At 36.9% G+C, this 72089-nt stretch overlaps 2 protein-coding genes and 1 long non-coding RNA gene across 9 annotated transcripts in view; 1 reads left to right on the top strand and 2 right to left on the bottom strand.

The window, feature by feature from the left end:
- Nucleotides 1–13059, bottom strand: part of RPE65 (retinoid isomerohydrolase RPE65) — a 21119-nt gene extending 8060 nt beyond the window's left edge. The window contains exons 1-10 of one of the 4 annotated variants that reach the window (XM_060623518.3): nucleotides 12938–13058; nucleotides 11775–11857; nucleotides 10013–10163; nucleotides 8398–8505; nucleotides 8154–8295; nucleotides 5245–5392; nucleotides 3943–4024; nucleotides 3573–3705; nucleotides 3329–3468; nucleotides 2477–2606 (exon numbers count right to left, since the gene is read on the bottom strand). In XM_060623518.3, the coding sequence (XP_060479501.1) occupies nucleotides 2477–2606; nucleotides 3329–3468; nucleotides 3573–3705; nucleotides 3943–4024; nucleotides 5245–5392; nucleotides 8154–8295; nucleotides 8398–8505; nucleotides 10013–10163; nucleotides 11775–11857; nucleotides 12938–12948 (1128 nt within the window). In that variant the 5' untranslated portion in view covers nucleotides 12949–13058. Of the gene's footprint in view, nucleotides 1–2476; nucleotides 2607–3328; nucleotides 3469–3572; nucleotides 3706–3942; nucleotides 4025–5244; nucleotides 5393–8153; nucleotides 8296–8397; nucleotides 8506–10012; nucleotides 10164–11774; nucleotides 11858–12937 lie in introns of those variants that run through there. The other 3 variants (XM_060623519.3, XM_060623520.3, XM_060623521.2) reach the window with 3 other exon arrangements.
- Nucleotides 13060–18623: 5564 nt separating this feature from the next.
- On the top strand, nucleotides 18624–46338 carry LOC132673120 (uncharacterized). Of its 3 annotated transcripts, none has more exons than XR_009607874.2 (5): nucleotides 18624–18951; nucleotides 40604–40694; nucleotides 42499–42679; nucleotides 45944–45985; nucleotides 46227–46338. It is a non-coding gene; the product is annotated as an uncharacterized LOC132673120 (long non-coding RNA). The 3 variants fall into 3 exon arrangements; XR_013557554.1 differs by lacking the exon at nucleotides 18624–18951 and adding an exon at nucleotides 19729–19790; XR_013557553.1 differs by lacking the exon at nucleotides 40604–40694.
- DEPDC1 (DEP domain containing 1) lies at nucleotides 38979–60455 on the bottom strand. Of its 2 annotated transcripts, XM_060625516.3 has the most exons (12): nucleotides 60284–60455; nucleotides 57941–58206; nucleotides 54328–54484; nucleotides 53758–53876; nucleotides 53203–53333; nucleotides 51784–51831; nucleotides 47651–47788; nucleotides 45512–46363; nucleotides 44884–45056; nucleotides 42992–43168; nucleotides 41391–41576; nucleotides 38979–40682 (listed from the first exon to the last, which is right to left on the bottom strand). In XM_060625516.3, exons 1-12 carry the CDS (start codon nucleotides 60329–60331, stop codon nucleotides 40542–40544), a joined length of 2436 nt encoding a protein of 811 aa, XP_060481499.3. In that variant the 5' UTR covers nucleotides 60332–60455; the 3' UTR covers nucleotides 38979–40541. The 2 variants fall into 2 exon arrangements, with proteins under 2 accessions (XP_060481499.3, XP_060481500.3); XM_060625517.3 differs by lacking the exon at nucleotides 45512–46363 and having other exon boundaries at nucleotides 60284–60451.
- Nucleotides 60456–72089: the final 11634 nt, after the last annotated feature.

Genomic DNA, 72089 nt, shown 5'->3' with positions numbered 1-72089 from the left:
CCCATCTCTGTCCTTTTTACGCTTCCAGTAGCACTTATTCAGAAATTTATTTTAGAAAATCAAGTTATTAAAGCTGCAAATGACCCTCGTTATTATTTAGTCCACTTTAGTTAGGTTTCAGAGCAGGCCACTGAACTTACAGTGATTGAGTGACTTGTTCAGGGAAGGCGGACATTTAGTAGTAGAGAGAACCATGCAAATCAGCACACTTAGTACCCAGTCCCCTAGCTCTGAATATGGTTTCCTTCTGCTCAGAAACCTTCACTGTCTCCCATCACCTGCCGAATAAAGTACCACCTCTTATCCTGGCCTTAAAGCTTTCAAAAGAGGGCACCTGCGTGGCTCAGTCTGTGGATCCTCTGACTCTTGGTTTTAGCTAAGGTCATGATCTCACAGTTCCTGAGATCAAGCTTCACATAGGGTTCTGTGCTATCAGCTTAGGATTCTCTTTCTCCCTCTCTCCCTCTGCCCCTCTCCTGCTTGTGCTCTCTCTCAAATAAGTGAACTTAAAAAAAATGCTTTCAGAGATTACCAGCTTGCTTTTTTTAAAAGTTTATTTATTTTGAGAGAGAGACTGAGTGTGAGTGGGGAAGGGACAGAGAGAGGAAGAAAAGAATCCTAAGCAGGCTCTGCACTCACAGAGAAGAGCCCAAAACGGGGCTGCATCCCGCAAACCATGAGATCATGACCTGAGCCAAAAGCAAGAGTCAGATGCTTAACCAACTGAGCCACCCAGGCACCCCAGCCTGCATTTTAAGCTTTTTTATCGCCGCCCCCCTCCCCACAACAATGTATTCCACTACTTATGCTTATGTTCCAACTAGTTGGATTAAGTCAGTTCCTGCTGCTTTTCTGTCCCTCCCCACTTCTCTCTTTCCTCAAACTATTATTTCTGCCTTAAGTTGATCTGCTTCAATTTCATCTCTTCTGCCAGAATATTGCAAATGACTGTGTTCCATGAATCTCTCCAAACAAGTGTGACTGCTCCATCCTCTGAATAGCCAAAGCAATTTATGCCTCCCTCACACTACTTGTCTCATGCTGACATGTGTTATCGTTACTGAATCACCTTCCTCCTCCCTACCACACTAGGTGATGAGTTCCAGGAGAGCAAGAGCATATCCTATTGATGTACACACTGAAATAATTTAGTACGATGCTGTGTTACAGTGGGTAATTAATAACTATTGGAAGAAAGTGAAGGTAGGGTCTCGGGTGACATTAGCCATTTTTCATCATCACTGAAGTTCCCTATTTTACAATTGGGTGGTCTTTCTTCAGACAGTGATGGCTACACATTTAGGAAAATCTTTCCTTTTTCCTCTTTTTGAATGTGAAGACACTGAGGTAAGGAATATTTAAGTTAAATGATCTTATTTTATTTCCTTAATTTAAAGATGATTGTGATTTTACCATTACTAGTCAAATAAGAGTTCACTAAAATCAATGGACTCATTCATTTGGTATTTTATGAGCACTAAACTACATATACCAGAGATATGCTTCCTAAGGGCCAAGTTAGAAGTGCTTAAAGTCCCATATAAAATCATTCCAATCTGTCTTTCCAGTCTCTCTGCCCCATGCCCATCTCCTCTATGCTCCTAATGTATCAGCTCCACCAACTTCTTTATACTTCTGTATCAAGTTTTGCTTTTTTAATCCCTCCCTGCCTTTGTAGAAGCTCATTTACTCCACCTCAACCTTCTCTTCTTTTCTCATTCTTCATAGAGCTTACAAGCTTGCTTAAGAGCAATAGTGTCTAGTTCTAAACTGGGTTTATTTCCCAGTACATCTGATCTAAGCTTTGAGTACAGTGTTTTACATTCCATATAGCTGTCTTACCCAGTGTGTGTCCATGTATCTATTGTGAAAATTATATTTTTCTTGATTTTGACTGGTATTCTATCACACTAAAATTTCTTGATGTTAATCTAATATTCTAAAAAGAGAGCCACTGAATACAAGGAAGAAAAAGCAGAGATGAAAAGATGACTGCCAAAGGCTATTAATGGTGTTTATCCTGTGGTGGTATCTTCAGATGGTTTGCAGAAAACCAAAATAATGGGCCGATTTCCCTACAGGGGTACTTTTTTAAGCTTCATTGCTTTAGAATTTCAAATTATTTGAATTAAATTATTTATACTATTGACAAAGGATCCTAGGCATCAGTGGTCTGCACTATTCACTGAGAAAAAATATTTTTAAAGGATTTTGCAAATGAAAGAACAGCAGATTTAGAATCAAAACCTGGTTTTCGTTTTGGCTCTGCTGCCATTGGCTTTTGCTAAGTCATGTCACTCTTTGGAGCTTCAGTTTCCTCATTTGTTAAATGAGGGCAGTTGAATTAGTATATTTTTAAAGTTCCTTCCAGCTCTAAAATTTCAAGATTTTATGTATAAACATAAGGCAGGAGAACAAATCCTGAGAGAGATGAAACATTCTGGTTATATCTGAAATCTGTGTAGAGGGTGGTTACCTTGTCAATATTCAGAGGAAGTACATATCTCCTGACTTCAGGCTGGGGAGCCTTTCTGGCATTTTTTTTCACTTCTTCCCAGTTCTCACGTAAATTGGCTAAATATAGGTAATTATAAACAAATTCAAATCTGCAAAAGTAAGAAGTCAGACATGAGCGCAGACAATTGCAAATGATTTCGGAGAGACAATCCATGCCTTTTAAAAGAACAAGTGCCTGCCTGTCCTTCATTCTCCAACTCAGAACCTGCTAATGACCCAGGTATATTAGAGCCATAAGCTGCTGCCCATGCTCATGCTGCATGAAAAGGAAGCAAGCAAACAAACAAAACATATCCTGCCTCATGGATATGTTTAAATAACAGCAGACTTATATGATACTTTCTGTTCTGCTTCTCCATCATCATTCCGTCTGTGTCTTTAGAGGCTACTGTCTTTTTGGTGACTCGGTATTCTGAAGAAAGCATGCCTTTTTCTTTCAAATCCAGAGTGGGTGGAGTTCAAGCCCCCCCCCCCCGCCCCCCTGCGTCCCCCCCCCCCTGCCGCCAAGGGATCTTGTCAAGTTGCGGTGAAGTTAAGTTTAAATTTACTTATCAGGTCATAGCATTTTTAGTTTCAGGTCAGGTTCATAGACCTGATCGGTTTTCAGTCATTAACCGTGGTTTTAATATTCAGTTTGTGAGTGCTTCTGATTACCTAGCCTTCCTACTGCTTTCTCAATTATATTCTGCAACTTAAGCATACTTTATTTTTCTAGATGTAATTCAGAGTAAATATTGAGAGCATTGCTGAAAAAGGTCCCTAATTTCTAGGAGTGACTGGAGACATAATATTATCCAATGTCCTTTCTTACCCTTTCCAGCAACAGAGATCCACAATCAGAAACTCACTGTCTTCATAAGTATTGATGTGATGGAAAAGATTAAAAGAAGAGGTCCTGTATTTATTATTGAGATACTTTCTTCTCTTCTTGTCAGCAATATGAAGCCAAACCTTGAAAAGTGAGGAAAATATTTTGATGGATTTAAAAAGGAAAACAGCATACATTATGAAACACCTTCAGAAGCATGAATCTGGCAAGTAAATGTAAGTCTTACCCCCATGGTTTCATTGGACTCAAAACAATCCATGTAGTTGGCTCCCCAAAGACTCCATGAAGAAAGGAACTTGAACAGGTTAATTTTGACTGGCGTCTCCACAAAAACAATATAGTTGGGAGTCAAACCAAAACTGTTTAGAAACACAAATAAACTTGTGAATGGGAAGGGCTGATTTTCAAACCACAAAGAAATACGTGCACATGAGGTATGCTCAGTTATATGAATCAACAGTGCCTACGTGAAATTAATTACATTTAAATTTAGGTTTCTGCAAGAAAATGTCATGATCAGGATTGGTATCAAAGGTAGGCAAAACAGATCTTTAAACTTGGTTTTCCTGAAGATTCATAGCAGGCCTTCAAGTTACCTATGGACGTAAGATGGCTTGAATCGGTCACTGCAGGGGAATTGTACAACGACCTCTGACTTGCTTATTGGATCTTCCTTGTCTGAAATAAAGCGGTTTTAAAAGGCTTTGGAAAAAGCCTCTCTTTTCTCTTTTAATACAAAGCATTTAGAACAGCTCATGCAAGTAAAGAAATACATTTCCAGATCTTGATTGTTTTGTTTTGTTTTGTTTTAGAGCTTATTTTCATTTTCTCAGTCATTGGTGTTTCTTAGGGAAATTTCATGAGAAGCTGCAGTCACCCAGGAAAATCCAAATAGCAGCAGATTTGGAAAAGTGCACTCAAATAGTTTTGTGCAGGCAGAGTACAGGGGAGTCACATCGTACAACTGGAGGTGGTAGGTGCTAAGTCAGGGAGTAAAGGAAAACTTTTGTATGGTCAAAATGCCTTTTATAATCTCTTAAGTTTCCTACAAAGTACAGTATATGTGGGTTTGTGTCATTAGCTCCGTAAAGTAATTCTTAAGCACATAAAAGTTTGTTTACTGCTAGGTCAGTGGTCTTCAAACCTTAGTGTGCTTCAGGATGACATAAAGAGCTTCTTAAAAATCCTCACTGCGGGCCCACACCCAGAATTCCTCATTTAGTCAACCACGGGTGGGGATCTGGATTTCTAGCAGCTTCCCAAATAATGCTGCTGATTCAGGAACTAAATCTTCAGAACCGTGCTACCCAATACTAAACAAAAATCCATTTTTGTTCAAATAGTTCTGTCACCAAGATGGTTATCAAATTTCTGGCAATGAATGGAGGATGAATGGAGAATTCTAAAGAGTACTCTCTTTCTGTTTTAATATTCTTTCTCTATAATATTAACATGAGTTAATAGATTTGTTTGGAGTTTGGGGAATTAAACACACACAAAATACTTAGTACACTTTCATATATGTGTACATGCAATTATGCATACATATAGGTTGGTTTAAAAATTTAATCTTGCCTGGCACATGAATAAGTGCTCAATAAACATTTCCTGAATTTTAATCTAACTCTTATATGATCAAATACACATATGCACAATATTTTTGAAACATTGTAGAAAACAACTTGGCCACTTGCTTTCTATATTTTCAAGTTGTCATTTTCTGCTATGGTGCCCTTAACCATCGGTCCCTGGTAGGATAGGGGCAAGGGCAATCTGAGAATAATTTCACCATGCATATATAGTGCTATCCTGGTATTCTGATCTGGTATTCTGTATTTCTGGTAGCTTTCTCATAATATAGATACTTGTTTTAGGAAGAGTCAAATTGGTAAACTGACCTGCTTGTAGTGGAGGGATCTTTACAATATTGTAGGCAATTGAAAAATTTTTCCCAAAGCAATTACCAATGTTGTAAACAGTTCCATCACTTTCAATATGGGGGTGAGCAGTGGCTCCATTGACAGAGACATAGTTGCAAAGATCAACCTATGGAAAGAGAGCAGAGGTCATGCATGTAAAGAGAAAGATTGTATTACCCCTTTGGTCTCTAGGTCTGACCTCACTGCTCACTTGCAGCCTCACCCTAAGTGCATTTTCTCTTTCTTTGCATCTTTCTGGGTTCTACCCTCTTTCAGGTCTGCCTGAATGCCCGTTTTCAGTGCAGAGCTCTCCTCTGACCCCCATGCGGACTCCCCAACACCTCTGAAATCTTGGAGATGTCCCTGGTCGTGCTCTTCAGTGTATACCAGATGCTACTCTAGTTAGCTACTTTCCTTTTGCGCATGCAGGTTGTCCTCAAAGTGGTAATTTGAATCTTGGGGTTTCTTTATATCCCCCTTATTTTATTAGGTAAATTGTGTGAAACTGCTTATGTGCAGTAATTTTATTTTACAAAAATGGCAAATTTGTATAGTATAATCTAAATACCAAACCTGTTGTCTTGCGGAGAGTATAAATTTGGAACTGAAAGAAACCCCAAGATTCTATTTAGTATAGAGTCTTAACCTAAATAGACTTCAGGAGAACCATGAATCTCCTGGAATTAAATTAAATGCAAATGTTTTTGGAGAGAAGATTTAGCGCTTTAATTCAATTTGGAGTCTCATAAGAAATTCAGAATCACAAATCTAGCATAAACCTCTCTGTTTATAGAAAGAACAACTGAGGTCCCAGACAGGTCAAGTGACTTTTTCAAGGATACAGAGCCACATGCTGGCAAAATCAGCACTAGAATTTCTACGTGGGACTGGCTCAACACAGATTTATCGAATGAATAATTGATGAGGTATATATTTATTTAACCACAATTCTTTCTATTTGATTAGGAGAATGTGTTTTAAAGGGAGTTTTTAGCATTCTTATTTAAATAATAGGCGAGACATTCATTCATTTATCAAGTACTCATTGAGCTAATATTACTGTGCCAGGGTCTAGGAAAACAGAGATGGTCTTTGCTCTCAACAACTGTAGTCTAGACTTGTGCTGTCCAATATGGTAGCCACATGTAGTAATTAAAATGTGGATTAATTATGATTAGATAAAACTTTAAATTCAGTTCCTCAGTCATAGTAGTCACATTTCAAGTGCTCAATAGCACTTGGACAATGATGTATAGAATACTGCCATCATTACAGGAAGTTCTATTTGATAGCGCTGTGTATAAAATATAGTACATTGCTGGTAAATGCAAAATGGTATCTGTAGAGAAGGGTCATCTAACCCAGATTGGGAGATTAGGCAGGGCTTCTCAAGGGCAATGACTCCAACTAATGCTTGAAAGACAAGTAAAAGTTAATCAGGTGGAGAAGGATGACAGTGTGTTCTAGGGAGTGGGAACACTGATGTACAGGCATTGAGTTGTGAAATAGCACGTGCTGTTTGGGGATTACTAATCATCGAACATGGCTGCTGTCAAAGGCATGCATGCAGGAGGAGAAAGAAAAATCAGGCGGCCGCAAAGCCCTGTTTGGACTTTATTTTAGAAACTGTGGATGCCTCCGATACCGTAACACATTTATGCCTGAATTTTAGAAACATTGCTTCTACTGAATTAAGGAAGTTGTATTTAAGAGAATCAGGCTAGAGGCAAAGGCACTGGTTAGGAAGCTATTTTAGTAATAGTAATAAAAAAGTTTCAGATTTTTAAAACTATATTTTTATATGAAGTCAAGGTACAGTGCTGTTGACAATGGAACCTGACCCCTAATAAAGGCTGTTTTGAAGCCATACATGAACATTATATTTGCAATTATATTCCCATAGCAATTTGAGTACAGGTTTACTTATCAGAGTTAAATGAATGGTTTAGACCTCAGCTACATGGTGCCTGGGTGGTTTAGTCGGTTAAGCGGCTGGCTCTTGATTTTGGCCCAGGTCATGATCTCATGGTTTGTGAGATGGAGCCCTGTCACACATGATGGGCTCTGCGCTGACAGCCGGGAGCTTGCTTGGGATTCTCTTTCTCCCTCTCTCTCTGCCCCTCCCCTGTTCACTTTCACGTGCTTTTTCTCTTAAAATAAATAAATAAAAAAACAAAAGAACTCAGCTTAAGCTCTTCTCTAAATGATCTAACACATACTCTTATATGATTACAAACATACATTAAAAACAAGAATGAGCTATTGAGAGTATATGTTAAGCCTTAGTAAATAGTCTGCTGAGAACAATAAATCAGCTATTGATATAGAGACTTAGTGTTGGGAGTATTATTCCTTTCTATTTACACTACACTGAATTTCTAATTTTGGTCTTAAATTCCTCTAACTGGTCTCCTAACCATCTCTTATCTCTTCTTTCTTCCCACACAGCTTCCAGATTAAATATCCTAAAGCACAGCTCTGCTTATACCATTTCTCTGAGCAAAAACTTTCAATAGCTTCCCATTAACTCAATAACTTATTCCAGATTTTTGTCTTACCCATGTTGTCTTACCTACTGATGTGTCCTTTGCATCTAGTGTAAGTTTTGATACATGGAAGGGACTGAATAAATATTTGTGTCACAAATGAATGAATGAATATGTTAAGCATTTTTAAAGATTTTCCTTCAACCCGTATTATAATTGTTTAAAATTTCATAGATGAAGAAACAAAGTTTGCTCTGTCACATTAGGTAGTAGTTGATGACAAAGCAAGGAGGTGAAACTTAATCTATCTGGCTCTCGTTTTCTTTCCCCCAAACTGCGCAATTAATGGTAGGGTGCAAATTCTAAATTCTTGAGCAATGTTGCCTGAGCACTGTGTCCTACCTGTTTAATTGTCTCCAAGGTCTCAGGATTAATCTTTGTAATGAAGTTGGTCTCTGTGCAGGCATAGTAATCTTCCCCTACTGGGTAGATGTTAACAAGGGCATTGTCAGTGACCTCCACTCCTCGAAAGTAAGAAAAAAACCTGCAGAAACAAATGGAGTTTTCAGTCCAGTAACTTCCAAGCCATGAGAGAGAAGGGCTAATGTAAAATGTCTTTAATAATATGCCGTTGAGTTTCAGTAACCTGGAAAATATATTCTTGCAGGGATCTGGGAAAGCACAAGTGCCAAATTCCGTTATGACGATCCTTTTCTCAGTCATTGCCCGAACGTAAGCATCAGTGCGGATGAACCTGAAGGACACAGAGACATGGCAAAGGGTCATAGGCAGGGCCAGTCAGTATGTCCATATGGAGCTGAGAATGGTCAGAGAGAATGTGGAATCCTAAATCCACTACATCAAGAATAAAGAGTATTGTCAGGTCACTTTCTCAGGGTGACTAAGAAAGAAAGAGACAATGCTGTGAGCTTGAATTTATGCCTTACAAACCTCCCAGTGACAGATGAGGAAATTGAGGCTCGTGGCTTGGACTTGCTGTGTCCAAGCACGGAAATTAAGCGGTTGGCGTCTGTAATGAAGCTAGGTTAGAACTCAAGTCGACCCAAGCCAGGAAACACGCATTTCTCCATATCACACTGTGCAGTGGGTAGTTCACATAGGACCTCCAACTTCCTGTAGCCTATAACCCATCAACTACACTGAGTGGAGAAATACAGAACATGGTGTGTTGAATTATATTCTTTTCAGTCTCTTTGTCACTCTTGTTTTTTCTTCAATTGTAAAATTTGTTTTGCTAGTTTTAAAAGTAGGGTATTCTTGAATCCAGTATCTTGCACAGGCAGAACTCCCGAACCATATCCCATACATTGCCTAGGATTTCTCACATGGAAAATCAATTAAAATCTGATTTTGCACTTCCTGCAATCTGTATAATAAGTGTTTAAAGTGTCATAGATGAAGAAACAAAGTTATGAAGAGGAAAAAGTACCAAGGTCTTTAGTGAGCATATGAAAGCTTTCTCTGACTTCTTAGCTAAATTTTTGCTTGATCTGATCGAATTCTCTTCTATTACTGTCTGAGGTATCCTGACTACTTCAAGTCTCCATTTGCTCTTCAGAATTCCTGATACCTGTGGTGATCAACAAAGTGTCTAACAGGTCTGAATATTAAAGCATAAGACTATTTATTGTGGTGTTAATGGGTACTTCCTGGAGTGATGGCTTAAGCCTTCAAGCCTTTTAGCAACAATCCCCTGTTTTTAGAAAACTTCTCTTTCTTGTATTATTATGACATAATTTGGTCCTTCCCTTTGTGCCACCACTCCCTCCTTCCCAGGGGCCTTTCTGATTATTAAAAAAGAAAAGGAGTCAAGAAAACCAATGGTCTAATAACTATAACAGTAACTATAATAATAACAACTTATTATTACTGAACGCTTCCCAGGTGCTTCATTTAATCCTTGTAATGAACCTTGAAGTAGACACTATTATTTCTCATTTTAGAGATGACAAAACCAAGAATTAGAGAGTAACATCTTGCCAAACGTTGCCCACCTAGACAAATAGTGTCTGGTAGATATAGAATTTGAAGTCAGGCATGTTGGACCCCAAAGCTCTAGTTCTTAGGTTCTTTATCATGGCACACCTCCCAGGTACCTATGCAAATGCACTGGGCCAGTGGATTCTGAGAGTAAGCAAATATATAGGTCTCCCTTTGGGTTCAAGAGGTTCAGAAGCACATAGGAGGAAGAGCTGAGCTAGGTCTCACCCCTAGGAGGAGTAGGACCTAGCATTCTTTACCTTCTATGATATGTGACATGTCCTTCTTTAAAGTCAAACTTGTGCAGGAGGGCTTGCCCATCAAACAGGTGGTAAAATGGTTCAGATCCAACTTCAAAGAGTCCTGGCCCACATCGAAGGAGACTGCCAGTGAGCCAGAGGGGGATCCTGCCTGTGATGAAGGCGAGACATAGAACATTGCTTCTTACTCCTGCCCTTTGCTGTGCTCATCCCTGGTAAGGCGTGGTGATTATATTAGCAGCTCAATTGGGCAGCCTCTTCGTAAAGCTGGCAGTGATTTTCATTCCCAGTTCTCATGCTGGGCAGCCCTGACAAAAATGCCTGCTGACTTGACTCTCCTTTCACTAGGAGACCAAGTGGCGGGAAATGTCACAGTGCCTGAGTTTGGATAAAGGGTTGGAAGGAGACAAGGAAAAGGCCCTTGAGGAAATGGATTCTCTACCTAACAGATTTCCCCAGGTATCAATACATTTGCCTTTTAAGAAAAAATTCAAATTTCTTGATATATTTTGATGGAGTAAGGAGTAGGAGAGGTAGATTAGGAGCAGGGATCAAAACACTATAAAAAGATATTTCAATAGAGAAGAGCATTTAAATGGAACAATAATACTGGCTTTTTGAAATCTAGAGTCCATTGAGGGTATGGACTACTGTCCAGATGAAGGTTAACCTGCTGTAGCAGGAATTGCACAGGGCTGGGTGTCAGAGACCTGGATTCTGGTTCAGGATTTGCCATGTGACATCTCTAGGGCTCAGTGTCCTCATCTGCAAAATGAGGGGTACACAACAAAGGCCTAAGACTTTTAGTTTAAGCGGTAAGGTCTGTGCCCTTTTATCCATTGAAAAGTGCAGTGTTTGCATAATCCTTACCAACTGTTTTTAAACAAATGGATTATTCCCAACAGTTCAGTTTCAGCAGCCTGCTTCCTAAGAATTTATATTTCTGATAAAAACTCTAAGAGAGCATGACTTAACTAAAGGCATAACATTAATTTCATTGCTAGAGCCTAAATTGTTAGCATCAGAATCTAGCTGAGAAAGAGCATTTGGCTCATCTCTTCTATTTTACAGAAGAGGAAATGGGGGGTAGGGGAGAGACTTGCCATATCCAAGCAAGGATGCTGTATGGGTCATATGAGGTCTTTGAATGATGCTAACAATAGTAATAATAACTACTTATTGATTGCTTTGTGTTGAATACTAGGTGAATCTTTCAATTAGTCTTAATCTTCACAACATCCCCATGAGGGAAAGTTTGGTTTTTGATAGGTAAGGGAACTGAGGCTCAGAAAGTTTAAGTAATTTGTGAGATTCACAGCCAGTAAAATAATGGAGCTGCAATTAGCACCTACATCTGTCTGACTCCAGAAGCAATGTAACAGGCACGAAACCTACCACCCTTTATTGTAATGTTTCCAGATGCTTGTCACCCAGTCCTCACTTATCCGGACACTGATGGAACAGACATTTATAGGAAATTTACTATGTGCCAGACACTGAGTTAGGCACTGACTAGTTTAAAGATGACAAAGGTGTAGTCTCAGTCCCCAAGGGATTCCAATTAGGCAGGATTTTTCTACATTAGGGAAACAAAGGGTAAATGAGAGGAAATAGGTTTCTGATACAAAGAGGCCACACCTCCAGATTCCCCTGTCTGTAGCCCGCAGTGGGAAACACTACTGAGAGATGCCAATGAACAAAAGCCAGTGAAGAGGGATCTCGACAAAAAAGAGAAGATGGTTTCAAGACCGGTGAGACCAACCTGTAACATGAGCTGTGAGTGGTGAGGACAGTTCCTCCACAGTTTCAAACAGTTTCTTGTAACCACCAGCAGGATGTTCAACTCTGAAAAGGTGGAATAATGGGGAAGAAGCCCATGTTGATACTCAAAAAAGTCCACTGAGACAGAGGCACAGCTTCAGGAGAGAAGGCAGTCTCTGGATCAATGACAATGCACCACTGCCAGTCTAGCCTTTGCTGGGAGCTCATGGTATTTGGGGGCTGGAAAAGTCCCCAAGTTTGCAAGGCAGGGCCCGTGGGTCAGTCCTTCACCTTTGATGTGAAGGGAAATGACCTCCCGTTTAATGTCATGGTGGACTTAATTCTGCCTTCTGCAGTTTTCCCATATTTCTGAAATCAACTAATCCTGTTGGTATCTCTTGACTTCCCGACAGAGTCCTTCCCTGGAAGGGAATTACCCTGCCCGGTTGCACTGTTTTGTTGATTCTCTTGCTTCATAAAGAATCTCCAAGGGTAGGGAGATGACAGCTTTTTGGGTTAGTAACTCATTCTCTGTTACTCACCTATATTATACCATCATCTCTTCCTATCATCTCATTTCTTCAACAGTCTCCAAGAGTTATGGTGCCCTTTAAAAATAGTCTGACTAGGAGATTCAGGTAATATTCTTGCTTATTTTCTGCCTCCTCACTTTGGCTCCATTTTAGAACTTCTTAGAGTGGGAACTCTGATCAGACTCCCTAATTATGATAGCCATCTTTTATTAAGCACTTACTATGTGCCGCACACCATAAAAAGAACTTTGTATGCTATTAGCTCATTTATGTCACAACACCACAATGGGGAAATACTTGTATACTCATTCTATATATGGGAAAACATAGACTACAAAAAGTTAAGTAATTTGTCCAAAATCACATAGCTAGGAAATGGCTGGAACCTAGACCTGCCTCATTACAACCTTCATGCTCACCACTGCTTTCAAGGCCCAGTCACAAAAATCCCACAGTAATTTAGACCTAAGTGCTAGATATATGCTTCAATATATAAATAGGAAGAAATTTTCCCTGTCAAGACTGGAGGCCTCCCATAAACAGGCCATCAATCCTCTTCAGGACCCCTTGAAATAGCCCATTTACTATCGACCCACTAAGGCATTTAAAAACATCTCTCAGAGATACTTACTGGATGGACATTTTCTCTCAGTGAAGGATTGAGAGTTCTGGCACGAAGTGCAGAATGAGGAAGCAAGTCCTCAACCAAGGGCCTTTATATGCCTTCTAAGTCTCTCTAAAAGGAGTTAGGGCTTTCCAAACCCTTTCCCACCCCCTCAGCTGAGAGAAGGGGAACAGAAGTGGCTTTCAGCACTTAGATCCTCCTGATGCTTGAGCATTATTTGGGCTTGCCGTTCCCATAACAGTTTTTTGGCTGTTTTCCAGAGACCTCAATCCTTCCCAAAGAGAATGACAAGTGGATTGGAAAGAAAGAAGCTGTGTGGGAGTGGCTAGCATCAGGCCTGAGCTGATCCGGGTCACCCCACTGGAAACTGGCACTATTCTCTGGCACTCACCTCCCTCTACCACCTCTGTGCCCTCATCTTTACCCTCATTTATTCATTCACTTACATCTTTTTAAAACATCTATTACATATCGTCTATGGGTCAGACAGGGATGGGCATTGTCCCCATCATCACAGATGGTGTAATTCTTCAAGGAAAACAAGAAACTAACGAACTATTGAATAAAATTTTTTAAGTGCCATGATTGGAATAATCATGATATGGAGTGTTATGGAAGCATATTGTAGCACCTCCAACCCTCTCTGGCTGCTTCATTGGCCCCATTCAGCACCCCAGTTACAATGAGGCTGAGGACTTTATGTCCTTCCAGTTTGCTAAGGATGAGCCCTTTTCATGTCCTTGCCTGTCACTAATGCTCGCTTGCTCTCCACCTCACCTTCCTGTTCATTGGTATGTGGGGAGACCTCAGAGAGTAGATGGCCTTATTTCCTTCACATTTCCATAAGCCTCAGTTTGCCAGAACAGACATGGTACTGCCTACTGGAAATGGACAAAATATATACTATACAAGCTGATGACTTTAACATTTTTTGAGAAACTCATTATCCATTTTGAAATTAAGAAGTGGTTATGGCTATTCACCCCAGAGCTCTTAAACAAAATGATTAACCTGGGCATCCCCAAGACAGAAGGCAAGAGCTTATTTTTCCAGCTTTCCTTGCAGTGAGGGCACAGACTTGTGACCTGGGCTCCACCAATCAGAGGAAGGGGCAGGGGTACTCATGGTAGTACACAGTGCCCAGCACCAGCTGTGTCTCTGCTCATCCAAGGCAGTCATAGTGCCTCCATGGAGCCATTTGACAGTGGGGCCTGGTGTATTACCACTGGCCTGGTATTATCCAAGCCCCATCCTTTAGCCATCTCAGGGATTCTATTAGCTACCTAATATTTAAAATATTTGTGTGCTGTTTGATTAACTGAAGTCGGTTTCATTGTTTAGAACTAAGAGCTCTGTCTCTGTAAAATGTTGATAATATAGGATACTGTGGTATCACAATAGGATGAATATCTATATTGGTATATGGAGGTCCCAGAGGATTTTTGAGGAAGTCTCTAAGCTGAGATAAGAAGAATATGTAAAAGTTAGCCAGTCAAAGGGCAGGGAGAAGAGTGTTCAGGCGTGGCTGGTAGCATTTACAAAAGTCTAGAAGTGAGTGTGATTTGGGGAAATGGTGAAAGATGAAGCTAGATTAGAGAGAACCATAGGCCAGATTATGTAGAGATTTGTAAACTATGTAAAGAAATTGAGACCCATATCTTGAGAACACAAGGAATCACCAAAATGTGTTATTCAGAAGGGTGACACAATCTGATTTGCATTACTAAGACTACTTTACTTACATTCTATATATTGGAAAGGGATATTTGGGCAAGATAAATTACAGACCAAACAAGTAAAGGTAACTGATGTAGGGGGATGTGTTGGGGTTGGAGATGAATGATCAGATTCAAGAGATATTCCAGAGATGGACTGATCAAATTTTATGATTGGTAAATGCATTGGAGAAATAAAAGGTAGAAAAAAGGATAAGGATAGATTTCTGGATTGAAATATGGTACAAATACTTGAAGTACATACTGTGTGTGTGTGTGTGTGTGTGTGTGTGTCGTGTGTGTGTGTGTTAGAGAGAGATGTTTTAGCAATGCAGAGAGAATGAATTCTGATTTTTATATATTTATTAAAGAAAGAGATCACTGGGGGCTGTAATAGTTGGAAGACTTCATAGGGAAGTAGAGTGAGTTGGAATCTAAGTGACACGCAGGGTATGGGCACAGAGAAGATAAAAAAAATATCTGGTAAAGGGAGCAGAGTGAGAGAAGGCAGAGTAGGCAGTGTAGGAAGCAATGTTAAAAGGAATTTCTATCTCTTGCACCACTTCTGTTGGCTCAGAAGTGTCTCTTCTTGAGTAGAATTATGGGCCATGTTGTGATACCTGTCCACTATCCACTGTCATTCCACTAAAGAGAAATTCCAGGAATGCTATAACCCAGCTGCTTTTCTTCATTTTCACCTCGTATTGCAAGGGGCCAAAGTAGAAGGCTTTGTGGCAACCAGGTGCTAGAAAACCTATACTAGCTGAGTGATGAAGCACTGACAAACTGCATTTTCTATTGAAGAGCATTTTCTGGGAGATGAACACCAATCTGATGAGTGCCCATGACTGTACCAAATGCCTTTCATAGGTATTCCTGTGTTGACTTTGGTATTCTGGGACCATAGCCATGTTGTTTAAGAACAGGAATTAATTTTGGTGATTTTTGAATTTAGTTTTGCATCTTTGGTAGCCTTTATTTCTCAACTTGTCTCAATCCTAGAAATCAGTGGCTTGAGGGTCATTTAAAAAAATATAAGTCAAAGTTCATTCCTGGAAGACTTATAGACTCATGGATCATGTGAGTCATCAAGTTAGCATGCTTTATTAAAGTCAAAATGAAAACTAATTACTGTGCACTGAACCTCACGGAACCCGGAGTTCTTCAGATATAAAACAAAGGAAGTATGCAAAAGCATTTTTTAGCTCAAAGTACTCTATACAAATATTAAGTGATATTCAGCAATGCTCATGCTTAGGGAGTGTGAGTTCATGTCTAATCTTCCAGCTAATACGTTTTACCTCAGAGATAACCCATTTCTCCATATTCTCTCTTGGGTGAAGTCAGAAAACAGCTAGGCTCTATCCTTCCCAAAGCATTGTTTTGACCTCTTGGCTTCTAAAGCCCCAAATGTGGATCTCTTTTTCATCCAACCGTACCCTTCTGTTGTTTCGGTGTTATACACTGGATCACCAGTGTGTTGTTCCTTTTTCTTTCTTCCTCTCCTCTTATTCTCCACCTTAATTTTTTGTTGTTTAAAAAAATCGGATCTTCAGTTTCTGTGTCTGCCAAACAAACTATTTCATTTTGATATATTTTGGTACATTTACCAAAAGAATATTCCTTTCTTCATGCAGAGCTTTCTTTACATTTAGTTATTTTTGAGAAACAGAGTGACAGAGCACAAGTGGGGGAGGGGCAGAGAGAGAATGAGACACAGAATCTGAAGCAGGCTCCAGGCTCCGAGGTGTCAGCACAGAGCCGATGAGGGGTTCAAACTCACGAGCCGTGAGATCATGACCTGAGCCGAAGTCGGAAGCTTAACCGACTGAGCCACCCAGGCACCTCTACATGCAGAGATTTCTTAATAGGAACTGATTTCACGTTTCTTTGAAGAAACCATTTTTGAGAGAATAATCCCAGCCATGTGGCAGACTATGCTGGGCTTAGAGGTCACGGTGAGGAACTTGAATTAGATTGTATTCTTAGAGCAGTAAGAAGAAATTAAAGCATTTTGAACAGGGTCATGACTGAGGTGATCTGATTTACATCAGTCCCCCGGATATTTGAAGAACAGATTATAAGCATCTAGAGTGGAAGCAGAGAAAGCAATAGTAGTAGTTGAGGTGAGCTGGTAACGATTTTTAGTCTAGAGTAGAGCAATGCAGATGGATTTGAGATCTGTTTGGTAGGTAGAAGTTTAGGGCTTTGTGTGATGTAACTGATATTCCTGGGATGTAAGAAAATGCAGTCACGGGGACTATCATTTATCTCTTGTAACATAAAAATTAATCATCAAACCTGAGTGCCCTACAACAGTAAGTGCCTGGAGTGGCTGGCTAGGTAGATTTGCTGATATTGGCTGGACTTGCTGTCATAATTGGATTTCCCTGGCTGTTGGTTAATCTCTAGGTCTCAGCTGGGATGAGTGGGGTAAACTGGCTTTACCATACACATTTGTCCAGCAGGATAACCTGGGCACCTTCTGCCCGTGGCAGAAATGAAAGTGAGCAAGTAGAAATACAAAAAGTCGCTTAAGGGCTAGGCTCAGAACTGATAACCACCTCCACAATTTTCTGTTAGCCAAAACAAGTCCTGGGACCAGCCCATACCTCAAGGGGTATGAAAATAGCCTCTGCCTTTAGTGAGAACTACAGTGTCACACAGCAAGGTCATGGATACAGGGAGAGATGAAGAATTAGGGCCATTTTGTAGCCAGATGCATGAAGAACTAAGTACGATTTTTAGCAACTGAATGTCATACTGTTCTTTAAGACTAGGGGAGGAATAGTTGAGTGGAAATGGATGTATCAAGAGTTCCTGATGAAATTTGAGATTCTGCAAGATATTCATCTTCTCCGTAAGACTTGTCCACTCTTCTTCCCTCCTATAGCACCTTGGATCCTCCTTAGCCTGAAGGAACTTGTTCAGTGGAGGTGGGATTCAAACCAAAGCAGTCTGATTCCAGACTGATTCCAGTCTGTATTCTTATAAGTACTATTTCTAACCCCACACTTAAGTTCTGATAAATATTATCTTCTCGATTTTATTATGTGCTTAATAACATTTTAGTACTCCTTGTAGACAGATGCTCCTGGAAGCCTCCCAGTTAACTTGTCCCTAATCTGCGTCTTCAACCATTCCCCAATAATACTGTCAGAATGATTCTTCTTAAAGGAAAATTAGACCATGTCCCTTCTATTCTTAGATGCTTTCAAGAGGTCTGCATTACTTACTAGATAAAGTCTAAGCACTTTAGCATGACTATAGGATCCCCCATACCCTGATCCCTGCCTATGTCATTTGTGTCTTTGTGTCCTCATCTGCCATGCTCTTTCATTTGTGTTCCAGCAGTACCAAGCTGCTCATTGCTTCTCATCAATTGTGTACCATTTCATGCTTCCCTTTGTTCATAGAGTCTAGCTAACTTTTCTTGGAAAAAGTTTTCTTTTTCTTCTCATCCTTCCCTTGTCCATCTGGTATATGCCTAGTTTCTATCACCACCCTGATAGAGCATCACCTTCCTGTGATGCCTCAGACAGAATGCTCTCCTTTATACTTTTCTTGGAAACGTTTATGTAAGTCCATTTTTATATGTATCACGTTACATTGTTTTATTGTTAGCATGTCTATCTTCCACTTTAGTTTGTGAGCTTCTTGATGATTGCTGAGTGATAGAATTAAATCACCCAGCACAATGACATTTGGCTAAACCATTCAACACCTGTCAGGATGGAAACTGGCAGCCACCCCAGCTGCTCCCCCAGGGTGAAAACCAATAGACTAGCAAAATCTGTGCAGTCACTTCTGCTGCACCTCCATAAATCACTCAAGGCAAATATCCTGCCCCTCTTATCTCCCCACCACTGCCAAAATTAGTCTGCCCTGGCATCATTGAAAAATGTCATGGGGAAGGAGATAGACATATATATAGTCCCCTGCCATGCACACTCTATCTTCTGTCTTCTCTAGTAGATACCAGAGTGCTCTCTCTCTTTTTTTTAAATTTAATTTTATTTCATTAAAAAAATTTGTTTTAATGCTTATTTATTTTTAAGAGAGACAGAGACAGAATGCAAGTGGGTTAGGGGCAGAGAGAGAGGGAGGCACAGAATCCGAAGCAGGCTCCGGGCTCCGAGCTGTCAGTACAGAGCCCGATGTGGGGCTCGAACTCACGAGCTCTGAGATCATGACCTGAGCTGAAGTCAGACGCTCAACTGACTGAGCCACCCAAGTACCCCCAGAGTGCTCTCTTATTGGTGGGTCTTGCCTCTCAGGAAATCCCCTTGCTTTGCACATGGCTATGTGAGTAATAGTTTACTTTGTGGTCTCTGGCTTGGGTGTGATATGTTTTGACATATCCTTAAAAAGGTGGAGCCTAGACATCATTATGTTCAGGGCATCAGTATAAGAACTCAATAAAATTTGTTTCTTCAACCTAGTTAATATAGGTCACTAAAATAGCTGCCTTAGTGAATTGAGCACGAGAATAATCTTAGAATTGTGTTTATAAAATGAGTGGAATTTGAGTTTGTTTTCTCTGAAGAATTTAAAATATTTTACTTAAAATGTTGATTATAGTCTTATTTTAATTAATTAGCTCTTGCTTCACACAGACACACAAAGCACAAAAGAGGATTCTGGGCCAGCCCTAGTGGATTAATGGTGCCTCAGCTATTTAAGGCCTTAGTACACTTTTAAGTTCTCTGGTTCTGCAAGTTGGTACAAATGCAAAGAAGAATGCGCAGCTGAAATCTTTCAGAACAGACTTTTTTCACCCTCTCTGGACCAGAGAACTGATTAGACAAAAGAACCTCAAATGTGGATTAGGAATAACTTATCCTCTTAACTTTAGGCACATGAATATCAGAAAAAGAACTATTCTAATAGCATTAGGAATCCTGGTTGTGCTAATCCAGTTTATGAAATTTTAGATTAATTATGGGTCATTCTCAGACAGTGGGAAAATAGGTTTACTAATAAAAGAAATTTGTTAATAACAATTGACTGAATGTCCACATATATCTTTATTCCTTTACTTATTGGAGTATAGTATCTGTTTTTGTTCTTGTTTCCCTACTTAGAGAGTTTCTTGAGACAGTGCCCTTGTTTATTTGTCACTGTGTGGTAAAGCCCAGCACTTAGTAAGTAGTTATTAAATATTTTATTCCAATGTAAATCGTAGTTATTTAAATTTGAATTTCTGCTTGTTAGATGTTAGCTTATGGAAATATATTTTTGTAAATTGATGTTGTATCCTGCATTCTTCCTAAACTCATTTATTCTGGCAGTTTTTTAAGTAGATTCCATCATATTTTCTAATAGAAGATCATGTTGCTATAAATAAAGACAGTTTTACTTTTTCTATTCTAATCTAGATGGTTTTTATTTCTTTTCTCACCTTATTTTACTGACTAGAACCTCCAGGACAGTGTTAAATAGAAGTGGTAAAAGAGGACATCCTTGTCTAATTCCTGATCTTAAGTAGAAAATACTGAGTCTATCGCCATAAAGTGTGATGTCAGCTATAGCTTTTTTCATAGATGTCCTTTATCAGGTTGAGGAAATTTTCTACATACTGAGGGTTTTGAATCAGGAATGGATGTTAGATTATGTCAAATGCTTTTTGTTGTTGTTTTCATTAAGATTATCATATGAATATTATTTATTAGTTTGTTAATATGGTGAATTATATTTATTTTCTTAGAATATTAAACCAACTTTGCATTTCTGGGATAAACCAGAAACATATTATCATTTTAATCAACTTTTAGATTCTGTTTAAGACTTTTACATCTATGTTCATGTAGGATATTAGTCTATAGTGTATTGTTTCTTGTAATGTTTTTGGTTAGTTTATGTTGGCTTTAAAGAATAAGTTGGAAATTGTTATCAGCTCTTAACTTGTCTGGAAGACTCTGTACAGATTACTATTATTTCTCCCTTCAGTGTTTGATGGACTTCATCAGTGAAGCCGTTTAAGCCTGAAACTTTTGTTTTTTGACAGGGTTTTGATAACAAATTCTATTTCTTTAGTAGAGATGGGACTCTAGATTATCTATTTTATTTAAGGTATCTATTTCATAAGATTTGTTAGTTTGTGTCTTTCAAAGAATTTATCCATTTCACCTAAGCTAGTGAATCTATTGGTATAATGTTGTCTATAATAATTCCATATTATTTTTTTAATATCTGTAGAATCTGTAGTTATGTTGCATTTCTCATTCCTGATATTGGTAACTATACCTTTTTCCTTTTTTTTCACTGATAAATCTGGCTAGGGGTTTATCAGTTATTGATCTCAAAGAATAATCTTTTTTAATTTAATTTTTTTATTAATTTTGTTTCACGTTTATTTATTTTGAGAGACAGAGTGTGCAAGCAGGGTACGGCAGAGAGAGAGAGAGAGAGAGAGAGAGAGAGAGAGAGAGAGAATCCCAAGCAGGCTCTGTGCTGTCAGTGCAGAGCCCAACACAGGGCTTGATCCCATAAACCATGAGATCATGACTTGAGCTGAAATCAAGAGTCAGACTCTAAACTGACTGAGTCAATCAGGTGCCCCAAAGACCCATCTCTTTAAACATATATATATATGTGTATGTTTGTGTTTAAAACTGAATTTCTTGTTGGCTGAATATAGTTTGGTCTTTTTTATCAATCTGATAATATGTATCTTTTAGTTGGGATATATAGACCATTCATATTTAATGTGACTATTGATGTGGTTAAATTTGAGCCTACCATCTTACTGTTTTCTGTTCATTTCTTCTATTCTTTGTCCCTCCCTTTTTTCTGCCTTCTTTTGGATTAATCAATTCTGTTGTTGTTAATACCATCTAGTGTATTTTCATATCAGATGTTGTAGTTTTCATCTCTAGAATTTCTATTTGGGTCTTTTTTTTTAATATTTCCTGTATCTCTACTTAAATTTTTGAATATTTTAATATACCTGTCTGGTAACTATAACATATGTGTCAGTGTCAATTGACTGATTTTTGTCTTAATTATGGGTTATATTTTTCTGCTTCTTTGCATGCCTGGTAATTTTTATTGGTTACCAGGCATTTACATTTTTACTTCATTGGTTGCTAGGTTTATTTATATTTCTTTAAACATTTTTGTGCTTTGTTCTGGGACTCATTGTTTTTGGAAACAGGTGCTTTTGAGTTTTGTTATTAAGATTTCTCAAGTGGGATTGAAATGCTCAGCGTAAGTCCAATTTTTCAGTACTGTCCAAATACTAAGGCAAAATTTTTCTGTGTGTTCTACTAAATTCTCTATGAATCATGAGATTCTAGTTTGGATGGTGGTAATAGATAGGTCCTACTCTCAGTTCAATGCGGGTGACTATACTTTCCTCTAATCCAGACAGATTCCTCTTGGCCTTGGGTAATTTGCTTACATAAAAGCACTGATAAATATTTCAGCAGAATACTTAAGGGGGAAATTATGCAGAGCTTCAGAATTCTCTCTGTAGGTTTTCCCCTCTGTGGGACTCCTTCTTGTGAATTTTAAGTCACTGCATTCTCCTCAGATTCTCAGCTTCATCTCCGCAACTAAAATCTTCTAGATTCTATCTAGGTTCACTTTCTGGGCATCACAGCACAGAAACATTTCATAGCACTAAGCTGGTACATTTGGATGACTTACCTTGTTTAGTGATCATTATTTTTTATCGTATGATGTTGAGTATCTCGGACACTGTTGTTTTAATTTTTATTATTTCAGGCAAGAGGATAAATCTAGTCTTAAGAGCTTAATTTTGGTTCGGAGCTGAAGTTCACCAACTGATAAAATTTTTGACATAAATTTCAGAGACCTGCTTAGATTTCATATAGAACAACTTGGGGGGGGGGGTGTGTTACATATCTTTGGAAGTGGGAAAGTGAGATTATAGTATTTTATGACTAAAGGCATTAGGCATAATATGCTAATGCAGGCTGGATAATGCAGGAGGCAAGAAATTTTAAAAAGACTGTTAAGACTTACAAATAGTGTGTACACTATGTATATGGTACTGAATCAAAAGAGAAACTCCCTCTTCTAAAGTTTTTTAATCTACACCCGATATGGAGCTCAAACTCCAAGATCAAGAGTTGTGTGCCCTTCCGACTGAGCCAACCCGGTGCCCCAAAGTCCCTTTCTTCATCAGACTTCATTAGAGTTTGCATGAGCACAAGTGTTTGCCTAATTTATTATTTTTTGCACTCATTGAGATGTTTTATTTAATTAGGATAGACAATATAGCCCCAAGAATATACAACATATGACATGCATTACCTCACAGCTTTGTATTTCCCCATTGTAACACCTGTATTGTATTATAATTGGCAATTTATTTGCTTCCCCAACCAATCTGTCAGCTTCTCTACATCAAGATTAGGGTGTTTTTATTTAGTCTTTTATCCCCATTGTCTAGCACAATGCAGAACACATAGCCGGTATAAGTGAGTGAACAAATGAATGGATGATTAGATGAATGAATGGTATAAATTTTTAGTATTAGGGTTGACTGTCAAGGAAGTTATTTTGGATAAATGGGTCTTTTGGTTACTTTTAGGTCACTGTCCTGACACCTAACAGTCAAAATAGCCAACACATTTATTCTCAAGCCCAAATGAGGTTGGTGTGTAATAATAATAGGGTTATGTGCTCAGTATATGGTTTTTTTTTTTTTTTTTTTTTTTGTGAGTCAGCTTCACACCCAGTGTGGAGCCCAGTGTGGGGCTTGAAGTCACGACCCTGAGATCAAAACCGGAGCTGAGATCAAGATTCAGATTCTTAACCAACTGAGCTACCCAGGTGCCCCTCAGTATATGTTTTTTTGAAGTTTTAATACTAATCTCTGTGACAACATCAAGCTTTTTATTGCCTTCAAATTTAAACAAATAAACAGCAGTATTTCCTAAACTCAAACAAGTGAGAAGCTAATTATATGTCCATTTGAGCAATATCCAGTACTTACTTCATGATATGGCAAAGGCAGCTCTATATTCTTCCAATATGAAGCAATAAATTGATAGATAAAATTTTTAAAAGGCAGCAGTTAATTGTGGATCATGGCCTTGGCAGCAGGATCCATGTATGGGTCTCTAGGACCAAGAACAATGCCTAGAAGGGGTGCCTGGGCGGCTCAGTCTGTTGGACGACCGACCTCAGCTCAAGTCATGATCTCATGGTCTGTGGGTTCTAGCCCTGTGTCGGGCTCTGTGCTGACAGCTCAGAGACTGGAGCATACTTCAGATGCTGTATCTCTCTCTTCTCTTTCTCGCCTTGTGTTCTATCGAAAATAAACATTAAAAAAATTTTTTTTAAAAAAGAACAATGCCTAAAAATGAATGAATGAAGAGGTGAATGAACAACACTTCATCCTTCTATAGGTTAATTCACTATCTCAAAATGACTCTGGGAGCATAACTCAAAAAAAGGAAAAGGTAAACCCATTTAGCAAAGTAATATCTATAATTGATGAGGATGCTATTATTATGGTTTATGAAGAGAATACCCATTTTTTAAAAAAATGTATATTCAATAACACATATATTTTATAATCAAATGGCCTTGGGCCACTGTAGAAAATGGGTGGGAAGATTGTTTTATAGGATATTTTTGAAATATAATGCTGTAGCTTAGCTCAAACTATTCAAGCCATGATTCAATACCCTGAATTCCAATCAAGTTTGTAAAATGAGGTGTCACATTGAAAACCTCTGCCAGAATTAAGTTGCTTCTCAGAAGGTCAGAATAGTACAAGGGCACACAGGGGAAGAGAAGGAGAGAAGCCACACATAAAAGAAAACATGGCAAAGTTGTGCATAAGTTATGGGGCTTTAATGATATTTTATAATTCAACGTCTGGCCAGATATTTGATAGGACATCAAATATAATTATGAAGAAGTGAAATATCAGAAAAGAATTCATTAAAGATGCTCAAGTCAGACTTGTCAAATTGACTTATTTCCAAACTCTGCTTATGTTACATATAAAAAAAAAAGGTCAAGGGGGGGCGGAAATTAAATTAGATTCTAATAGCTTACCATGCAAGCTTTGTTTTTTTTTGTTTGTTTGTTTTTTGTTGTTGTTTTGTTTTGTTTTTACCATGCAAGCTTTGAGGTTTAGTTTGCAACTGCTGATAATGGCACAAAAATGTGCATTCAAGCTGTGAGATATTCCGTGAAACTGCTACAATGACTTTTTCTGGCATCAATCATAAATGCAGAAATTCACATTCAATCCGATTTGCTAGCTTTTTTTTTTTTTTTTACCACTATAAATCTCTCATGATCTTTCTTTAGCTAAGTTCATCATAACTGCCTGGTCATATACAGTTGAGACAATTATTCGAAGAAACTACATCTTAAAAATCACTTTCATTTTTAGTGTTCACACTTCTGAGTGGACACTATAGATTTTTTGTTTGAATCATCTACTGTTGAGCTAAATTGCTTTTTTATATATTTTTGTATGAGGACACGTTTCTGAGTGGGTAATGTGTTATTATTTATATTCATTAATCAGGAATTTCTTTTAACAACTGATTTAGAAAGGCTCCAATTGCACTGAAATTACATTTTAACTGTTACATTGAGAAGATCTATTTTAGATTGTTATGGCTGTGAAGCTTCTAACTAGTAGAACATAGATTTGAAAGAATCAGTATAAAGTTCACATTTGAAATAGGGTAGAAGAGACAGTGGTGCCATCTCTTCTATGAAGGGCATTAAATGAATTTCTCTACTATGGAATGGAGGAAAACTATTTAATCAGTCATTGGACCACTGGCTTCTTTCAGAGCTTCTGGGAATGTAAGAGGTGAAGAGAAAAGGAAGTGACAAGGAGTTCCTTCTTCCTCCCTGCCCGATGTCCGAACTTGGATTAAGTTGGAAACATTAGCTGGGTTTACAGAAATAAATAGATTTGTTGGTCTTTATTGAATTAACAGTCAGATTAATATAGTAAAACTACTATCAATTCAATAAACATTTCAGTCATACCAATGACTAGTTATATTTTCTTTGACTAGACCAACGCAGAATCCAAGATTAGTATAAAGGAGCTTAGAGATTATCTAGTACAAACCTCCCATTTACATGTTAGGATATTAAAGTTTGAAAAGTGTATCTAACTTATTAGTAAAAGTCTCATTGCTTTTACTTTCAACTTAGAATTGAAATGGCCTTCAATGGAGTACTACGTGGCAATGAGAAAGAATGAAATATGGCCCTTTGTAGCAACGTGGATGGAACTGGAGAGTGTGATGCTAAGTGAAATAAGCCATACAGAGAAAGACAGATACCATATGTGTTCACTCTTATGTGGATCCTGAGAAACTTAACAGGAACCCATGAGGGAGGGGAAGAAAAAAAAAAAAGAGGTTAGAGTGGGAGAGAGCCAAAGCATAAGAGACTGTTAAAAACTGAGAACAAACTAAGGGTTGATGGGGGGTGGGAGGGAGGGGAGGGTGGGTGATGGGTATTGAAGAGGGCATCTTTTGGGATGAGCACTGGGTGTTGTATGGAAACCAATTTGACAATAAATTTCGTATATTGAAAAAAAAAAGAACAACAAAAAAAAAAAGAATTGAAATGTCCTTGGTGTGGAGTATAGCAACTAGATTTGGGGTATGTCAAAGCATATTTTCATATTTGTCAATTTTAATCTTTTCTCTCCACCAGAGAACATTTACTTCTGACAGCCCATGTGTGGCCCATATGGATGCCAGAGAGCACTTTTCTTTTTCTTTTTCTAACATTTATTCATTATTGAGAGACAGAGAGAGACAGAGCATGAACATGGGAGGGGCAGAGAGAGGGGGAGACACAGAATCTGAAGTAAGCTCTAGGCTCTGAGCTGTCAGCACAGAGCCCAACGCGGGGCTCAAACCCACGAGCAGTGAGATCATGACATGAGCCGAAGTCAGACACCTAACTGACTGAGCCACCCAGGTGCCCCCAGAGAGCACTTTTCTATGTCACTTTTGATTATCAGGGGTGGGGCTCTAGGTCTTGTCTCTCAATTGGGCTATACCCAATATGAATGTCCAGACTGAGTTCCCTGGCAAAATTTACTTCCCACCATGGAAACCAATTTTCATGAACCCAGCTTGTAGGAGTCTGTCAAGCCAATAAGAATTAAGCTGTGATCTTTCTAGATTCAAATAGTCATGTTAGTTAAAATCATGCTACATGAGAGATAAAGCAGTGTTTACCAAATCTACATTGTCATAAGAATCACCTGGGATACTTTTTAGAAATACAGATTCTCTCTCTGAAGATTCAGGCTCATTAGATCTAAGTTGGTAGTTAAGACAAGATGGAGAAACACAATAGGGCATGCAGGCTGGCTAAAGCAAGGCAGGCACAATAGAACTTAGATGCCTGTTATCAGGGTAGGAAAAGCTTAAAAGGCAAGATCAGAGGTAGATCAGACAGAGAGGCAAGGGTCCTTGTTCTTATTGGTTAGAGCATGCTTCAAAGTTGAGGCCAGTCAGGGTCATTTTTGGCTCTACGGAAAGACTCAATTCTCTAGAACTACCTCGTCGGTTCTTCTTCTAGTATTGTGTCATTAATTCCAGTTTACTTTGCTATGTCAAATTGTAAGTTCCTATAATTCCTGATGTTCCCAGTGTCCGGCATCATTGTCACTTGATTCAGATTGCTGGAATTAAAGCAAAACGGATTCTATAGGGATGGTGAAGAAAACTTACACAGAGGAATTCTTCCCGTTAAAGATGATTTAAAATTTTGCCTTTTAAAAATCATTGGCTGAGACTGTAAATGTACAACTCTCTCTTTAACAATGGTGGGACAGCTTCATTCTCTTGAGTGCTTTAGCGTCTGAATCTTGTGGAAAAGGAATGCCTTTTGTTGTGACCGGAGGCTATGGAAAAGTGTTCATGCCTTCAGATGATCTGGAGAGCTGTTCAATTCTGTCTTAATTCTCAACAGCATCACATGGCTCCTCTGAGATCTTTTCTTTTTTTCCTGGTGGAAAGGATCTCTTAAATTATTTTACCTCCTTGTGCCTTTGTTTCCTCTTTTAATATGCCAGTAATAATTATACCTACCTCAAAGAGTTCTTCTGAGAATAAAATAAATTATTAATGCAAAGTACTTAGAATACTGCCTGGCAACAAGTGCTCAATAAATGTCAGCTATTATTATTTCTGTCACTTCAGAAGGAGAGTAGTTATGATGCTGAGGTAAGACAGAAAAGAATCATTGGGTCATGTGGAAGATTGATGACAAATGGTGGCCCTTATTCATGCCCTCTGCAATCTGTCTTTATAACTCTTTCTATCAAGAGATGGAATCTGTTTTCCCACTCCTCGAAACTGGGCTGGTCTGTGACTTCCTTAGACCAATGGAATGTGGTAGAAGAGATGCTGTGCCAGTTCCAGGCCGTGAAAAAAAGCCCAGGCTAGCCTGCTTAGAAGGTGAGAGACCACATGAAATGAAGACGATTCATCTCAGCTGAGGACATTCCAGGTCAGGCAAGACCAGAAAAACTATCCTGAGCCCAGCTGAAATTGCTTAACTGCAGAAGTATGAGTTACATAAATAGTCATGGTAAGCTTTTACATTTTGGGGGTGGTTGATAAAGGGGTAGAGGGCTTTTGGGAAGAAAGGTAAGTTGTGAGAAGGTGGCCAGAAAACGTATAGTAAGCAACAGTGTAATAAGGTTTGATAAGGTTTGTTAACCAGATTTGTCAGTGCCTTCTCCATTGGTGAGTTGTTGAGTTCTCCTTTTCCTGTTATAGGAAAGAGGGACATCTTTACAAATGGAAATTTCCTCCATAAATGTGAATTTCTTTTACAAAAGGGAAACGTGTGCCCTGATTTTAGATCTTTTTCTGGGTGTTCTGGTTCTCAGTAGCCTTTAGCTCAAAATAACCCACATGCCAAAGAGGCATATTTTGGGGTGGTGTATTCTGGTACTGTTTAAGATACAGAAGAAAAAAACCCCAAAATTTCTGGTCTTCAGGAGTTGTATTAATTTCCTGTTATTACCACACACTTAGTGACCAAAACAACACACATTTATTATCTTATGGTTCTAGAGGTCAGAAGTCTAAATTGGTAGGACAAGGTCACTTTCCTTCTGGAGCCTCTAGGGGAGAATCTATTTCCTTGACTTTTCCGGCTTCTAGAGGCTGCTTCTATTCTTTGACTTGTGGCCCCTTCCTGTTTTGAAGCCAGCTGCGCAGCATTTTCTCTTCTGTTTTTTGCTTCCATCTCTTCACATCTGTCTTCCGTATTCCTCCTGTCTTTCTTCTATAAGGACCCTTGTGATTATATTGGGTCTACCCAGATAATCTGGGATGATTGCTCTATCTCAGGATCTTTATTTTCATCACATTTACAATGGTTTTTTGTTTGTTTGGTTGGTTTTTGTTGTTGTTGTTTTTTTAAGTTTTATAAGGTTGATAATCAGGGGTTTTTGGCATGAGGACATGAACTTGTTTGGGGGCCTGTTATTCAAGCAGACACAGGAGGATGCATTTTAGTAAAGCTCATCTTTATAGGAAAAAGCCCAAATTTTTGAATATGAGTCAGATAAATTTTTATGTTCTTTCTTCCCAGCTGTGTCTCCAGTAACTCCCTGCCTCAAATACATAGTTCAGCACTTCTGCTTCTATTATTCTTCCCTAACAGAACAGATCTGTATCTCATCCCTATGATTCGCCCTTTTCCTGCGTACCCCTCCTCAACAGCCCAGCACCCACTGCCTGGAAAAATACTCAGCTAGGGGCTTCGCCTTATCTGAGAAATAGCATCCCTCTTATTTACTCCCAAAGGCCCCTTTGCCTGCCTCCACCACTGACTGTATTATTCTATATTAGAACTGTTTATGTGTTGGCTGTCTTGCTCCATTACTCAAAAGCTCCTTGAGAGTAGGGAGTGTGTCATTCATTTTTTAAGGCTCATCACTTAGCATGGTATCTGGCACACAATAAGGGCTTAAGAAATGTCAAATGAATATCACTGAAATTATTTATCTATTACTAATTATATGAGGAAGAAAGATGGGAAAAGTTGAAGGAGTTTTTATCTTGAATTGTTAAGAAAGTTTTTGGTAAAGAACAGATTTCTCGCAGAGCCTGGAGAAGGAACAGCAGACAGGGGAAAGAGATGAGATGAGATACACATGACTCACAGGCAGTGATGATAACAAGAGCCAGAGGCGCTGAAGCTTGAGGGCTGCTCCTCTCGGTTGGGGTGTTTTTGATGTGTGCCTGCTTTGATCCCTGCTGTGTAGCTATGGCCCAGGATGTTCTGGAATGAAAAAAACTACTTACTGTTTCCTGTTCCCAAGATCCAGGGTGTGTTACAGAAGAAACACATGGTGCGGGGGTTGGTGGCAAAAGAATATTCATTTCCCAAAGGTAAATAGTCTCTCCAACATGGCTTCAGAGCTGAAGCAAAAGCAAAGAGGATGTACGGAGAGGCCATTTCAGTGTGCAGGAGAAAAGCAGAATGCAGCATAAAAGCAGAGACAAGAGGAAAACACTGAAGGGTGAGGTCAGCAAAGCTGTGTTGGTAATGGCAGCAGTGGCACACTGAGCCATGCGTGGAGGGATTTTGTCAGCCTCTTGGACAACACATGGGTACACAGATAGTGACATCTCAAGTGCTCTTATACTAAGGAACAGGACAACACAGTTGAGATCATGATGGGGGGGGGGCACACAGAAATACACTGCTGCCCCTCCCTGTATGGGAGACCAAGTGGAACTCCCACTGTGAGTTTATTTCTAGAAGCATGAATTATGTCCAAGTCATTCTTATTAAATTTATCTGAGGTGCGGATTCAATTATTCTCAAAAATTCCTTTTTGAAATAGAGCTTCCAATTTAGAAGTATGCTAAATCTGTACAAGAGTCAGATCCTATTGACCATCTCAGGCTAGACTCTTATAAATGTACTGGTAGTTTAATCTTCCCAGCTTGGTAGAGAGAGAGCAGAATATGAATTTTTAAAAGGAAGAAGTACGTAGAACACCTTTGGGAGGTCATTGTGGGAAAATCAAGCACTATCATGTCACACATATTAAACAGTTTAAAAGGCAAACAGCTGGGACTGTACCTAAGCAAATATCTGATGGGACTTGATTAAAAAGAAGCTCTTTCTAAAATAGGCTACTTTTTAGAGTTAATTGTCCCAGCTCCCATATCCTGGTATTTGATGGGGTATATAAGCCAAGTTCAAAGTCACTGTAGTTCCACAAAGGTCGAAATCACATGATTTAGCACATCAGAAAAGAGAACTGGAAAAGTTCTTGCACATTTGGACACTAAAAAAATAGTTGACCGAACGAACACAAGTGGAGAGAAGCTGAAGCACCGAATCTATAAAACTTGTGCTTGTGAATGGGGTTAGCAATTGGGATGAAACATGAATGCCCTAAGTCCTGTGAGCCTCTGAGGCTTGCTTGGGTCTCTGCAATTTGGTCCCAGCAGAAAGCTAATAATATTAATAGCTGTGTTTTAATTGAGAGTGCATTGTGTACTACATTGTGAGCTGGATATTTTAGATATATTGTTTCTAACTCTCAAAATAACTCCCCAAGGTACATAATATCATCCCTGTTTTACACACGGGGAAACAGCTGTGAAAAGTTAAATAACTTTTCCAAAGTTACGTGGCTAGTGAATGACAGAACAGTAACTGAAACCCAGATCTGACTGCTAAATCAGTGTTTTGTACTCATCATACCACACTATCTCCAACAATATATATATTCCGAAAAATATTATCCTTGTAATAAAATTAGTACATGTTTGTAATAAATACAGGAAATATAGAAATGTATAGGGGAAAAATCAGTAATGACACCTCCACTGCTTTGTAAACATATGGCAATGCAAATAACTGATTCTCATTATTTGCAATAATGTTCTATAAAGTCACCATGGATACTGAGTTAGCAAATACTGAAAACTTGCTTCTAGGATAATTACAAGTTTAGGTTCCTGTGAGATTCTGATCACATTTTCATCAATCCATTAATTCATAACCTTGTTTTGTGTGTGTTTGTTTAAAGACATATTATTTAATATATGTTGTTGATGCATTAACGTTAACTCATAGCCGACAGTGCTATAACTCATGCCTGAATGAAGCTTATCTAACACATGCATTTTCTCTGTAAGATACATTCCAGTTTTGGTATGCCTAGGGACATTAGATAGCACTTTAGCTCTATGCTTGGGGTTAATTTTAAATAGTGAAACCACAGACCAAAAGCACAATAATGCAAAAAAACATAGCACCACATAGACTGCAAAAAAAGGATGATTACTTAGAGTATGAGAGCTGAAACAAGAAGGCAGAATGTCACCTTGTTCAGCCTTAGTTGGAAACATGCGAGTTGGTGATTCAAATATTATGCCGCTCTGGGTATGTCCAGGGATGACCGTGAAGGTGCTGCAAGTGTCAGTTTGAGGGTTAAAGCAGATGAGTTCACAAATATGGAGTTGTGAATAATGAGGATCAAAAACTGATTGGTTCTGTGAAAATCATAGACACTGTACAGGAGAGCTTTTCAGAAACATTTATTCTATAAAATCTCATTTAGAGACTTCGGTGCCCCATGCCCAAGACAGATCCATGCAGCTAGCTATTTATTTCATTTAACATCTCTTGAATCTCTCCTAAGTGTATGCTAGGCACTGATAGGTATTGGAGGTAATAATGAACAAGACAGTTCCTAGCCTCTAGAAGCTCATGGTTTGATGGAAGGAGACAGACAGGTAAGCAAATTATTTTAACAAATTGTGGTAAGCTCAGTACTGGACATAGGCATGGGGTCTTTTGGGAGCACACACAAGAGAGCCACTTCATAGAGGAGGGGTTGCCTCAGCTAAGTACTAAGGACACAGTCTGATTCAGTCAGGTGAAGATGAGAGGGACTGGTGACTGTTACTGCAAATAACACACAATAACATAGTAGATGTTAACAAAGGCCAATTAATGTGATTCGGAAGTCTTTGGAAACCAGTAGTAAAATGATTAATTACTAATTATTCTGGCCTGTGTTTTCCAGATAGCACAGGTTTTACTATATTTCTTTTAGCTCAGCCTGGACTTTATGGATCATCATAGCATAATTCATGCTTCCAACATGTCTTAAATGCTGGATAAGCAAAGGATCTTGTCTTGGTGTAGTATTTACCAAGGTAACTGTATTTGCATCAGCTTTCTACATAGATGATAAAATCCCCCAAGGCAAAGATTTTTCTGAGTTCTTGGTAGAAAAGTCTGCAAAGAGAAATAATTGTCTACTACATAATTCGGGTTCCCTTGAGAGTATATATTAAGAATTTAGAAAGTTTATCCCAAATCTGAATTGTTCAGTTAAGCCTTCTCCTTTTCTGTCTTGTTCCATGTAGAAGCAAAGACTTGAAGGGTGGAGAGAAGGAATTATCATTTTTTTAATGTTTAAAAAAAATTTTTTTTTAACGCTTATTCATTTTTTGATAGAGAGAGTGTGAGCGGGGGAGGGGCAGAGAGAGAGGGAGACACAGAATCCGAAGCAGGATCCAGGCTCTGAGCTGTCAGCACAGAGCCGGACGGGGGAGGGGTAGGGGTGGGGGGCTTGAACTCACAGACTGTGAGATCACGACCTGAGCCGAAGTTGAACGCTTAACCGACTGAGCCACCTGGGCGCCCCTTTTAATGTTTATTTTTGAGAGAGAGAGAGCGCAAGCAAGGGAGGGAGGACAGCGAGAGAGGGAGACACAGAATCCGAAGCAGGCTCCAGGCTCTGAGCTTTCAACACAAGCCAACATGGGGCTCGAACTCAAACAGTTCATGACCTGAGCTGAAGTGGGATGCTTAGCTGACTGAGCCACCCAGACACCCCTTACTTATTTTTTTTTTTTTTTATTATTTTTTTTTTTTACTTATTTTTTATATAAGGATAATCTCATATATTTTCCTTTTCCAGATATTTATATTTATTTGTTTTCACTTGAAAAAAAATGATAGAATTTAGAACAGTTACAAGGATATACACATTAAAAAATAAGCCTTCATATCCCCCCAATTCAGCATGTACTGTTTATCAATTGCTTGTAATTATCTTGAGGAAATGTTCTTTGCAGTTATCTACATATATTTAAAATGTAAAAGGCATAAAAATGAAAACAGAGGGCACAGTGGATAATAAGTATCCTAAGAAGACAGTTCCTTCAAACTCCATTTTCCCCCAAAAGGTAATGGTATATTTTACAACTCTTAAACAGACTGGGTACAAAGGCAATAAATAGTCTTTAGATTTTCTTACGTGTTTGTTTTAATTTTAAGGGAAAGGGAACTATTGTTCATTGGGACACATTGTATGCATATTCTATGCCAGGCACTTTATACATGTTATCTCATTTGGGCTCTCAAAGATGTCAAGAAGGAAGTATCATTCTCATTTTATAAATATGGAAACTGCATGTCAGAAAGATTAAAAATGTTAATGTAATGGAGCCACAATTAGAACCCAGTCCTGCATGATCCCAATATTTATGCTCATTCCATATATATTGAAGGTCCGATACATTATGTTTATTATTTTGTCTATAATTATACATACGACAATTGATATTAGGTCAGTGGGTTAAAAAATCCCTAACAGGGATTTGTAACTGTAAATTTATGCTTCCTAAATTTGTGCTTCATATCACTTTGTATTTGACATTATAAAGCCATAAATATTCACTAGAGTCGAATCCCTTTTAAGAAGACAATTCAGGACTAATCAGAGCTGCATCAGAGGAGACCTGCAGATGGCCCTGCTGCCCATGAGTCACCAAAATCAAACTTCCTAATAGTTTAAATAAACAAAACAAAAGATAGTCATTGTAGAAATTATCCAACAATGATTCCAAAAGTTAAATTCAACCAACATTTGGGTGATTCCTTCCAATCTATTGTTTGATGTTAAAATTTGATTTTCAGTTTAATGAACAATGAGTATCGTGCTTGATAATTTCTAGCCTAGCAATAGGTGGCATGAGTCTTAGTGGAGGGGACACAAGAGTATCAATTAAGCTGGGGAAGAGAAAGAAATTTGGACTCTTTGCTCGAGCATAAGGTGCTGCCTGACAAATCAGATCGTGAGAATCATGAGACAGAATGCAGTCTTCAGAACTTCCAAGTAACCTGAAAGCTGATGAAAGCCCACAAATGTAAAAATCTGAGACATTGTACATAATGAACAAGAATGGCAGGTCTTGATCATTGTATTTTTAGCTTCGGCATGAAGTTTTGGGAAATTTATTACCAATCTCAAATCCTAACCAGCCACAGAAGTTTTAGAAGACAAAAAAAAAGAGCTACTTTTTCTTGAACCATTAAAAGACATAAAGTCCTGGAGAAAGAACTTCAAGATTTTCATAGGGCTGTATCTGGTTGGTAAGATTATGGGTGATTTAAACTTTTGTTTCCAAATCATCTACAATAAATGGAAATAACTTTTTAACAAGAGAAATTAAAATTAGTAAATGCTAAAGTAAAAACTAAATGAAAACTGATTCTCACAACCTCTCCTCCCTCTGTCCCCCTTTCTCTCTGGTATCATATTAACAGAAATCCTCCCCACCAACCCCTCGCCGCTTTTTGTTCTTTTTAATGCTAGGGGTCCTCTGTGGTGAGGATGAGGTGTTCCACGCAGACCTCCATTCACTGCTATGTCATGAATTCCCCCAGCTGCCAGGACTATTGGCTGCAGTCCTCTTTAGGAACTGTATGCTTGGCAGAAGGGAGTTGTCTCACTCAAGGTTACACCTCCTCTTCAGAATCAACCCATATTCAGTGACTGGTTTACATAAAGGTACAAAGGCCTAGCACTTTCTCTGTTTGGGACAATTCTGAAGAGCCATCTCAGCTTCAGAGCCCCTCATGGGATCAGCTGAGGCCTCTGTTGCAATTGCACTGTAGTTCACCTTTTTCTTTTGCCCCATTCCAACTCCATCACTTTCTTACAAGTGTTCCCGAGAGTACTTTCCAGTAATATTCTATGCAAATATTTGTCTCAAAATATGGGGAACATGACCTATAATAGAACTAAGACTAGTTCCAGGAAGATGACTAAAATTGAGTTTTACAGTCAGATCAGCCGATGGCTGGCTCATAATGAGGGGACTATCACTGGTGGCTGGTAAGGTACTAATAGTCCCTGCCCAGACTTTTATTGTGCCAACAGCTCCCAGCCAGAATAGCAAATCTAAAATAGTATCATTCAATTGTTCTCTGGGATTGCTTTTTTACAAGTCTACCATTATTTTAATTTTCCTGTATAAATTATGTTTTTCTCTGGATTTTTAAAAAAATGTTTATTTGAGAGAAAAAGAGAGTGCGTGTGCATGCAGGGGAGGGGCAGAGAGAAGGAGAGAGCGAATCCCAAGCAGGCTCTGAGATGTCAGTGTGGAGCCCTACACAGGGCTTTCATGACCTGAGCTGAAATCAAGATTCAGAAGCTTAACCGACTGAGCCACCCAGATGATCCTCTCTGGATACTTTTAAGATTTCTCTATCAATAGTTCTCAGCAACCTGATTGTAGTATGTGCCTTGGTGTGGTTTTCTTTCTTTTGCTGGGGGTTACCTGAGTTTCTGTGGATTTGTGGTCTTCATCACATTTAGAAGAAATGCCATTACTTTTGACCAATAATTTTTATGTCTTCCTTTTTTTCTTCTCTCATTCCTAGGCACCTGTTGTACACATTACTCAGTTTCATAGTTTCACACACTTCACTGAGGCTCTGTGCTTTTTTCTCATTTTGTTTTCTCTTTATCTTGGGTAGTGCCTATTGCTGTTTTCAAGTTCACAGATCTTTTTTTCTGCTGTGTCTAATTTGCTCTTAATTTCATTATATATATCTTTCATTTTGGGTATTGTATTTTTAATATTTACAATTTCTATTTGGATCTTTTTAAATATCTTCTATCACTGTGTTCCCTATTTCATTCATATCCTACAATATACTTATAATAATTGTTAAAGTGTCTGTTAATTCCATTATATCTGTCATTCCAGGGTGTCTATTGACTGATTTTTTCCCCCCGGTTATGGGTTACATATATTTTTTCTGTTTCTTTGCATGTCTAATAATTTTTTTCTTTTTATTACTACTATTATTTTTCTATTGAAGTATGTTGGCATACAACATATTAGTTTTGGGTGTACAACATAATGATATAACATTGTATATATTATGAAATGATCACATAGTAAGTCATGTCTGGTAATTTTTTATTAGATGCTGGACATTGTGATTTTTACATTGTTGAATGCTGGGTTTTGTTTTATTTTTAAAAGTGTGGAACTTATGGTGGCACACAGGAAGTTACTTGATCAATTTGAACATTTTGAGGCTTGTTTTTAAGGTTTGTTAGGGTTAATCCATAGCAGTTTTTATTCTAGGGCTAATTTGGTCCCACTAGTAAAGCATAACTCTCCTGAAGATGCTATCCAATGCCCCATGTATTAGGAGCTTTATTCTGGCTGGTAACATGAACTATTCCCAGCTCAGTGAGGTCCAGGGATTATTTGATTTACTGCTTATGTTATTTTGTTGGTCTTGTTGAATAGTACTCAAATGATTTCCTTCACCCAACCCCAATTATTACTCAGAAAAAACCTTTAGACTATTCTGCAGATCTCTAGAGCTTTTTGTTGTTTTGCAGCTCTTCAGTCATCCTGAACTCTGGCCTCTAGCTACTAAATGTAGTGAGACACTGGGCTTTGTTTTGGTTCTCTCTCCCTGTACTGTGGCCTGATAGTTGCCTCCAGGTAGTAATCTAGGGGTAATCATAAGTCTCACCACCTTTGTTTCCCCTTTTCTCAGTTATCACAGTCCCATATTACCTACAGCTCATTATCTAAAAACAGTTGTTTCATATAATTTGGTCTCCTAGTTGCTTATGGAAGAACAATTCAGAGATCAACCAGTGTATATGAATCTATGCTTTAATTCAAAAATTGTTTTTATAATGAGGAAAAAATCATCACTACTTTCATTTGTCTTATACATTCTGCATTTCCTCCATGCACATTCTGAGGTTTTCAGGAGATAACAGCTAATCTGTACATCCCCCACCCCTAGTTCTTAGAAAATAAGAAATAAGATTCTGAGTCAATAAAAGAGCTATTTTTGAGTAATAGAAGATTGTTAGTTGCTGTACTTTATTGTATTTAGAACTGTTAAGTTTATTCTAGTGAAACTGACTTTATTTCTTTCAGTTAAGAGTTTAATATTAAAACTAGCCATCCTTCATTTTCTCTCCTAGAAAGGCTTCAACGCCACACACACACACACACACACACACACACACACTCTCTTTACCTTCAAAATCAAAGGCTGGTATATCTGTTGGAGAAGTACACAGGTTGCCAGGATATAAAATTTCAGAACTATCTCTAATTTCACCAAATATGAGGTCAAATTATTGCCAATGATAGAATAGAAATATATGGTGAAAACTGCATCCCATGTTTTCACATACTCAAGAATATTGGTTCTGAAGGTATTTGCACTTTCCTTCCTTATCAAATTTTCCCTTTATATTAGGTTAAAATTTTTTAGCCAGTGTGTACAATCAGAACCCTAATCTTGTAACTAAACAATAGTTTAATAAGACTCACCAATTGTTCACAATTTTGTTTGGTTCATGTGTGCCCAAAACAACTGAAAGAATACAGGACTATGTTTTTGCTAAGATCTCTTCTAAGTGCTATAATTCTAGGTAATTCTAATAATAATTGTTAATATTTATAGAATGCTTCTTCTAGGCTAGATACTGCTAAGCACTACATATGCATTGTTCAGTTTAATTCTCACAACAATCCTAAAAGAGAGATACTATTATAATCTTTATCTTATGGATAAGGAAAGTAGAACTTAGAGCAGTTAAGTAATTTGTCTGAGGTTACATAGTAAATAGCATGGTAAAATTCAAACCTGACTTCAAATTCATGTCATTAAAATTTTTTAAAGTTTGTTTATTTATGTATTTATTTATTTATAGCAAGCAAGAGAAAGCAAAAACATGAGTGGGGTAGGGGCAGAGAAAGAGGGAGAGGGAGTGAGAGAGAATTCCAGGCAGGCTCCATACTGTCAGTGCAGAGTCAGATGCAGGGGTTGAACTCAGGAATAGTGAGATCATGACCTGAGCCAAAATCAAGAGTGAGACACTTAACCAAATGAGCCACCCAGGCACCCCATGTTACTAAATTGTTACACCAATTTTATAATCTCAATTGCATGCACACTAGCTCAGATGAAAAATTACTGTCTTTATAGTATTTATATATTTAATATCAATAAATACAAAAACAAAATTAAATTGTTACAAACCCACAATAATTTTTATCTCAATATGCATAGAATTCACATTATACATCTTTAAACAGGAAGTTTTAGCATATAAACACCTTAGAAAAAGATCTAATTTGGTCCTATAATCTTACAGCTAAGGTTTCTGGGCAAAAGATATATAGTTGCCATTTTCTATTCAAGTTTTTAATAAAAAATCTCAAATGAAACACTGTCATTTTAGAGTACAACATTACATTGATAAATCAAAAGTCATTGAACAATAAGTGTTTATGACATCCCAGATACTCTGTACATTTTTACACTTGAATGGATATTAAATAATCTTAGAGTAAAATATGGAAGAAAAACTGCCTCAAGTTTGTGTTAAGTCAGTAAAGCAGAAATATGGATAACCCTGTATTAAGATGAAAAGCATTTATAATCTGCATTTTCTTCCAGTGAAATAATAAAGCCAATGTGCCACCAGGTTGGTATTTACTTGTTTATAAAAAGTGTTTAGGGACTGATTCTCAAAGTTGGGTAAATATTGGTATCATCTAGAGAGTTTGAAAATACTGATGCCTATATATCATCCCTTAAAATTTGGATGTAACTGATATAAGGTAGAGCCTGAGCATGTATTATTTTAAAACTTTCCAGGTGATTCTAATATGTAACAGTTTGAAAAACACTAGCTGAGAGAACTGTTACATAACTAAAGAGCTCAGTATTCAGCTGAAGGACTCCTTCAGAGTGTGTATTGTTATTTTAAGTATCTGATAGGTGTCTCCCTTGATTAGAAAATAAATACTTTCAAGAAAGACATTTTGTTTTATTCATCTTAGTCTCTCTATCACTGGAATAATAAAAGGCACATAGTAGTTGCTAAATAAATATATTTTGAATGAATACATGATTGCTTTATACTTTTACACCACTATCTTCCAGTAGATACATGAACATAAGAATGCAAGATATTTATTGAAAAATTGAATGACTGAAGCACTTGGGATAAATGTTTAAAGCCAACTGAAGACTTACATGTACATATTTTAAAAACACACATATATAAATAGATCAAAAGTAGAAAAAGAGTATACAAAAGAGTGCAGCATTTAACAGTAGAGAATTCACTGAGTTTTCCAATATTCTTCACATTCTTATTCTTAGAAATAAGAGTATCCCTAAATAACTTGTACTTTAACTAGTATTCATAAGCACATGTGCAGATAAGTTAATTTCTTTTAAAAACAGAATTATAGCTTAATCTTGATAAACATGTCAGGTTTCAAAATTCAAGTAAATAAAATTTTAGCACACACCGTAATAGCTTTTCCAGATGTTGTATCAAAAAAAAAAAATTGTTTCTGGTTAAAGTATCTGGTATTGCTTTTGTTATTTGCTCACAGTTGAGACTCACTACTTTCTTAGCAGTCTTACACTGATAAAAAATTACTTTGGTACCATAAATGTGTTTTATTTAGAAAAACCTTATTAATAAATAGACTTCCTTTTTTAGTAGCTAAATTCTTAAGTATGGCTTCATTCACCAAAGTTCTACAAGTATTACATAATTTTTAATACAGTTAGTATCTTAGACTACGAAACTTTGTTTTTTTTAAAATTAGCATTGGTTGTTTGATTGTAGGTTTGTCACCAAAAAGTACTGCTTCGCTCTCCGTGGTTGGAAATCTTTTCTGATATATCAAGGGATATTCCTTCTGAAACTTAAAAATGAGGTGAGGAATTAGAGAGTATTTAACATTATTATCCTAGCTGAAGCCAATGTTCAACATTTTATAAGAATTCAGTGACTTTCTCAAAGATGTATTTCAGAAATGAGTATCTTTTCAATTTATCCTTGCCTCTCCCTCTGCTTTCTCATATATGAAAGGTGTAAGGTAAGATTTCTTAGATCCCAGTTAGCATTAATATACAAGGATTCTCTTCTGATGTGTTTTCCTCCTAAATTCTAGATGTTCTTCCTTTCCATTGGTAAAGCCTATGAAGGCCAGAATGATCTAGTATACTTCATATTTGAGTATCTCAGACCTGGAATTAAACTTGCCAGCATCATGTTACTACTGGATTTTGGTAGAGATAAAAATTGTAAATGGTAATAATGAGTCACCAAAAGCTATGTATTACAATCAAATTTTATAATTGTTTTTTCAGGGCAATCTAAGTTATAATCATTGGAAGTAAAGGAAGAGTTATCTGTTATTATTATTGTTATTATTTAAATTTAGTAAGAGTATATTTATATTTATAAAGAGTAAAACCAGGAATGTAGGTTACATTTACATAAACACCTATATATACAATATCTAAAATCCAAAATAATGAGAAATTAGATTCTAAATGTTACTAAATAACAATCAGCAACAGCATATTTAAAAAGATTTATGTGATTGAGAACTTAGGCATTCTCTTACCTGTTTTAGTTTTTTCCTTTTCTCCTTTAGAGGCAAACTCTTGTTTTTAATAATATTCTCTAAAAGTTCTGCAATTGCAGCTTGTGAGGTAGACACTTTTTGTTCATCAAACTCCTGAGCACTAATCTGCTTACAGTATGAATATGTTGGCAAAGGAACAATCAGTCCATCTCCAGGATTTTTAATCTGTTTTGAACAAAATGATATAGTCCAAGTCTATTAATTCTGTTCATGTTCCTGTTTGCTAAGTGTTCTTTTGATAGGATTTAGCATGTATTCATTCTCCACCAAACATTCAACATTTAAAAAAAAAAAACTGTGTTATGCAATAGAGTAATGATAAATCCAAGGATCTACATCCCAGACCCACAACCTACTAGCTTTGTAACCTTCAGCAAGTTATTTAACTTCTCTTGGTCTGTTTCCTCACCTGTAAAATGGGGATTACATGAGATAATGTATACAAAGGGCTTAGAACAGAATAAGTATTAAATAAGGCAGCCATCCATCATCATTGCTATTAACCATGTATTTTATTCTTTTAACTACAAAACAATAAAAATCAAAGTAATATTTGAAAAGTTTTATTTATTTTGTGAGACAGGGAGGGAGGGAGAGAGAGAGTGTGTGTGGGCAGGGAGGTGCAGAGAGAGAGAGATGGAGAGAGGGAGAGAGGTGGGGGGCGGGGAGAGAGAGAGCGAGAGAGAGAGAATTCCAAGCAGGCTCTATACTGTCAGCGGAGAGCCCAACACGGGGCTTGAACTCATGAACCACGAGATCATGACCTGAGCTGAAATCAATAGACACTTAACTGACTGAGCCACCCAGGTGCCCCAAAGTGATGTTTTAATTCACTTTAAAATATTAATGTTTTGACGTAGTGAGAGTATTCATATACTGTTTTTGAGGTGTAGGAGCATGGGAAGATACTATAACATCTGCTCATAAAGGAAGGAAATTATAGGGATAATTATGTTAAGCAAGGGCAATATTAGAATGGTATGTATGGGAAGAAACATGAATATATGTGCTGGGCTGCCAAAGAGTGAATATAATAGACATCTGTTGTTTTGGTTACTCAGTATTCCTTCTCTCCTTCTTTTAATAGTTTCTTCCCGTTCCACCTCCACTATCCTCACCTTTTTTGAAGAACAGATTCTCCTCTAATCTATGGAGAGCCAATCAGAGCATGGCCCTGTCTCCAACGCACTCACCCTCAACCACCTAAAAGATGTGTATTTAGCCTGAATGGGGCCAATCAGAGTCCATGTGAAGAACTTTTCAAACTGGTAGGTGAAGGGATAGTTCTTTTTTCCTTTGGATTAAAAATGTTAAGTCTGTGATTTAAGAACTTTAATCAGACTTATGGATCCCCCATCATGTGAAGGAGCCTTTTGTCAAATACAGGACCAAAATGGAAATAAGAGATGAAGGAAACAGTTTTATTGCTATTTGAGTCTCCAAATTCTGTCTACATTCCTGACTTTTAGAGGTTATTTACATGAGCTGATAAAGTCTTCCCTTTTCATTAGGCTAGTTTGAGATGAATTTGCCACTTGGAACTGACTAATGCAGACAATTTTAAGATTTACAATACATACATAGCCCTTTTTTAAGTAGTCAAGATGTTTATCCACTGCAGTCTGTAAGTAAGAGGGTACTTGAAGAATTTCCTGGTGATGATCCATTAAGAAAGAAACTAATCTTGCAGCAAGAAGCTCATCAAGATCCACCTCTTCAGCACAGCATAGCACACACCGAGAAAAAGTGTGTATCATCTAGAAACAAAAGATGTGAATTTAAAAATTTAAGGTATTATATAAATAAGAGTGTCAGTAGTTTCTGGGTATCATGCTAAAGTACTGAGATAAAGCGATAAGCAGACTTCAGCTTACAAATGAGGACAATTAATTACATTAGAAAGGTAAGAACTTAAAGTACTTGTTAAGTATTTCCTTAATATAATTCTAAAGGATTATAAAAGGCTTAGTTTTTTCTTTAATTTTGTCACAATTGTATCAGTAAATATCATGGGTTTTATTGGTATCATATAGATATGTTACTTAGAGAATGTTAAAGAATAATGACTTACTACATTAAATTAATCTCATAAAACACAAGCCAGGAGAATACATAATATAGAAACTTAGTGGTTATAAAGTTGGTACCATTTAGTTTTTGAAATTCTGGAAAATAGTTTTTAATTATTTTATCAGACTTTAAAGACAATACATGTATTGTTCAATTCCATCATAAGGAGTCTTCAAAGTCTGGGATAAGTTTTGTGTTTCATAACTCATTTACTCTCAATCATATCCATATTACCCACTAAGTATTAGACACACGTAAACAGACACCTCATTCTAAAATAATTACAGTTATAAGAATTCTATTTTAAGAATTTTGTACATAATAGACAATGAACATATTTATTGAATTGAAATATTTTTGGTTTTATTCCTACATGTCAGTCATGTTTTCCTTTCTCCTTCCAAGACTCAGTCCTTAGCTTTTTAGTCTTCTTTCTTAGTTTTGTAGAGTTCATTTACTCTCAAAGCTTCAATTACTACCTCCCTCCAAACAATCTGCCTTCTGCCCTGATCTTCACCAGGCTCACATTTCTAACAGTCTGTTGGATAAACTTCACTTGAATGTCCTGTATAAACTCAAACTCAAAAAGCATAAAACTGAAATTATCTCCTTTCTACTCATGTCTCTCAAAATACATTCCTCTACAAACTTCTCTATGCTTTTTAATGGTGTCACAATTATGCAAGAATAATTCTTCTTCTGTAGTTTGGGTCTATCATTGTTAAAGAACTGTCCTTAATGAGTAGAAGAATAGAGCTCAACTCTAGATTCCTTGCTATAAGAAAATCATTTGAAGTTGCACTGAGGAAGTGGCAGCTCTTGAAGAGAGAGAAAGAGAGAGAAGATACTATTTTAAGAGTTCATTTCCAATCAATAGCTGTATAAAATGCCTCTACCCTCATCCTCTTATGGAGTCTGAGACTGCTTCACAGTAGTTTGTCCCAATTTCTTACCCACAGTGACATGCTATCCTGATTCACATAATTCATCAAATACAACTTTCCCACTACCATAATATTCCCATTAATTCTCTAGAGTTATAGTGCCCTTATGCTTTTAACTGTGCCTACTATCTCCTCTTCCTTCCCCACCAAACAGCATTGGCATAAGGCAATGGAATGTGGTCTGATGGTCTAGGTCAATCACTACAAAGTGATATGAATGAAGAGGTAAAGTGCTCAGACAAGATAAAGGTCAGGATATGAAAGTACAACATACTGGGCACAAAGGATTAATGCACCAACATTCTGCTACTAGGAAAGATATTTTTAAGAGCCTTTCTACCCCAAGAATCTAGGATTTTGAGACTAGGACATCATTCAAGTAGTACTTTTAGGTGATTTGCTTTTCTTTTTATAGTTTATGAACCAAGGCTTATTCCTTCCTTAAGAAATCAACTTACCAGTGATCTTGTACCCATTGCATCATGAAGTTGGGGCATATCAACGTTTTGACTCATTCGAGAAATCATGCGCATTAAAAGTTGAAGCTTTCTACGATTTGGTGGGGGAAGTAACAAACAACATAACTGTAGTGCATCGATGGCAACCCTCTCTAAATGAGGTTGCAGCAAACCTGGAAGGCAAAATTATACCCCACCCCCGAAAAAAATCATCAATGACACTAGTTGCTTTCATATTATGCACATATACAGTTACATAAAGAATACAGTTATATAAATATTAAAATAATATTTTAGTATCTAATTTCTTATAACTGTCCCTAGAAATTTCCACATTCCTCAAAAGCATGGTAAGATGCTTATTTTCTTCATAACCTATTTGAGTACTAATATCCTTCACTTACTACAAATAAAGTGACTCAGAATAAGTTAAAATGAAGTAAAAGAAAATAAGTGCTTTATATAAGTAGAATAAATCTTGGTTATGCCATGACAAGAGTCTTTTACGATAAAAACTTTTCCTTTTGGAGGAAAAATATAAAGCAGTTTCAGAGAAGAAAAGACAGGTAAGCAACAGTTAGTAAGCACTAAAAGTTAATATTACATGCATTGAAAGCATCAACCTTACTTTGTGTGCCAGTCAATACAGAAGAAGCTGGAGGTAAAGAATTTTCTGAAAGTTCTATTGTACTTTTGCAGAGTCTTTTATTGATTGTGGTACTAGACTCTCCGAGTTCATTTTCCATAGCTGTTTGTATACTTGTGCTGAGATGTCCAAGATTTGGTTTCATGATAATTTCAGCCACTGGCATATTGATATAACTATTACTTCTTGTACTACTTCTTAAAAGTAAACTCTGAGATCTACAAGGCTGTTTTGACTTGCATTTCCCAATACATAACTCCTCTTGGTCTTGAACAGTCAAAGTAGAGGTTCTCTTAAAACCAACACAGAGTGGTTTTTGAGTACTTTCCTCTGAATGAAGATTCATTAGGGATTCCTGTTTGGTCTTAGACTCTAAAAACTGCTTATTATTTTGTCCTTCTCTATTCACAACAGATTGATGGAAGACACTGGAGACCTCTTTACTTGAACTCCCTGGTAAGTCTACAATTCCTTCTAAAGAATAGCATCTTGATTTGACGTTAGAGGATAGAACATGCATACTACTTAAGCCTATTAAATTATGACAACTTCCTCCCATTATGTCATTAGCACTGGCTCTTCTATTTTTAAAATTAACTAGCTGCATTTTCTTAGCACATTTTTCTTGAAATCCTTGATCACTTATCTGCAGTCTCTTAGTAGTATCTGATTCTTCTTTGTTTTTGTCTTTATGAAGCAGACTGAGAAGAAGACACTCAGTTGATTTGAAGGAATTCAAATTGTTTAAGCGAAGGATTTTTGAAGACTGTGGATCATCTTGGATTTTATGTATCCCACTGGGTCTATCTGAAACTGTGACGTAGCCACAAACAACTACCAGGAAATGAAACAAAAATTAAGATGCAACTGTGTGACAGTGGACAAAAATAAAACAAAAACAATAGTAAAGTTAAAAAAATAAAGCATTACTATAGTATATATTGTTAGTATAGTACAACAGCAGTTGCTTAATTCAGAAGCCACTTAAATAGGACACATGCAACATTCAGTTACAAAGTGCAAGACTGAGTAGAGGTTTTCCAACTTGTGATATAAATCACTTAAAAATCTTTTCAACAATCTAATTAAAGGAATTGAGTAAATACATTAAAAAATCACTGGCTTTGTCTACAAGTATTAGAAAGCTCTTAATTATAAGACAACTAACTGTACTATAATAAAACTTACACATTTGGTCTTTGTCTCTAGTAACTGGTATAGTGATCCTAAAACGTTTAGAATTTCCAGAGAGGGCGTCTTTTGTTATCCATAGTACACCTACTGGAGAACATCTGAGTTTATGGTAATGAGGTGACTTAGGGCTGAACTTGCTTAGAAGGTTGGAGCTTTCAATCTACCTCAGACCTCCCTGAATGACAGAAGGATGTGGACTGAAGACTCAGCAAAATCACCAATAACTGATGATTTAATCAATCATGCCTATGTAACTAAGCCTCAGTTAAAACTATGAAGTAACAAGGCCAACAGAGCATACAGGTTGGTGAACACATTGACATGATTGGGAGGGTGGAATCCCTGGAGAGGGCATGAAAGCTGTGTACAACCCTTACTTCTTCCACATAGCTGTTTCTGACTTGTATCTTTTATAAAAACTGGTACTCATTAAATAAAGCAGTTTCCAGAGTTCTGTGAGTTGTAGTCAATTATTAAACCCAAGGAAGGTTGAAGGGACACCCAAACTGGTAGTCAGGGCAGAAATGCGAGTGAGTAAGCCTGAGGACCTCATCTGCAGGTGGTACCTGAGTGTGAGGGCAGTCTTGTGGAACTGAGCCCTTAATCTGTGGAGTCTGCATAACTTTGGGTGGTTAGTATCAGAATTTAAGGAATTTGTCCTTCACTTGTAGGGTCTGGTCTAACTCTGGGTAGTCAGTGTCAGAAATGAATTGAATTGTAGTACACCCGATTGATGTGAATAACTGGTGTGAGAATGATATATTTGAATTACTGGAAGACAACATAACAGGAACCATAGTATTCCCAAACTGTAAAATAATTTATAGCTTGCCATCTTCATATTTACCTACACTTTGAGATCTTTTAAATTATGGGAAACTTGAAAATGTTAATAAATTTACATAATAAGTAAAAACTCATACATACCCAAAATGCTTACAAATAATTCATAATATTCAAAGGTAAGCAGAGGTTCAGGGAGATCTAGAAAATAATCTGCTATTGTTCTGAATACATCTCGTTCAAATCCAACATAAGTTGGATTATTCATATTACTTCTTGGCCCTAAAAGATAGAAGGCAAAAAAAATTGGTAAAATATATTTTATTTAAAAAAATTTTTTTCTACGTGGCAATGAGAAAGAATGAAATATGGCCTTTTGTAGCAACGTGGATGGAACTGGAGAGTGTGATGCTAAGTGAAATAAGCCATACAGAGAAAGACAGATACCATATGGTTTCACTCTTATGTGGATCCTGAGAAACTTAACAGAAACCCATGGGGGAGGGGAAGGGAAAAAAAAAAAAGAAGAGGTTAGAGTGGGAGAGAGCCAAAGCATAAGAGACTGTTAAAAACTGAGAACAAACTGAGGGTTGATGGGGGGTGGGAGGGAGGGGTAGGTGGGTGATGGGTATTGAGGAGGGCACCTTTTGGGATGAGCACTGGGTGTTGTATGGAAACCAATTTGACAATAAATTTCATATATTAAAAAAAAAAATTTTAACATTTATTCTTTTATTTTTTTTCTTTTTTGAGAGTGAGAGAGACAGAGCATGAGTGGGAGAGGGGCAGAGAGAGAGGGAGACACAGAATCCGAAACAAGCTCCAGGCTCTGAGCTGTCAGCACAGGGCCCGACGTGACGCTTGAACTCATGGACTGCAAGATCATGACCTGAGCTGAAGTTGGACACTCAACTGACTGAACCACCCAGGCACCCCAATATATTTTATTTTAAATAAAAATTTAGATATACTTATAAAAAGTGTCAAAAAGTTCTCCATGATGGAGCAAAGTTTAACAAATTCTGTCACAGTTCAAACATTTCAAAGAATTGTGCACATCACATCTCATTCTTTCTCATTATGTTTTCATTACAAATCACTGCGAATAGGGGCACCTGGGTGGCTCAGTTGGTTGGGCATTCATCCGAGTCTGGATTTCGGCTCGGATTGAGCCTCCTTGTGTGGCTCTGTGCTGACAGGGTAGAGACTGCTTGGGATTCTCTCTCTCTCTGCTCCTTTGCTGCACCCATGTGCTCTCTCTCTCAAAATAAATAAATAAACTCTAAAAAAAAATCACTGCAAGTAACTACTAGCATTTTGTCTTAATACTTATTTACCTAAAAACTGTATATAAGGCAACATTTGAAATATATTTTAAAGCAGTAAGGTTATTTAATGAGATTTTATTGCAATTCATTTTACAAAACAAAGAATATGTAGATAATGAAAATAATTCTTCCAAATTATCTTTTGTAAATTTACATTTTCATGAATAAATTTTGTCTGACATGAAGCATACCCTTAATGAGTTTAAATAATATCTTTACATTGCCATTTCATTAGCTTAATGTTCTTTTTTTAAATTTTTATTTTTTATTTTTTTAGAGAGAGCAGGGGAGAGTGGCAGAGGGGAAGAGAGAGAGAATCTTAAGCAGGATCCATGCTCAGTGCAGAGCCCGACGCAGAGCTGATCCCACAACCCTGGGATCCTGAGGTGAGCCAAAATCAAGGGTTGGACACTCAACTGACTGAGCCACCTAGGCGCCCCTAGCTTAACGTTCTTCAAAGAATCATGCCTGCTCATTAGTTTTTTACTCAGAAATAAGATCTGACTTCATATTACTGATGAGGAAACTGAAGGTTAGAGTAACTTGCTTAAGATGAAAAAAACCATTGGTGGCAAAGCTAGAATTAGAACTTAGAGCATTTAAAGCAAGACTCTGAGCTTTGAGGTCTAACAACATTTAAAGTGTGCTCCATGGACTACATAATCAGACTCATTCAATGTGCCTGTTAAAAATATGTAAGTTCCTCTGTACAAACCAGAGTTTATGGAGGTGAAGCTAAGAATTACTGACTTAGAAATGTTTGCTGCTGGCTCACTAATTTAGTAGTTTCCAAATGCTGAGTGTGGGAATCTTCACTAATAAGAAGCTTTTGAGGCATGTTTAGTCCAACTGGAATGAACCTACCTAATGAATCATCTAAATCAGAATCTTTGGCTAGTCTCCCTAGTGACTGTAATATGCACTCAGGTTTGAGAGTCACTATTTTATCTTTCAAGTTAAAATCTTTCTCTTCCCAAACCCAAATAATTTTACTTTTCTGCCAGCAAACTTTTGTATGGTCATAATGTGAGCACACACACTGAAAAAGGATTGAAGAAAACAATCACACACATTTAACAGCTTAAAGGCTAATATGGGTTTTATGTAGAGCAAAATAAAAATCTTTTAAAAAATTATTGTTAAAGTTTTAAGTTTATTTATTTGTTTTTGAGAGAGAACGTGAGCAGGGGAGGGACAGAGAGAGAGAATCCTATGCAGGCTCCACACTCAGCATGGAGCCTGACATGGGGCTCGATCTGTGAGATCATGACTTGAGCTGAAATCAAGAGTCAGATGCTTAAGGAGGATATAAAATATATTCTTAATATGTAGAATAAAAAAATGTGATAATCATTAGAAAATTTTCTAAGAACATACTCTTATTAGAATTAAAAATACAAAATTTATAGTTAGTGTATCTAGGTTTGAATACATATATCTTTATGTATCAGTAGAAGACTTTCAAAAGACTTACTTTCTCTTCTAAAAAAAAACTGGGGATAGTATATTAATCACTCATTCCTATATGTCACAGGATTACTGTAGGGGATTGAATAATAACTAAAAGTCTAAATGCTACCTCTAGCTAGATATATTGTTAAACTGGAATCCAGTAAATTGTATCTTTGCTATCATTTAGGTATAACATGGACTGGTAAGAAAGGGAAAAAAAAAAATCTCTAAATATGGGATATTTGAGAAATTCCTGAAAATATAAGCATTGGGTTGCTAACTATGAGCCAAAGTATAAGACAGAAGGGCAGTTAGGTGGGGGAAGGCAGAAAGAGAAACTCACAAATCAAGCTTATGATTAAGATCTTTACACCTCAGTTTGATAAATAAAATCTTTCTATAACTTACATTATTTACTTTATTGCTATTTATTCTGTTATTTTGTCATATTGACACCCAGTGGACAACAAGGGAATATGTACCTATCTTGAACATTATTAATAAAATACTCATTTCATAAGAACTAGAAAAAAATCCTTTTATAAAAAAATTATTGAAATATAATTTAACTTTTAATGATTTAGAAGCACATATTTCTGCATATTTTTAAAACTGATTTTTAGGGGCACCCGGGTGGCTCAGTCAGTTAAGCATCCGACTTCAGCTTAGGTCATGATCTCACGGTTTGTGAGTTTGAGCCCTGCATCGGGCTCTGTGCTGACAGCTCAGAGCCTGGAGCCTGCTTTGGATTGTGTCCCCCCCACCCCTGCTTGCGCTCGCTCTCTCTTCCAAAAATGAATAAACATTAAAAAAACTTTTTTTTAAATAAAAAAATTGATTTTTAAAGCAATTAGGGCTTTGTACTTGAGCCAGTGTCTCAAATTATAAAAATTAATTATCACTGCTCACTATTGAAAAAGCTTTTTTTCCATTTACTGATTAGTGACAGATCATTTTTTTTATAAACATAAAAGTTCCATTAATGTATCTTATGGAGTACAAGCATGTCATGAAGCAGCTCAGTGTTGACGCTGTGTACAATGGCAAGGGGAATGAAGTAGATTTAATGTGACTTCATTTCTGATTGAACTTTTCCACTTTATAAGAGCTATTACTTAAAAGTTGCTATTTGAACTCTATAGGCCTCACTAAGGCAACTGGTGTAAGTTATACCTAAAATCCTTTGATATCCACTAGCCTGTGATTTTATGATTTATGAAAACTGAGCTACAAATGATGAACTTAAATTATGAAATCACCGTCTGCATAGAAAAAGTTATGTACTTTATAATGCATTCCACATGCAAGGAAATGCGATCAGATCTACTAGATTGTCATTCAAACATCAAAAGAAATGGCATACTTTATCAGGATTTCTATGCATTGTTTTCAAAATTTCCTTAGCTCTTATTAAATAGTATAAATATATATTTTATATAAATATATTTTATAAATAAATATATATATACACATACACATTTTGTTTGTTTAACTTACAATTTGCCAGGCACTTCATGGCAGATAATACCCAGTGAGGAAGGTCATCTATACAAAAAAAAATTTTATATTGTTCAATAATATCACCTAATTTCCATGATACTATATTTAAAACTTTATGCTTATTATATATAATTACATACACACATATATATGTATATATGCATATGTATGTATATTACCAGGATTAACAATTATTATATGTTTAATAAGACATAAGGTGAAGACAATATTTTAAAATACAAGTTTAAAAGTCATAGAGATCTTGAGTTTGATTCTTTCCAGAATACATAAAACAATTACCCCCAAATTGAGGATATTTTGGTGGAGGGGTTCATAAATAGTTAATGTTCATACTTGTCCACTGCCACCATGTTTTCTTTATCTTAATTTCCATTCTGATTATAGGTATGCTATTTGAATATTATTGATTTGAGTGAGACCTATGATTGAAATGATATATCTAAATATTAGTGTGCTTTTAGTGAGGCTTGCTTAAAATCTTTCATTTGCTACTAACTGAAGTATGCTGCATAAAATCGAACTGTTTTTTGACACCAACACAAAAACCACATATACACTTAACTTGAAGAGTTTATGGTTATAAAGAATAGAAAGTTTGAATAAGAGAATATACTGGTAAGTATGTGATTTTAGGTAATTTAAGATGGGAGTGGTACAAAGCCATATGCATATGCAACATAACTTAAGTTTTTGCTTTTTGTTCCTACAATTCAAACTTTAAAGTTCTTGCCAACACAAAGAAACTCAAGTGATACATACCAGTTAATTCTACAGGCAATAATTGATTATAAAAAATGAGTCAACATTTTGAGATTTATTGATACATTTCTTAAAATGTTAAGTTTTAAATGTAATGCAGCTGGCTTGAATATATCATTGATTTTTCCATCTTATATCTAAAATCAATACATTATATATATATAAATATATATAATAAACCAGTGATCTTTAAAATACTGGTCTTGAGACTTTGGTCTTGAGGGTTTTGCATATGTCTTGACTTGTGTAAATTTATATATAACTGCTCATGTAAACTCCAAGAAGCCATGGACCATTTTTCTCTTGTTCATCACTAAATCTTTAGTATAATGCCTGGTACATTGTAGGCCCTCAATAAAATGTAGTTAATCAATAGTTTTAATTATATTTTCATACCTTTTGGATGTTTAACCTTGCCATTTAAAAAAAATCATGCATAAATACCATGAGAGGCTAATAGTACCAATAATATTCACTTAAATGATTACTAAAGCACTTATCATGATAATCTCCCCTTAATACTCTTTCAGTTAAAGTATTCTACTTTCTACATTTTTAGTCTCTCTACACCCCCACAATAGCTGCAACCTATGTTAGCAAGTTTAAAAGAGTCCAACTTCTTTTATTGATACCAACCTGATTTGTCTTGTAGTATAACTATTCCATGTTTACTTGTATTGGTCATGTTGTACGTTATGTATTGAGGAACTACTTGATTTGGATTTATGACTTCTTCTAGGGATGACACACCTAAAATGGTTTGCAGGCTAAACAGAAGAAAAAATACAAACTTCTTTTTTCTACATAAAATAAGTGGAATGGGATAAATATTAAAGAGTATGAATGGCAAACAAAGCCATCAGAATATTTTTCTTAAGCCAAACTGATAAAGGTTATAGTTAGTATCCACTTTCAAATATACTTACCTTAGTAACCTTGTAATGATTCCAATACAGACCCCGAACTATAGCTATATATAACTTTGACTCAAAGAAAAAACAAATCATACTGAAAACATTCTATTTCAACTGTACTAGAAGTTCAAGGGCACTTATTAAGAAATACAAATACAGGTTAAATTCTAAGCTTTAAGAACTAATCTGTTTTTTTGCATTTGTAGATCTCGATAAAAATGTCAAATTAACATTCTAGAACACTTTGGAACGTGGTTAGAGCTTAGTTTTAGCTTACTAGATCAGAATAATATATCTCCAAACTTCTTCAATATCTTCTGGGCTTATTTCTCTATTACCAACTGAGTTTTCTTGATCTTCATTGATTATTACATGGTTCATTTTCTCTATATTTTCCTGGAAAAAAAATTACTTTGGTTTAACATGCTATGCTCAAATTAAGGAAATATTGAACTGACACAATTCCTAATATTTAGTAATTCTACTAATAAACAGTCCACTGTGAAGCTGTAAGTTTAAGTGTCACCTGAAGGAATAAGGTTAACATATGGCAATAAAGCTTTTTGGTTTTGTAGCTGCCCCTACCACTCTCAAATCAATTTAAAACAAAACATGTTTAAGTTATACAAATACTGTTTCAGGTGTGTCTTACTACCATTTTTATTATTGTTCCCATGGGTTCTATTGTTCTACGGTAAAACATATACACATATTTTTGGAATATAATGTAGGTTAAGAGACTTTAGTATTGGCTTCAAATATTAAAGAACTATCTACTTTTAATGTTTTATAATTAAGTACATGGTAATAATATTTAAACTAGTGATTAGTAAAAAGGATGTTTTACCTGAGAGAAATGTAATCCAGATTTTTTAGGAGTTCTACGAGATAAATTTCGTAATTTAAAAATGCTATCTTTATCTTTGGAAAAGTTCTCTATGCTGTTTTTTCTCAATTCTGGATGCCTTCGTGGAAAACTTTTAAGCGGAGAATTTGCAGGAAATCTGGTTTAAGAATAATATGCAATTAAATAATGTAAGATCAGAAACAAAGTTTTAGTGTCTGTTTATCTTTTAAAAATCACAAAAGAACTGAATTTATTTATATTATTTATATTACCAAGGAAGGAAGATTCTACATAAATTGATTTTCCCATTAAACCTTTAAAAAACATTTTAATGGTTTCCTACTTTTTTAGTATATTGTATGTATTTTAACTTTATATCTGGATAAGTAAGAGTTATTATTGGGATCAATTCTGTTGAAGAAAAAAATAGTTCCATTTTCTAAATTTCTTTGACAAGCTATCTACTTTATATATATTTTCTGATCTTTGTCTGACTGTTCTTTTTCTAATTTCCAGAGCTTGGTCTCTGTTATTCCTTTTGACTATAATGCTTTTTCCCCCCTCCAGTATAACAAAAAATATTTCAAAGATACAAGAAAGTACAGAAAATAATGTAAACAACATCCAGATATGTAATCATCAATCATCAAACAATACAATATTTAACATTTTACTCAAGACTTCATTATTAAAAAAAAAAAAAAAAGACTTCATGATTTTTTTTGTTAATCAAATTCTTTGCTTATTCTATTTCTTTCTCTTTCTGAGGGAAGCCATTAACTTGCAGTTAGTGTGTTTCTTTCTTATTCATGTTTTTATACTTTTAATAAGTATACATAAACAACATGGTTTGGCTTTTTTTCTCTATGGTATTTATATATTAATATATAAGATATATGTATAGTGTATAAAATAAAATATGCTAAGTTTTTAGTGACCTCAGAAGTTCTTATTCCATGATCCTAAAAATATTTTCTTATACCAAGTTCCCATGTACAGTTGACCTTTGAACATGGGTTTGAACTGTGCAGCACACTTATACACATTTTTTGTATATACAGTACGGTATTATAAATGTATTCTCTCTTATGATTTTCTTTTTTTTTTTAAATTTTTTTTTAACATTTATTTATTTTTGAGACAGAGAGAGAGAGGGCATGAACAGGGGAGGGTCAGAGAAAGAGGGAGACACAGAATCTGAAACAGGCTCCAGGCTCTGAGCTGTCAGCACAGAGCCCGACGCGGGGCTTGAACCCACGGACCGCGATATCATGACCTGAGCTGAAGTCAGACGCTTAACCGACTGAGCCACCCAGGCGCCCCTAATTTTCTTAATAACATTTACTTTTCTCTAGCTTACTTTAATGTAACAATACAGTATATAATACATTTAACATACAAAATGTGTGTTAATTGATTATTTATGTTATTGATAGGGCTTCTGGTCAACAGTAGGCTATCACTAAAGTTTTTGGCGAGTCAAAAGTTGTATGTGGATTTTTGACCATGCAGGGGAGGGGGTTGGTGCCCCTAAGCTGTGTTATTCAAGGATCAACTGTATGTATAGTTTTGTTTTTTCAGTACTTAATTATTTAAATTTAAGCCCAGATATTGGGTAGGGAAATTCTCTCCTCCTTGTTCTTCAAAATTGCCTTGGACTTTTATATTACTAAAAAAACTTTAGAACCTGCTTGTCAAATTCTATAAAAAATTATATAGGGGTTTTGAATGAAATTGCATTTAATTTATATATATATCAATTTGGGGAGAAATGACTTATTTATGATACTAAGTCTTCTTTCTTTAAAAATGTTTATTTATCTTTGAGAGAGAGAGCTCATACACATGAGTGAGGAGGGGCAGAGAGAGAGGCAGACAGAGAACCCCAAGCAGGCTCTGTGCCATCTGTGCCCTTAGCACAGAGCCCAACATGACTGGAACTCACAAACTGTGAGATCATGACCTTAGGTGAAATCAAGAATCCAACGCTTAACCAACTGAGCCACCCAGGCGCTCTGGATACTAAGTCTTCTGATTCATCAACAGGATATCCTTCTTCACTTATTACCTTTAAAACAATTATATAATTTTCTCCAGTAAAGTCTCACACATTTTTGGTAAAGTTTATTTTTAAGTATACTTTATAAATTTGCTAACATTATAAAACACTTAGAGGCAGAGAGACTAGTTGAAGAGTTATGCAGAATTCTGGGTAAGAGAGAAAAATGGTTTAACAAAATGAACTATCAGAGTGAAGGGAGGAGTAGATCAGAGAACTGCTAAAGTGGTATAACAGAGATGGTCTGTTAATTAAATCATATTTAAAGGGGAGAAAAAGGAAAAGAATCAAAACAACTATAGGGAAGACAGTTAAGTATGGAGTAAGAAGATAAAATTTGGGTTAAGACATGATAGTGATTTTTCTATATGTTATATCTGGAGTGCCTAATGGGCAAAAATAGGTCTGAAGCTCAGGGATATATTTGGGTTGGAAGTTTGAAAGTTATAAGGAAACTAGGTGAAGACATGGCAAGAGATTGCCCAGGGAGACAGTGAAGTAAAGACAAGTCTAGGACCTTTAGAACCAGTAACAGCTAAAGGATGAATAATAGCAAAGGAGCTCACAAAGTGCCTAAGCAGTAGTTAAGACAGTCAGGATTTGTAGAGTGCTATACAAAAGGAACTACTCACATGTTTGTTACTGCAATTTACTTGTACAACATAAATCATCTTTGATACACAAGAATCAACTACTAAGACACTTCATTTGAAAAGTACTAATTTTGCAGAGAGAAAAAACATGGATATTAGAATCCAAAGACCTAGTTTAATGATATATAACATAGAACCCTGCACATGAGAGAAAAAGCAATGGTGCTGGCCTAAGGAAGTCAGAAAGGCTCCACAGAGGAGGCTGCAATAGAATTGACAGGAGAGCAAATGTATTTACTAATCTGACAATGTCTACAGTGTTTCAAGGTAGAAGAACATATTTCAGACAGATATAACAAGATTTACTGAAGCATGGTCTCATCTTCCTCATCTGTAAAAAGAAGTTAATACCTAACCTGCTTAGCTAGTCCAGGGATTAAGTAAGAAAACATGTAAATCATACAGCAGGTCTTCTGATATATGGTAAATCCTTAAAAAATATTCTCTTTAACCTATAGTATATTTCTTCTGTTATTTATTATATAAAGTTTGCTATTATTTCATTTATCACATGTATTCTTAGGTTATATGAGATTATGTTACTTGGAGGCAAGGACCTGTGAGAATTTGTCTTATAATTCTTGAATCTATGAAACTAAAGGTTAATAATGACCTATCCTTGAAATGTTACAGATTTCGGAATATGCAGAAGTGATATCTCATTCTTTCCTCCCAATACTTATTTTATTATATATACTATCTAACATTTTAAAAGTTTTAATTGTGTAGCAATTAACTTTAAATTCTAAGTGGTTTTAATTGTACTAAGAGCAGTAACAGTTTTATAAAGAAAACATGTTTTTTTCTGAAAAAGCTGCAATTTTAGTAAAAGTATTATAGAAGTGGAGTTAAATTATATTGTTAAGTAATTCAGTTTTGTAGTTATTTATCTGTTTAGTACCTGAATAGCTGACTGTTGTCGTCAAGATTTTCTGATCCCCATCTGCCTTTGATATCTTCAATTACATGATTCTTAAGAAATTTTCTTAACAATTGGATTGTCTGTTGCCTTGTAACTTCAGGACCAAAATTATTATTATTTCTTAATAGGTCATAAAGCCAGTCCACTGCTTCTCCTGCTGTAAAACAATTGCCATATTTTTTAAAGTGTTGCCTGTGTTTTCTTAGAGGCATTCCTGCTCGAAAAGATGTTGTAATTTCATTCCACTGCAAAAAGAAAATATTAAAAAAGAAATTAAACATTGTGCTGATTCAAAACAAATTAGACAAAGAACATTATTTTATTCATATCTGATTACATCATAATTCGTGAAGAAATCATTGATCTTATTTACTATAGAAAATTTTATATATCATACTGATTTCTCTTTATTAATTCTGGCATTGTAATAATATGTCTTTGTAATAGTGTAAAAGCACTTATTGGCTGGTTGGCTTATTTAGGAAACCTAGAAATAATGAAGAACTGTAATGAACTTGCTTCTTAACCTTCAACAGAGAAAGTACCCTTTTTTTTTTTTTAATTTTAACTAATACTAGTAAAATGCTGGTAACATTTGTGTCAGACACTGCTCTACATTCATTACTTCACTTTCATTCTCACAATTCTATGAATAGGTACTATTATTATCCCGTTTTCATATAAGGAATATGAAGCACAGAGAGACTGATAATTTGACCAAGGTCACAGAACTAAGTGATGAACTCAGGCATTCAAACCCAGGTTTGATTTATTCTACAACTTGCAGTAATAACTACCAAGCTGGCCAAACAAAATTGATGGCAGGCAGTAGTTTTACTGGTAAAATACCTTTAATGTTGCAATATCTTATATATTTATTATAGTATTTTTTAAACGTTTATCTTTGAGAGAGAGAGACACACACACACAGAGAGAGAGAACGTGCGTTGGAGTACAGGAGAGGGGCAGAGAGAGAGGGAGACACAGAATCCCAAGCAGGCCTCCAGCTGTCAGTGCAGAGCCTGAGGAAGGACTCAAACTCAGCAACTGGGAGATTCTGACCTGAGCAGAAATCAAGAGTCCAACGCTTAACCACTGAGCCACCCAGGCGCTCCAATATTTACTATAGTGTTTCTTATGTAAAGATTCCAATAGTGAACACAGAACAGATGAGGCAAATTAAGTAAGCTTTAAGTCCACTATATATTTAATAACACTGATATACCTATGTTTTAAAAAGATACTCATATTTTCTAAATTGTCCTCAACGCACATTTTCAAGGTTTGTGGCGGCTAGAACAGCGGAGAACTAAGGTGGTGGTGGTGGTGTAAAATGAACACATCACTTTTTAATTGAAAAATCCTCCATTAGAGGCCAAGAAATCTGACTTGTAACCCCAACTGTGTGGCACCACAACACAAAACCTAAGAGTTGAAAACACAATAACTGTATTCTTTTCTTCCCACCACACCTCCCCATTTCACACATTTATTTACTCAGGAAACACTGAGCTGTAGCCTATCCATAGGATCTATACATCACAACACACGTTCACATGCAGTATCCTCTCAGGATATCCTTAAGGTAGATATGCATCATTAGCCCTACTTTCCCAATGTGGAAACTGAGGCTCACAGCGGTTAAGTCACTCTCCTAATGTCTCCTACCCCGTGGCGCTGTATTCTCTTGGTTTGAAAATTTAAGTGCACAAAGACTCTGCACAAATCCAGTGACTACCAACAGTGGGAATTCCTGACGAGTATCTTAAACACTCTGGGTTTAGTTTTTAAATGGGCAGCTGTTACCTACTGCTATTCAGTCGGTAGATCCTGCATTAAATTCTACAGGCCCCGCAAAACGAAGCTGTCGCATTCGGACTGTCCCCATTCTGACACTCCAGAGTAATGGAACTCTGAATTTTTTTTTCTATCCAGATGGGGGGAGAAAATCAGACGTGGGGAACGGCTAAAATCATAATATTCTCTGATGTTCCAGGGCAAGCTGACAACTGCAGGCACCGTTGTCGCCCAAACAAGGCCAGAGTATGATGCGCCATCCCGGGGACGAGACCCTTTGGACAAACGGCTCACAGGGAGGGACACAGCCCCGACCTCCAGGTAAGGGGGAGAGGCGTGTCCCGCAAGGGTTTTTTGATACCGGTTTATTCCCCGCCCCCCTCCCCCGACGTCTCAGAAAACCAAACCCAAACCAGGTTCTGGGACCCTTCTGTCCGCCCCAGGCAAAACTCCGAACGCTCTCACGTAAAGTCGGTGGCGGCCACGGCTGCGGTTGGCCGGTCTAGTCGTTCTGCGCTGTCTTACCAGCTTGGTGGCCCTATAAGGTCCGGGAGGCACACTCCGACTCTCCATTCCGCCCGCCGGGCCCGGAGGTCTGTCAGCGCTCAGCGCGGTGCATGGCGGCCTTAGGCGACTCTAGGGCTTTGGGGGCCCCGACGGCGGCTGGCTGGGAACAACCGTCCGCCGCGCCGCGGATTTGAATAGCGCAGAGGGCTGCGCTGATTGGTCGCGGCCCTGAGTCACGTGGCGCGCCGCCGGGATCCGGCTGCGGTTGGCTTGCACTGTGGAGCCTCTCAGGGCTGGGGCGCTGGCGGTGGATGGCTGGCACCCGCGAGTCAGCGCGGGGGCCGGGCCCGTGGGACGGGCTCTGGGCTTCACCCGGCTGTCCTGGAGCTGCTTCTCCCTCTTGCGGTTGCAGGCGAGGCGGAGTCTTGTTTCCACACTAAGAACCGGTGAGGCAGTTTAGTCACGGACTGGATGGTTTGGAGACCACGCTTCGGCTTAAGGGAATTTGAAATTTGAAAAGAAAAAGGAAAACAAAACCCTAAGCCCTTTTAGCCTGGCCCTACAGGATCTCCAGCAGTGGTTGGCATGCAAAACAAAGCATCTCTGGGGCGTAGCTTTCACCTGACAGATCCCTTGGTTTTGCTTCTAAAAAGCTTCCTGGGTGTATGTTGGCTGTGCTGTCGTTCTGATACAGCTTAGCAGGGGCCATGATTCTGTTCTCAGTGCAAAAATATAGGTTATCCACACCCCCTTTAATTTGGAGGTAAAATGGGAGCATAAGTAGATTTCCGTTAAGTACACAGACAATGACGGGCTTGGGAAAAGTTACGTAAAACTTGCCAAGTAGCTCCCCTGAAGAAAATCTACCATGTCTTTATAGGAATGCTGATTACGTTTAAATCACAATCATACGCTTAAAAATTCGATGGGATTTTAGAAAATCTGTAACAAGCGTTCTTTTTCTTCTTCTTTTTAAAAGTTTATTTATTTTGAAAGAGAGAGAGCAGGGGAGGGGAAGGGAGAGAGGGAGAAAGAATCCCAAGCAGGCTCTGCACTGGCACTTGAACCCACAAGCAGTGACATCGTGACCTGAGTCGAAATCAAGAGTGGGATTAACCGCCTGAGCCACCCAGGTGCCCCCAAACATTATTTTTTTCAAATGATATAAACTAAGTTCTGAACGTTGAAGAGACTTACCCAAAGTCCCGGATCTCCTTGGCGGAGGCCAGAAAATAAACGCTCTATCACCAATTTGAAACTGTTTGATCATAGGAATGCCTTGCACAGCATACTGAGAGGTTGAGTGATTGGTAACTGTAGAATAATTAATTGGAAATTAAACAGCAATTTTAGAGGATAGGACTTAGCAAAAAGACCAGGTAAGGGGAAGTGTTCTAAGGAGGAGTAGTAGAATGGTCTGAAGTTTACTTTAGCTATTGAACTTAAGATAATTTAGATGGATATGCATCTGTTTTCTGAACAGGACCAGTGGATAGGAATTTTCAAAAACCACTTGGTGAACACAAACAATCAACTCCATCTTGCTTTTGTTTTAAGGAAAAGTAGAGTGATGGATGTTATAACATAATGCTAACTATTGTTTATCTGGCTTTATGATATATTGTCCTTTCTTTTCTCTTTTCTTTTGCCTCCTATTTCTCTTCAGAATGAAAGGGAGATGAGAATGTGAAAGCCAAATTCATTTTGCATTTTTGCCTAACTCCTTAGCTGAAAATGATCTCATTACAGCCTTTGATATGAGTAGCAACAGCTTAATATGACCTAAGTTTTTAAGACGTAACCTGATGGAGGATAATATTAATGGCACAAAATTAATTTAAGTTATGAAGTATCAGGGCATCTGGGTGGCTCAGTCAGTTGAGTGTCCCACTTTGGCTCAGGTCATGATCTCACGGTTCATGAGTTCGAGCTCGACTGGCTCAGAGCCTGAAGCCTGCTTCAGATTCTGTGTCTCCCCCTCTCTCTGCCCCTGCCTGGCCTGTGTTCTTTCTTTTTCAAAAATAAATAAATAAATAAATAAATAAATAAATAAATAAATATTGAAACAATTTATAAAGTATCATCTGGCATGTTTTAAAAGGTAACAAGTAAATCCAAACTTTTCATAAGAGGATGGTTGGAGAAGTTCTAAAAGGGTGTGCAACAAGATGTAGGTGTCATATCTTGGGAAAGCCTCTGAGACTCTTTTTTAGGTGCTTTTATTATGTCTGAGGACTTGATTTGCATCATTCAGCTTCACGTTGACTGTTTCTGTAGACAAGAAAATATCTAAAAGTTGGGATTTTGTCAATGTGAGTCGTTTATATTTCTTTAGTTAGCTTTGTATATTTCTGCTCTTAGCAACTATTTATTGATTTCATAGTTTGATTCTTACAAGTAATTTTATTTCACTATTTTTTTCCTCATACCCCTACCTCAGGATTTCTTAGGTGGGTAACAAACCACTTCATTAGGATCACCTGGGATACCTCTTAAAATGCTAATTCCTTGGATTCCCCAAATAATTTTGGGAGATCGGGTGTGTGTATGTGTGTGTATATGTGTGTGTGTGTGGTGTGGCCAGGTAGGTACAGGATACATTCTTAGAGATGGAGGAGCCTAGATCTTTAAAGACTTCATGGAATTGAGCTATTAGAATGCCCACAGGCCACCTACCTGTGGATTTATGTATAAGAGAAATATGAACCTCTGTTAATTTAATTTTAGAGCTGAACATAATCCTAATTGATAGAACAAATATCACAAAATAAATGTAGTATCACCTCTTAAATATGATGAAACAAAATACAATGAAATGCAAAGTTTCCTACCTACATAGAGATTATTTAGCTCAGCAAGCTTTTTCCATTTTGCCTGCAGTTTCATTTGGTCCTACTAGAATATAAGTTCCATAGCAGAAACTTTATCTCATTTGTTCATTGTTGTATCTCCAGCTGCTAAACAGTTCATAGGAATTTAATAAGTATTTGGTGAAAGGATGAGTTTTTCTTCTCACTAAAAAGAAAGCTTGTATATGGGTGATATAATCCAATCTTTTCTTCCTAGGAAACTTAAAAAAAATTCTTTTTTTTTATTGTTTTATTTATTTTTGAAAGAGAGAGAGAGAGAGAGAGAGAGAGAGAGAGAGACAGAGTGTGAACAGGGGAGGAGCAGTCAGAGAGGGAGACACAGAATCCGAAGCAGGCTCCAGGCTCTGAGCTGCCAGCACAGAACCCGATGAGGGGCTGAACTCACAAACCGCGAGATAATAACCTGAACTAAAGTCAGACGTTTAACTGACTGATCCACCCAGGCGCCCCCCCCCCCCCCCCCCCCCGGAAACTTTTTATAAAATATTTCTGCATATTTGTAAGATTTCTTTCTTTTTGAAGTTTAGTCTTTCCACCATGCTATGTCTAGTTATGAGTCTGATTTCATAAATCTTGACTAGTATTTGGTCTGGTCTGAGAAAATTTCCTCTTTTTCTTTTGAGTCGCTCCAGTCTATTTTTCTCCCTGCTTTTGAAACTGTTATTGGTTATTTGATATCTTGGGTATATCTTATTTTTCTAATGTCCTTCCTTCTGTGATTTTTATTTTATTGTTTTTTTTTCTGTAAGTTTTGAGATGACTGAGCTTTGAATTCACTGGTCCAATTTCCTTTACACCTTTATGTTTTATAGTAACTCACTATGCAATTCTCAAAAATGACCTTCTCTGAACTGCTGATTTTTTTATTGTGTGCATTGATTTGCTTTCATTTACATATTCTTCTAAGATACATATTTTTAAAATTTGCCACCAGTAAATGAGGTGAGTCCTAGCAAAGACTGGCTAAGTCCATGAAAATATTAAAATATCTACTTTTTATTTTGTAACCATTAATTTCCCAGATCCTGCATTCTCAAGTATGTTGACAGCTGTTATAGTTTAAGGTTAGAAGTAAAGTTGACACTTATTGTTTTGTCTGGCAATTGGCTCTCATTTCTTTTGGGAATAGCATTCCTCCTCCTTTGGAGAACTACTTCTTCCACTATAACATGCGTTCTGAATGGATTTTTCCATGTTCCTTGCTCTCAGGAATGAACACTGTATCCAACTGAGTTATAGCATTCAGTTCCCCTGATTCAGTGAGGTGGTTAACACGCTGGATCAAGGAGAGTCCTTTGAGATTTTTTATTTCAAATTGGGTCCAGGGGGAAGAGCCTTCTCTTTCTGGTAACTAAACTGAGAAAATATGAACCAGGGGCCAATGCTGGCTATAGTTACAACTGAATGAAACGTCTAGTCTGTAAAATACATTAATGCCTAAAGAGAAACAGAAACGAAAGCTAGAGAGTAGTAGTTTTAGTGTTTCTGAGGCTAGCTTACATCCCTAGAATTTGATTATATGGTACAACAAATTTTTTTTTGTTTGTTTAGATTTTTGTCACTTAGAATTCAACGATCTCCAGTAAAAGAATTTTTTTAGAGTGCTAATGATGATATTTCTCAGTGAGAATGCCTTTCAATTCCTTGGTAAGGTTTTATATCATTTCAGTATGTTACAGAGCTGTATATAGAAAACAGAGAAGTCATATAACTGCATTGGGGAGATTATCAGGATTGCTCACAATTAGGTTCTGGCCTTCCTGAGGAGCTTCTCACATGTTTGACAGCTAAGCTAATTTTGGGACCTATGACTTTTTTCTTTAGTAGGGACTCTTACCTCCTGAGACTTCTAGTCTCCTACTTAGTACACAGTATATAAAAGTCCCTAACTTACTTTTCCAAAGCTTCTAGTAAATCCTATAGTCTCAAACACACTATACTAATATACTGACGCTTGGGAAGAGGAGAATGACAGGAACCAGTAGTCAGGCTGCCATATTCCATATTTTTCTGTATTGTGTTTTTGTGTGGTGGGACATTTTATAGTAAAGAAACATTTGGGGTTGAAAAGACTATGAAGAATTCAATTGTGTGATTTCTTTTTCTCTATGTGAGATTGTATTAGCCGGCCGCCAGTGATCCATGCTTTTGGTGTTGTGTCATCCCATCACAAACCAAGTAGGGCCAACCTGAGTAACCAATTGGATGTTGCAGAAATGACAGAATGAATCTTGACACTAGGCCATAAAAGGAATTCCTGTTCTTGCCTTGCTAACTCTTGGATCTTTTGCTCTGAGGGAGGTAAGCTGCCATATCATGAGGCTAATTGGAAAGTCCTTTGAAGATGACCATGTGGAGAGGAATTGAAGCTTTCTGTTAATAGTCAGCAATGACTAAGTGTGCCACCTTAGAGTGGATACTTCCAGCCCCACTCAAAGTTTTGGATGACCAATCTTCGACAATATCCTGACTGCAATCTTACGAGAGAACTTGGGCTAGAACCAGTAAGCTGTACCTGGTTTCCTGACCTGCAGAGTCTAAGATTAATAAATGTTTATTGTCTTAAGCTGTTCTTTGGGAGAATTGTTACAGAACAATACATAATATAAAGACCCTCATTGTTCTTAAGAAATCAGTCTGATAAATCGTAAAGTTTATTTTGATAAAGAAGATTGGGGGAAGAACAAATTAGAATCAAGAGTTCAGCTTTGGACTTGTTAATTATGAGATGCCTAGTAGAAATTCAAGTGCAGATGTCAAGTTTACAGTTCACTATAAGAGAGGTCAGAGTTACAGAATGAAATTTGAAAGGCATCTGTATATAGATTGTATTTAATACTGTAGGAGAAGATGTAGAAAAGAGAATGGAGCTCACTATTGGGTCACTCCTAAGGTTGAGGGGAAGAAGATGAGTCAGCAAAGAAGTTTAAGAAACAGTCATTGAATTAAGAGGACAAGAAACTAGCTGTGTGTTAAGGGAGCTAAGGGAATAAAATGTCTTTAGAAGAAGGGAGTGACCCACCTTGTCAAATGACCTGAGAGGTTGAGCAGGATAACCGAGAAGTGTCTATGGGCGTTGACAACATGGAGATCAGTAGCACCTTCCTGATAGCAGTCTTAGTGTAGTGGTGATAAAAAAAATGAAGCCCAAATGGAGAGAACTTACAAGAGAATGGGAATGAGGAAGTTAAGACAAATACCACTAACCCATTCAAGAAGTTTTACAGTGAAGGGGAGATGAGAAACAGCTTCTTAAAGAAATAGTAACTGGAAGAGGATATGAAGGCAAGAGAGGGTTTATTTTTGCTTTATTTGTATTTAAAAATTTTAAGAGACAGGATACCAGACTATGTAAGCTGATGGGAATAATTAAACTGAAGAGAATAATTGATGATGCAGGAGAGAGGAGATAATTGTGAGAGCAAATCCCATGAAAAACTCAGAAGGGATGAAATAGAATTGGAGAGGTTAGTCTTTGATGGAAGCAGGAAATACTTCTTTCTTTGTATTAAGAAGGCAGTTATAGGCCTTTTCTTTAGTAATACAGGGAGTTTGGGAATGGAAAATATGTCAGAGAAACTGTCTTGCCATCTCAAGTCTTATTCTATATAATGAACTGGAGGAATGAATCTCTGATACAATGTTGATTGATTATTCCTTCATTTAACAAGTATATATTGAACTCCAACAAAAGCAAAAGTTGCTTTGGAAAAATAATAGAATGTCTTTCTCTAGGAAATTAAAACTTGCATTGGAAATGGTCATGCAAATAAGGAATTAAAATACAAGAATTTAATGGCAATAATGGAGGTATGTTTAAAATACTGTGGGATCATAGGAGAAAGAAGGTCCATCCCTGTTCAGGGAAGACAAGGAAGCCTTTGTGGCTGAGGCTTAATGGAAACTGGAAGGAGAAGCAGGAATTTACAGTTCAGCTGGTTAATAAACAACCATGATAATAAAAATAGCAGTGATCATCCTGAGACCCTTCATTCATGTACTAGGGAACACAATAAAAGAGTGAATCCTTTCCTCCCTTCCTCCCTGTGGTTTATGTGAATGCTCTCACATAATTGCACATTAGGTCCTGAGTGGATTATCTTTGGAGTTCTCTGTTTAGTAGCACATCAGGATACTGATATAAGGTTGATTACTTCTAGGCCATACAGATTTAGAAGTCTTCAGAGACAGGGAATTGAACATTTCCTTAAAAACTAATAGCAATATTTAGTAGCTTTTCAACTGGAAATACTACATTTTAGAGTGTAAACTAATCTCTGTGAAAACAGACTAAGTATATCTTGTGTGTACATAAAATTGAAATTCAGGTAAAAAAAAATACTTGATTTATATGGGGTATTCTGGCCAATCAGAATTTTTTGTTTAACTAGAATAATTTTTTGTTTAATATCATTGTTGAAAGTTTTTCTAAAATCACTTTTCTTTTATGTCTTGTTGATGCTTAAAAATGTGTATTAGAAATTATGTGGAAAAATTTTTAATTAAGTAATTTTCAATTTCATTTTGGTTAAGATTTTTGTATACCTGAATATTATTGTTTAGGTCCCTCCCCTTGGATTTCTTCTCTTTGAATAATTCTGATTTGTGTTTGTGTGTGTTTAGGGCATGATAGTAACAGTAATAAAATTTTATAAATTATATTCTGCCATTAATGTAGAACTTTAGTTTTTTCCCTAAAGTCATTCATATGAAGTAGTTTCCATTTACATTTTCCTTCATTCTCTCTTTTTTTTTTTCTTACTCTTTTGTCTCTCCTGGTAGAGAGATAGTAGTAAGGGAGGAGGCTGTAGGGAATTCTGGTCTTCATTTGATATGTCATTTTATAGACTTCTACATTTCTTTGAACTTTAACACTAATCCTATCTTCTTCTTTAAACTCTGCTTAGTCAGGACTTACACTATCCTGGAGGGAGTAAAATTCATTAATGAATTTTAGTATACATAGAAAATGCTAATGTAATAGACAACCATCAAATGTCTGTTTGTCCTTGTTTAATATGATTTCTATGTTTTTCAATTAAAAGTGATCCATTAAAAATTAATTGGTCTGTAGATGTACAGTTATACATGTCTAAGACATATCTTGGTATGTAAGTATAATACATATGTGTTCTCAAATCAGAAAAAAATCCTTTGGTGGACTGCTCTGTAACTACAGTATGTACATGAGAAATCCGGTGAACTCAGGGTATGACAATAACATTGGTAGAAGGGGATTTATAGAGAAGATGGGGCAGTTGGTGAACTTTTTGGTGAGAAAAGACTGCATTAGTCTGTAAATGACTCTTGCCTTGCAGGATGAAGGAACATTCTCTCCTAGTATAGTGGACATTTACTGATTGATTAAACAGCATTGCTTTCCCTTATTCATCTTTCTTATATCCCAGGTTGTTCTTACACTTTCCATTCCTTTGATACATGGTGTGTAAGTTCAGCTGTAGGTATAGCCCTGGATTGCCTTAAGCTAATAAGGATATTAAGTTGCCTTGGATGCAATTAATGTTGATTGGGTTTAAACCATTGACTATGTTGAATCTGCCATATTTTATGAAAGTCCTTCCAGCACCTCTAGGAAGGTTTTGGGCATTTAACCACATTAGTTAGGGTCATTATAATAATGGTACCAAGATACATCTTGATGGGATAATGTATTAGACATAATTTTTTTAAATATGAAATTTATTGTCAAATTGGTTTCCATAAAACACCCAGCGCTCATCCCAACAGGTGCCCTCTTCACCCACTTTCCCTTCCCTCCCAGCCTCCATCAACTCTCAGTTTGTTCTTAGTTTATAAGAGTCTCTTATGGTTTGCTTCCCTCTCTCTTTTTTTTTTCCCTTCCTCTCCCCCATGGTCTTCTGTTAAGTTTCTCAGGATCCACATAAGAGTGAAAACATATGGTATCTGTCTGTATGACTTATTTCACTTAGCATAACACTCTCCAGTTCCATCCACATTGCTACAAAAGGCCATATTTCATTCTTTCTCATTGCCAAGTAGTATTCCGTTGTGTATATAAACCACAATTTCTTTATCCATTCATCAGTTGATGGACATTTAGGCTCTTTCCATAATTTGGCTATTGTTTGAAAGTGCTGCTATAAATATTGGGGTACAAGTGCCCCTATGCCTCAGCACTCCTGTGTCCCTTGGGTAAATTCCTAGCAGTGCTATTGCTGGGTCATAGGGTAGATCTATTTTTAATTTTTTTAGAAATCTCCACACTGTTTTCCAGAGCGGCTGCACCAGTTTGCATTCCCAACAGTGCAAGAGGGTTCCCGTTTCTCCACATCCTCGCCAGCATCTGTAGTCTCCTGATTTGTTCATTTTAGCCACTCTGACTGGCGTGAGGTGATATCTGAGTGCGGTTTTGATTTGTATTTCCCTGATGAGGAGTGACGTTGAGCATCTTTTCATGTGCCTGTTTGCCATCTGGATGTCTTCTTTAGAGAAGTGTCTATTCATGTCTTCCGCCCATTTATTCACTGGATTATTTGTTTTTCGGGTATGGAATTTGGTGAGTTCTTCTAGATTTTGGATACTAGCCCTTTGTCCGATATGTCATTTGCAAATATCTTTTCCCATTCCGTCCATTGCGTTTTAGTTTTGTTGACTGTATCCTTTGTAGTGCAGAAGCTTTTTATCTTCATGAGGTCCCAATAATTCATTTTTGCTTTTAATTCCCTTGCCTTTGGGGATGTGTCAAGTAAGAAATTGCTACGGCTGAGGTCAGAGAGATTTTTTCCTGCTTTCTCCTCTAGGGTTTTGATGGCTTCCTGTCTCACATTCAGGTCCTTTATCCATTTTGAGTTTATTTTTGTGAATGGTGTAAGAAAGTGGTCTAGTTTCATTCTGCATGTTGCTGTCCAGTTCTCCCAGCACCATTTGTTAAAGAGACTGTCTTTTTTCCATTGGATATTCTTTCCTGCTTTGTCAAAGATTATTTGGCCATACTGTTGTGGGTCCAATTCTGGAGTCTCTATTCTATTCCATTGGTCTATGTGTCTGTTTTTGTGCCAATATTATGCTGTCTTGATGATTACAGCTTTGTAGTAGAGGCTAAAGTCTAGGATTGTGATGCTTCCCTCTTTGGTCTTCTTCAATATTACCTTGGCTATTCGGGGTCTTTTGTGGTTCCATTCAAATTTTAGGATTGCTTGTTCTAGCTTCGAGAAGAATGCTGGTGCAATTTGATTGGGATTGCATTGAATGTATAGAATGCTTTGGGTAGTATTGACATTTTAGCAATATTTATTCTTCCAATCCATGAGCGCAGAATGTTTTTCCATTTCTTTGTATCTTCTTCAATTTCCTTCATAAGCTTTCTATAGTTTTCAGCATACAGATCTTTTACATCTTTGGTTAGGTTTATTCCTAGGTATTTTATGCTTCTTGGTGCAGTTGTGAATGGGATCAGTTTCTTTGTCTTTCTGTTGCTTCACTATTAGTGTATAAGAATGCACCTGATTTCTGTACATTAATTTTGTATCCTGCGACTTTGCTGAATTCATGTATCAGTTCTAGCAGACTTTTGGTGGAGTCTGTTGGGTGTTCCATGTATAATATCATGTCATTTACAAAAAGTGAAAGCTTGACTTCATCTTTGCCAATTTTGATGGCTTTGATTTCCCTTTGTTGTCTGATCGCTGATGCTAGCACTTCCAACACTATGTTAAACAACAGCAGTGAGAGTGGACATCCCTGTCGTGTTCCTGATCTCAGGGGGAAAGCTCTCAGTTTTTCCCCATTGAGGATGATATTAGCTGTGGGCTTTTCATAGATGGCTTTTATGATGTTTAGGTATGTTCCTTCTATCCCGACTTTTTCGAGGGTTTTTATTAAGAAAGGATGCTGAATTTTGTCAGATGCTTTTTCTGCATCGATTGATAGGATCATATAGTTCTTATCCTTTATTTTATTAATATGATGTATCACATTGATTGATTTGTTATATTTTATAAAAGTCCTTCCAGCACCGCTTGGAAGGTTTTGAGCATTTAACCACATTAGTTAGGATCATTATAATAATGGTCAAGATACATCTTGATGGGATAATGTATTAGACATAATTTTAAATGCAGTTTTTTACTGGTTCTAAATGAGTTTAAGTCTGTTCATTTATTTTCCAGTTATTCCTGTGGTATATTGATTTGAGAGGACTTTTATTTCCCAAAATAATTATTACTGATTTATAATTTTATGTTACTCATTTAATAGTATTCATTAGAAATTTTAAGACAAATAGTTTTTGCATGTAATTAACATTAGGTATGTATATAATAATGTGATTAATGTTACATACATTTAATGAATACTACTTATATTGTCAGTCTTTTAGCCTACTTTATACCAGGTACTCTGATAGGATCTAGGGGTAAAAAATGTACGGCTGTTGGTTGCAAGGAGCTTATGGTCTATGAGTAAAATAATCAGGTAAAATGACAGTTGCATGGCCAGTTAACATATGAAAAGATATACATTCACTAATAATCATGGGAATGATAAATAATTTATTACAGTTTTTGTAGATGAGATGGTTGATAGTATCACATGTACCCTTTGCCAGAGTGTGGCAAAGTGATGCTGTTTTGGATGCTGTCTTTATCCCCTTATCCAGCTTTATTTTTCTTGTTAGACCTTGTCAGCATCAACATGGTATATGCTTATATGTATGTCATCTGCTTTTGTGAATTAGAATGTGAACTCCACGGAAGAATGGATTTAGAATGTTTTTGTCCACTGCTAAATTCTTAGTACATATAGTAGTGCCTGGCACACAGTAGGCATTCAATAAATACTTGCTGAATAAATGAATAGCATGGATTTTTGTTACATAGTATATTAGAATTCAAGCAAAACTGAAATTACCTGTGTTATGACTTAGAAATTCCACTTTTTAAGGATGTAACTTATAAATGTAAATTATTTTTATG

Source organism: Panthera onca, chromosome C1 (genome assembly GCF_046562875.1).
Source record: "Panthera onca isolate mPanOnc1 chromosome C1, mPanOnc1 haplotype 2, whole genome shotgun sequence".
In the NCBI taxonomy this organism is placed as follows: Eukaryota; Metazoa; Chordata; class Mammalia; order Carnivora; family Felidae; genus Panthera; species Panthera onca.
Note: the sequence above shows the minus strand (reverse complement) of the source record. Positions and strands in the feature narration are given on the sequence as shown.

Coding starts and splice junctions, on each gene's coding strand:
- DEPDC1 (XM_060625516.3), bottom strand. CDS start 60,331: ATGGAGAGTCGGAGTGTGCCTCCCGGACCTTATAGGGCCACCAAGCTG. Junction 51,832..53,202: donor TATACTACAAGACAAATCAG/GTTGGTATCAAT, acceptor TTTTTTGTATAG/ATGACCTTCCTCACTGGGTA. Junction 41,577..42,991: donor ACTACTTAAAAAAGGGCTAT/GTATGTATTGTA, acceptor TGTTCAAAACAG/ATTAAAAATCCTGGAGATGG.